Here is a 72,089-nt window from a genome sequence, read left to right as displayed (position 1 = left end):
TTCCAGGTCAGAAGAATTAACTTTATTGACAAGCAACAAAGTGAGAAGCCGGCTGGCCATCCGGACATCTAAAGTTACATTGGCCAGTGTTCATGTCTTATACTTTTTTCTTATCGCTAGGTGCCCAATGGGCACCCTCAAATCTATCTCTTCCCCTCTGTCACGCCTGGTGACCCTGACACAGTTAGAACTGTCTTCTCTATTGATCAAACCTCACATAATGGTGCTTTGTTTCATACAGTATTTTGACACCTTGCATACTGGGTATTTTTCCATTCTCTCATCCTTTTCAGACCTATTTTTTCATGCTTTTCATTTTTCATTGCATCATACTTAGACATGAATCAAGGGAAAATTCTCCAACACACACAGCCAAAAATGTGATGTCCACGTATGTGGACGATGTGGACAGGGGGTCTGAGGAGGTTAATGAAAATGAATGCTCTGATCCTAAAACTATAATCAATGAAGTTTATTCCTTTTACAGTAATCTAGATTCTTCTAGATTCTCAGCTGATGCATCAGAGGCTTTCTTTAATAAAATTTAAGTTTTATTCCCCAGATAAATGAATAAACACTTAAAGAAGCTTTAATTAACCATTCACTTCCAGAGACGTTTAGGCAAGGTGTAATTGTTCTCATTCCAAAACCAAACAAAGATCCCAAAGTCTTGGACAATTGGAGACCGATAACATTATTAAATAATGATTATAAATTGCTAACACACATATTCTCAAATCGTCTTAAAGAGGGTCTTCCTCAAATAATAAGTGACACTCAATCAGGATTTATGAGAGGTAGATCAATACACAATAATGTTCGCCTTGTCCTTTGATCTACTTGAGTATAATGAGCATGTTAAAGATGATGGCTTTGCCATCACTCTTCATAATTGCAGCTGAAATGTTGTCAATCCTCATTAAAAATTCAGATATTGAACAGTTAAATGTCTTTGATAACCAAGTAGTTATAAGTCAGCTGGCTGACGACACCACTCTATTTCTTAAAAATGTTGAGCAGGTTCCAAAGGTTATAGAAACTATAGACTCATTCTCAAAAGCATCTGGGTTAATACTGAATCTAAAAAAGTGTGAGTTGTTATCTATACATGACTGCCACCTTGAGGCAGGTTATGGTATCCCTATTAAAACTGCAGTCAAACACTTGGTATTCATATAACTAAAGATACTAAGTTGAGTGAAACATTAAATGTATGGAACAAACTGGATGAATGTAAATCAAGATTAGACAGATGGTTAAATAGAGATCTTTCTCTGTTTGGTCGAATCTTTATAACCAAAAATGGAAAGCCTTTCAAGGTGTATTTACCCAGCCTTTTCTCTGTCTATCCCCAAAAAAGCCGCTAAGTCCATCAATACATTAAACTTTGATTACATCTGGAAAAGAAAACCACATTATCTGAAAAAAAGCAACTATAGTGAAAGACTATGAAGATGGTGGACTACAAGCCATAGACTTTGATTGTAAGATTAAATGGTTAAGATGCTTTCTAGCAAACAGTAATAGCTTCTGGTATTATGTCTCCAGGGGTATTGATTTACTTTTGCGCTGTGATTTTGTTATTCCAAAACTTCCTGTAAAGCTGTCTGCATTCCATTCACAAGTTCTGTTATTTTGGAAACTATTGTACAAGCACAATTTTACTCCCCATGATGTTCCCATCTGGAATTGCAGATTCATTCTCTTTAGGAATAAGTCCCTGTATTTCAATGAATGGATGGAGAACAACATTTGGTCTGTCACACATTTACTGGACAGTTATGGCAATGTTTTATCTTTTGAAGATTTTGGTACAAAATTAAATTTTCAGTGCAATCGTAAACATTATGATATGGTTATACAAAGCATCCCTTCTGCCTTCCTTTTGATGGCAAAAAATGCACTACCTAATTTGCTCAACCCTCCTCTTCTCCCTTCATTGATGATTGCTGGTCACCAGTTCTGTAGTTGGACTTTGCAAAACAAAGTGTTCCGTGATCTCTTTTACTCTGACTTTATACCCAATGCAATACAGCCGAAATGCGGCTTCTCTTATTTTCACTCATTCTTCTCTGAAGAAACTGCGCACAGATTTTTTAAAGTTACCTTTATCACCAAAAGCTAAAGAGCTTCACTTCAAAGTCATGAATGACATTTATCCTTCAAGAGAACTCCTCTCACGTAGTTTTAACTTTGATCTAACCAACTGTATATTCTGTGATGAGGAAATAGAGACCACGGATCATTTGTTTTTCTTTTGCCCTTATAGTAACACTTTTTGGTGTGACATGTATGATTGGCTGGAGCCTTATCTCCAGGCTCTCTCCAGTTTCACCAGAGATAATATCACATTTGGAATTATATTGAAGGACAAAAACTATGAACTGCTTTTAAACACTTTAATTATCTCAGGTAAATTTTTCATCCACAAATGTAAATGGATAAAAACACAGCCTCTTTTTTCTGTCTTCAAAAGAGAATTTGCATTGCAAGTCCTTGTTGTTCATGAAGAAGAAAACAGCAAAAAAACTTCTTAATCTTATTGATGCCTTAAACTTAATTGAAGCCCCTTAACTGTTGTTTTATTTTATTTTCTTTTGTCATTTTGTTTATTGCTTTTTGTATTTATTTTTTACTTTCGTTTAATTTCCTCTTCCTAAGTTGTATATTATTTTAGCAATGATATTTTTGTGTATTCTGACTAAGCTGAGTGTATTCTGTATTCTGTATTCGCGCCGCCGCCACTTCAGGGGATGAGGCAGAGGAGCTGGACGAGGACGCCGCCGCTGAAAGCTCCCCTCTGTTCGAGCCGCGCAAACGGCGCCACTCACAAGGGATATGTCAGAAAGCGGGCGGCCACGGGATAGCTTCCTTTACGTTACAAGAAAGCTACCCCGCGCCCCGTTCGCACGCGTCACTCTGGTAACATCAATATTGCAGTAAACGAGCCTGTTATAAATACATGCACGCCTGCAAACAAACGCCGTCACGACGAGCAATGTTCAGCACCCTGCATGCCTCACTCACCGGCAAAAGGAGAAAGAAAGAGTGTTCTGAGTCCCGCTGAGACCGGACCAACCTCCAATTCTCGCACATTTCTCAGTCCCCTCTAAGTTCAGGTTACTGGAAATACGAATATTGCAGTGAACGAGCCTGTTTTAATACACGCACGCCTGCAAAACGAACGCCGACACAAAACGTGACGCTCTTTATCCTCACGCTTACCGAAAGTTTATGTGTTCTCCCCCTGTGGCACAGTGGCAGAACCCTAGGCTTTCGCGCCAGAGACCCGTTTTCGAATCCAGGCCTTGGCAGCAGATAAAAATTATGCTGTTCGCTCCAAGCTCGCGGCCAGCTTTCTTACTTCAGAAAGCGAACCCGCCTCTAAAATGCCTCACTCACCGGCAAAAGGAGTAAGAGAGAGTGTTTTGAGGCCGGACCAACCTCCAATTCTCACACATTTCTCAGCCCCCTCTAAGTTCAGGTGGCTGGAAATACTAATATTGCAGTAAACGAGCCTGTTTTAATACACGCACGCCTGCAAACGATCGCCGACACAAAACGTGACGCTCTTTTATATGCTCACGCTTACTGAAAGCTTATGTGTTCTCCCCCTGTGGCACAGTGGCAGAACACTAGGCTTTCGCGCCAGAGACCCGTATTCGAATCCGGGCTCTAACAGCATATAAAAATTATGCTGTTCATTTCGAGCTCGCGGCCAGCTTTCTAACTTCAGAAAGCGAACCCGCCTCTAAAATGCCTCACTCACTGGAGGAAGAGAGAGTGTTTTGAGGCCGGACCAACCTCCAATTCTCACACATTTCTCAACCCCCTCTAAGTTCAGGTGGCTGGAAATACTAATATTGCAGTAAACGGGCCTGTTTTAACCTATGGTTTTAACACACGCACGTGGTAGAACACTAGGCTTTCGCGCCAGAGACCCGTGTTCGAATCCGGGCACTGACAGCAAATACAAATTATGTTTTTGTGAGCATATGAGCCGTCAAAGCGTTTCGCTCCGTCAGTCCCCTGAAAAGGCGACTGCAGATGTGTATTTGTCCCTCGCACAATATGTTCCCCGTCCAAAGCCACCGGGACAATGTGTGTAAAGAGCCGCCGTATTCAAGCACCAAGAGCGCCCGCGCCTCCGAATCAGGTTCCCGAGCCCGTGCATCACGGCTATCGGAACCCGGAGGTCATTCTGCCCTTAGCTGTACTAATATTGTAGTAAACGAGCCTGTTTTAACACATGCACGCCTGCAAAACGAACGCTGACACACAACAGGATGCTCTTTTATATGCTCGCGCTTACTGGATGCTTATGTGTTCTCCCCCTGTGGCACAGTGGCAGAACACTAGGGTTTTGCGCCAGAGACCCGTGTTCGAATCCGGGCTCTGACAGCAAATAAAAATAATGTTTTTATGAGAATATGAGCCGTCAAAGCATTTCGCTCTGTCAGTCCCCTAAAAAGGCGACTGCAGATGTGTATTTTGCACATCGCATGCCCTGAGAGGTCAGGGTATGCGAATTTTGAACTATCTGGACGATTGGCTGATTCTAGCACAGTCAGAGGAAGAACTGATCTCTCACAGAACTGTGCTTCTCAGCCACCTGGAAAGCTTGGGTCTCACGGTCAACTGGACCAAGAGCTCATTACTGCCCAGTCAGTCAACCCCTTTTCTGGGCTTGGAACTGGACTCTGTGGCAATGACGGCCCGGCTGTCGATATAGCGCGCGCGCCGTATCTAGTGCCTGGCCGCGTCTTTCCAGCTGGGCAGCGCCGCGCCCCTGAAAACGTTTCAGAGGATGCTGGGTTATATGGCGTCAGCTGCAGCAGTGCTTCAGCTGGGTCTATTACATATGCGCCCCCTACAACGCTGGTTGAACGCCCGTATGCCTCGCCGAGCCTGGGTGGCCGGCGGCATACGAATCAGAGTGACTCAGAGCTCCGTTTCAGCGCTGAGACCCTGGTTAGCGGCCGATTGGTACCAGCAGGGAGTGATAATGGGAGCCGTTTCACGCCGCAAAGTTATCTCGACGGATGCATCCAACTTAGGTTGGGGCGCTCTGTTCGAGGGCAAACCGGTCTTTGGCCTGTGGTCGGACCAGGAAAAATGCCTCCATATAAACTGTTTGGAGATGATAGCGGTCGAAAACGCGCTCAAGCTTTTTCCTCCCACATATACGGGATCCCCACGTACTAGTCCGTTCGGACAACATGTCTGTGGTGTCCTATGTGAACCGACAGGGCGGTGTCAGAATCCAGAATCTCTGCAATCTGACGAAGCGCCTTCTAGTGTGGGCTCACCACTCGTTGCGCTTGCTGAGAGCCGCGCACGTGCCTGGCCACCTGAATGTCGGTCCAGACAGACTGTCCAGGTACAACATTCCCCTGGGAGAATGGTCCCTGCACCCTCAGACAGTCCAGCTGCTGTGGCACCTGTTCGGCAGGGCGGAAGTCGACCTATTTGCGTCAAAGGACAACGCTCATTGCCCGAGGTTTTTCTCAAAAAGCGAGGATGCGTTGGCCCAAACCTGGCCCAGCCGCCCGCTGTATGCTTTCCCTCCGATCTCTCTGTTACCACAGGTAATAAAGAGGGTCAGGGAAAACACGCCACTCAGTGCTCCTCATAGCCCCGCGATGGGAGAACCAAATATGGTACCCAGAGCTAGTGAGGCTGTCGCACTCACCCCCCTGGCCGTTCCCGGTCAAGAGAGATCTCCTCTCTCAAGCCGGTGGATCGATTTGGCATGCCCAGAGTGCTGGTCTCTGCACACGTGGGTAATCAACGGATACCCGTTGAGCTGCCAGAAGGGGTCATAAACACAGTGTTCACTAAATGGAGCGCCATTAGGAGCCTGGATCCACGCACACGCGGGGTTTCGCGGGTGCTCTCCTTCCTACAAGAGCTGTTGGACAAGGGCAGGTCCCCCTCCACGCTCAAAGTATATGTTGCAGCTATCACAGCGTTCGCTGAGACGACGCGCAGCCATGCAATAGGAAGAAATGAGCTCATCATCCGCTTCCTCAGGGGAGCCAGGAGGATGAACCCCCCGCGGCCCCCCCTCGGTTCCTATCTGGGATCTTTCTTTGGTCTTGGAGGCCCTGAAAGCTTTTCCCTTTGAACCATTAGAATCGTGGATTTGAAATACCTTTCGCTTAAAACCGTTTTTCTGATAGCTCTGGCATCAGTAAAACGCGTGGGGGATTTACACGCGCTGTCTGTCAGCCCCGCGTGTCTCGAGTTCGGACCTTTTGACTCTAAAGTCATCCTCAAACCGAGACACGATTACGTCCCAAAAGCGACGCACTCCCTTTAGGGCGCAGATCATCTGCCTGTCGGCTTTTGGACGTGAGGGGAAAATGACCAAACGGCAGTATGTGACGAATAGGGGTGAGACCGTGTTGATCTGGAACCCTTTCAAAGAAGGGGGTGGAAATAGCAGAAGAAGTCCTACAGTTTGTATATGCCTCTTATTCAGTCAAATAGACTGTACAACAAGATAGACTGTAATAGTAAGAAACGTCCGCTCTGCATCCACCAGCACTGAGACCTTAGCTGGGGTCAGTTAAACCTTTTGGGAAATCCTGGTAAATATTATTACTTTATTATTTTAATGATTTATAATAAATAAATAAAATAAGAACCGTAGAACTAAAAGGACTATTATGAAGTGGGTGTTTGATATTGTAAACATAAAATGTAATAATTTTATGTCATCTATAATGCCAGTTGTGTTTATGGTTTTTACTGACTGATAAATACATGATTTAAGAAAACGAAATATATTATTGTAAATGAATAAAGATTCATTTAATTGTATTATGTGAAAAGGTATTATACTATAGTAACAAACAAATCTGGGGTTAGAAAAGATTATACCTTAGATTTAATTAAGGAGACGTTTAGGGTGAGAACTTCTGATAAGATGATTTAATTATTGGGTTAATTTTTGAGGATTTAAAATGTGTGTGGTGCCACCAAATACTGATGTAACAAAGTGTGAACCTTATTATAATGGGGATGTAAAGATAATTTATAGTAAGAACTTACTGAAAATAATGTTGTTGTTTTTGCTTTTGAAATATTTTTAAATCTTTATGAATTAAAGAATTCATTGGCTTCAGTGGACTTTGAATGTATATAATATATTAAGGAAATTAAAATATATGCTATGCTAATTGAAGAAGAAACTCTTGTGACCGTAGGGCATGTTAAAAGATGAACTTGTACATTTAATTTAAAATATAAAATGTTTAAAGATGGACATTATTAACTTAAGAGATTGTTTGCAAACTTTACAATGGGAACCATATGTTATAACAAGGAACAAATTGATTTATTGACTTATATAATTTATGTTTGAATATATAGTGTTCTCAGATATTAAGGGAAACATTAGAAGAATTACTCTGGATACAAAGGTTTAATTACTGGATTGTTCTGATTATAGTAAATGTATGAAATGTAACCATAATTAACCAGATAAATAATTGTAGGATGTGATATGTTTATGCAACAATTACTAAAAAAGGGTATTGTTATATTTGATGGTACAATAATGATATCTGAGAATCTGTTAATGCTTAAGAAATGATTACTGGATTTAGTGTAAGATATTTGAATGAGAAAATGAGTTGCATGACAATATTTGACCCAGAGGTTTGGAACGGGACGTTTCAAGCAATAATAAAAAAAGAAACCTTGTGCACTGTTTGAACATTGAATACATTTCAAGACTGGTACAAACCAAGGGGGATGTTTAAACTAGTAGTTTGGGCAAGAAAACCCATCATACCCCAGAGATATTAACTTTGTGCCCTAAAGACCCTAGGAGATGTCAGCGGCTCACGTTTCCACGTTTCACCTGGAAGCTGGGCTAGGGGAGGAGCCGCGCCTCTAAGGGGGGACCGGGTGCTTGAAGTACTGGATTTTTGTTGAGATCCAAATTGGCCTAATACATGATAAACAAGCAGAGCACAAAGTTTTATCCCTTAATAAATAAATCATTTTAATACAATTACAAAAGAATTATAATTGATTATTTCTGTTATGGGAACCAGAAAACAAAACTGGGTGAAATACTGCATGAACTGTAACAAACCAATCTATTTAAGAATGATGGACAAATGTCCATGTTATTGGTAAAGTTTGATGAAGTGAACAAAGTCTGTGCTACAATTATAAGAATGAAGGATAAAGAGTCAGGATAATTGCATGAAGGGGGTGTTGTATAATATCAAGAAAATGCAATTACCTGCCTCCTTATTTATTATAGATGCCTTTTTGTTACACATATTTAGCCAATGTATTGGATATAATGCGTTGCATTCAATGTTGTTATTTAATTTGTTTGTAAAAGATGGCTTATATTGTTTTGGCATAGATGTACAGTAAATGGTTATGTGTGAATATGTGACTGTGCTAACCCATGTTAAGAGGAGCAGAAAAGTGCGATTATGTGTGTGCGCTAGAGGACTCCTACAACTTTAAATGAACTCAGCCATTGTAGTTGAGTTTACTGGAGTTCAAGGACATGAAGAGGTGGACCGCTTGCACCTGACTGGAGAAGGATCTGGGAAACTTTGGAGGAGTGTCAACCTAACGCTTGTTGTAAACAAGGAGTATAAAAGACTGATGAACTGACTGCCTCTTGGGATACTGATACGCCAGAGCCCCCGACGCCTAGAAGCCCAGAGCAGAAGAGAAGAAGCCCAGAGCTTACTACACCTTTGTTTCAAAACATGACTATTGTATTTTATACTTAAACGATTAAGTTGTATTCGCCTTTTATATTTTCGTTTATTATAAAAAGAAAAGTAACCAATTAAAAGAAATTTAATTGATTACAAAATCTGCCTACTGAGATTTATGATGCTGGAAGACTTTTAATGAGAACATACCACAGAGGAGTCTTCTGACCAAATTGTAAGTACCTTTTGAATGCTTACGGTTTAGGTCAGATTTGACTTTCTTTACCTTACCTGAGAATAATAAATAAATAGGTAAAAGGTGTTAAGAGTAAAGTACACACCGTAAAACAATAGGTAAAAGGTGTTAAGAGTAAAGTACACACCGTAAAACAATAACAATGTTTGTTACTTCTGAAAATAGTTTTTATAGTTAATGCAATTGTGATAGCTGTGTAAACAATTACAAAAATTGCCTTTCCAGTGATGTGTGAATTATTAGGTTCAGATTGGCCTACTAGTTTGGGGTCAACTGAAATCATGAGCAATTGAGAATATGACAAACTTACAATCTGTTTAGGACAATTAAAGTGTTCAGATCACTTTGTTAATTGTTCTGAGAGCAGTGATCTGAGTTTGTGTCAAATCGATTAAGAAAAACTTTAACACATTTTCCTCAGTGATGAAGTGAGAAGCTCATGTGTAGTTTGTCAGATGTGGGCGTGTCTATTGTATGATGTGGGCGTGTCTATTGTATGGGGTGGGCGTGTCTATTGTACGGGGTGGGCGGGTCTTTCAGTGGCTCCTCCCTCTCAGAGATCTTAAGCTTGTTCGACTTGAACCGGCGCTGCACAGACCGATCGGTTTATGACATCAAAGTACCGCTAGAGCAATTCAAAAACATAAGGAGCCGTCTGCTCTCTATTCGCTCTCGCGGTATTTAGATGTCATTCACCGATCGGTCTGGGCAGCGCCGGTTCAAGTCAAACAAGCCTCTTGACTGTCTTAAAGTTTCTCTCTCTGATCATCTCAGCATTATTCTACAGCACTGCTCATCTTTACACGTCACACGGACCAAATTTCAAGATGATCATGATATTCTGTGCTTTTACTCTTCTGACCTGTACGTTTTCCTCATTTCTGATGTCAGATTGATTCTGTTGTCATTTAGCGCTTAAAAAAATTGCGATTATCTTCGAAACCGTAAGTCCGATCGAGACAAAAACACAGCAGAACATTTGAAAACATAGGTCAATAGCTAAACAATAACGCCCAAATGTCAAAATTATGATAGGAACTGAAAAAAAAAATTAAATAATAATAATTCCAATCATTGTCACCCATGGATAATGTTTATGCTCTCATAAATAGAAGTGTCTAAACTTCAATAAAAAAAATATATATTTACAACAAATTTGACAGACATGTATGGGCACCTTTTGAGGACACCTAATAAAAGTGGTGGAGATCAGGCAAGATGTGGTGCTATAACTGTCAAAAAAAAAAAAAAAAAAAAAACGTATCTAAGTAAATTGCCTGTATTGGCTGTAAATGGTATTTTCCATCAATGATCTTGGTTTATTAGTTTATTTGGATCCCCATTAGCCCCTACCTAGGCAGTGGATACTCTTCCTGGGGTCCCAACAAGTAAAAAAATACAAAAATACATTTAATCAACAACAATAAAAAGTCAAGTCAATGAAACATACTAACCCAACATTCATTCCAAATATCAAAATCAACAATTTACTATATATTGTTCCATTAAATGTTCCTTTAAATATTTTTTTAACAAATTTTTCTTGTAAAAATGTGTGATATCAATGGTAAATGATTTCATATTTTCATTCCTCTATACACGTTGTTTTCCAGTGGTTTTCGAAACAGGAAATAAAAAAAACATCCCTTTTATTCATGCCTGGTGTAAAAATTATGACTAGTACTACTATACAAAAGTTGAGAGTACAGGACATTAGGAACTTTAGACACAGAGATATTTATTATAAAATAAAGCAGAGAGACAATCGGTCAGACCAGAGCATTCTTAGTATATTAGCTCTTCTTTAACAGTTTAAATCGAGTCGTGTCGCTCTGTTCTGTACAAAATCATTTTTTTCAATTAGTTAATTTTTTTTCTTTACTTGATGCACTCGACTACACCACTGGGCAATAGCACGCAATTCATCCAATCACTGATTGTGCTGTAGTGATTGACACCCCTGAGAGCCAACAGTAGCGGCATATTCATAAGGCCCGCCCACAGGTCGCGCCTGCGCCGCCGTCAGCATGAGCAGAGAGAATCAGATGAGAACAGATCAGATGAGACAGCAGAACGGAGCATTTCTCCAGAAACTCCTTGTACTAAATGATAATCATAATCTATCGGGAACTGTGATTGTGTGCACTTGGAAACTTTGGATGCTTCAGCCTGGAGTGTTGTCGTCAGAGAGAGAAAGGTGAAGTGGAAATCGGAGTAAAGATTTAGTGGATCCCAGAGTGATAATCTTTATTGAATAATATTCTTTAATTGAATATGTGATGCAATCTCGTGTGGGTGAGTGACATTTTTTATCATATGTTATCTTATGACAGATATGTCAATTTCAGAAATGATTTGATATGAGATGAGTTGAGTAGGCCGCACTCACAGCGCGAGCTGAACTAACGTTAGTTAGCCGTGGGCTAAAGCTACTACGTGTAACAATGATCATTGTGTCATGAGCATAGACTGTAAAAAAATATGGAGGTAGTGTCCGTGACGTCACCCGTAGGTTTGAGGTTTCTGAAGAGCATTTTTGAAGCCTAAAGTGGGCGGAGTCGGCCGTCGCCATCTTGGCCTCGCGTCACCTTGCGTCACTCTCGGATAACAGAAAATGGGCAAAGAGGCGGGGCGTGGGTGAAGCTGGAGGAGCCTGGCTATGATACTAGGCTTGTTTGAGATGAGCAAAACATTTTTTTATTTTTTGAAACTTAATTTTATTAACATTTTGTCAAAGTACAATTTTAACACGTATATGAAATTGAATCAATATACAGCTTCATATATCTGATCTTAACAAGGTGAACAAAATAAGAGACCGGAAAAGATCCGAAATAAAATAGAAATAAAATAACAAAACACATAGATACATAAATGAAAAAACTTAGGGGTCTGCTTATGCATTAAAGTTAAAATAATGAAATAATTTGATTGTTTTGTTTAATTTGTTGTTCTTTTTTTTTTATGCTGTTCCAATATTTTTTAAGGTCTGTAATTTTGAAATTGTAAAGGGAGGGTTTGCTTCTTTGCCAAATCATTTTGTGCAGATAATATTTAGCTAAAATAATAATTAAGTTAATTACATATTTTTCATTGGCTGATAAATATGGCTCAGTGACTATAAGAAGTATTTCACATTTGCTTAGAGAAATATTCTTTTTTATCTTTTGGGAAATAAATCTTTGTAAATGGGACCAAAAGGAAGCTACAAGGGGACAATCAACAAAAACATGCTCAATGGTTTCTCCGTCACATCCACAGAATGTACAAATGTTACACACAGTTGGAAAAAAAGTACAGATGTTTGCTTTTGAAGGGTAATACCTGTGAACAATTTTGAATAAAACTTCTTTGATTTTATTTACAATAATATACTGATGAGGTAGCAGGAAGATCATGTTCCATAATTTCTTGTCCAGTAAAGTCCATCGGTGTTTACATATAGGGGTACTGGCAGGATCAAGTATGTTTCTAATAAAAGTATTGTTACATCTCTTATTTGTAAGTGGAATGCCAGAAATAGTAGGAGAACCGACTGTTACAGATAAAGAAGTATCTGTCTGTATGCTCTGCGCTAAAGAAACAAGACTAACAGGAATAGACTCAATCACCATTTCGAATTCTTCTTGAGATGTATCAATACCATATTTTTCCATGAAGTGCTCATAAGAATAAAATTAATTTTTTGTATTTAGCAGATTGTTTACTGTATGCAGATTACTTATAAACCAATTATTCAGAAAGAGTGTTTTGTTTTTGTGTAGTATATATGCATTGTTCCAAAGAATACAGTTGTGAGGGGAGAAATTGTGTTTAAAGATAAGATTCCAACATAACAAGGATTGTTTATGAAAATTGCTTAATTTCACGGGGAGTTTTCCAACCGAAAAAGGACATATCAATAGAAAGTTTAGACCACCAATAGTTTCAAATAAGCTGTTTGGAATAATATTCCACATACTATTTGGACACTTGAGGAATCTTTTAATCCAGTTGATTTTTATAATTTGGTTATATGAAGTAAAAGTCAGTACATTCAGACCACCTTCAGCCAGAGGGTTTGAGAGAACAGACCTTTTAACCTTGTCAGGCTTATTCTTCCATATACATTTGAAGAGAATTTTATCAAATTGGGAACAAGTGGATTTTGGAACATCTAGAGATGAGAAAACATAAGCTGCTCTTGACATCCCTTCTGCCTTACTTAACAGAACTCTGCCATATATGGAAAGATCTCTGGCAGACCAACAATTAAATTTGGTTTTGATGGTCTGAGTCACCGGGAGCATATTTAGGTCCAGAGTTTCTCTAGGATTTCTCGATATTTTAATACCAAGATAAGTTATAGTGTTTTTGAGCGGGATATTACATATTTCAGATTGGCTGCTGTCTTTTAGGGGCAGAATTTCACATTTTTTAACGTTTAGTTTTAATCCTGATACTTTTGAGAACTTAGATATTGTAGATAAAGCTAGGGGTACTTGTTCGATATTTTGCAAAAATAAAGTAGTATCGTCTGCAAGTTGTGAGATTTTGATTTCTTTGTCAAGTACTCCAATTCCCTTAAAAGGAGTTTGTAATATCAAGTAATTCAATATTTGGGCAACAAGCAAGAAGATATAAGGAGAGGCTGGGCATCCTTGGCGGACCCCTTTTTCTACATTAAATCTCGAGATGTTCCATACATGAGTTTAACTGAGCTATTGTAAGTGTTTTCATTGCTTTAAGGAAGAAATTGCCAAAATTTAAGAAGGATAGGGTGTCTAATATGAATTTATGACTAATTGTGTCGAATGCCTTCTGAAAATCTAGAAAAAGAATAATTGGGTCTCCAGAGAGCAGGTGACTGTAATTTACCAAGTCCAAAACTAATCTAATATTATTAGAAATGTGACGTCAAGGCATGAAGCCGCTTTGAGATTCGTGTATAATGTCGTTTATTCCATATTTTAATCGTTTGGCTAGTACCGACGCCAAGATTTTGTAATCATTGTTTAACAATGTAATACCACGCCAATTATCAATCAATAGAGTGTCTTTATTAGGTTTTGGGACTAACGTTATTAGGCCTTGCTTCATTGAGTGGGGTAATTCTTCATCACTCAAGGCTTCATTATATACTGCCAAAAGAAATTTGGATGTTTCTTCAAGAAATGCTTGGTAAAATTCACCTGTAAGGCCATCATTTCCTGGGCCCGTATTCATAAAGAATCTTAATGCAAAGAGTAGCTCCTAGTGACAAAATTCTAAGAAAATTCTTAGAAATGTGGGCGTTTACTCTTAAAATTAAAGAAAAAATCCTAGTAAAGAAAAAAGTAATTCAGAAAGCATCTTAACCCTTAAAAGAGGTCTTAAGGTCAAAATTGTTAGGAGCACGGACGAGGACTTTTAAGAGGCTTAAGAGTTTCTTTAGCAGAGGAGAAAATGTCAGAAAGACGAAGAGGGAGAAGAAATGTGTTGCAGACAATGAATAACAGTGAGTTAATAAGACGCTATAGATTAGATCGTGCAGGGATCATGTTTGTGACTGATCTTATTAGAGACACGCTAACATCTCCGAAACAGCACAGAAATGCCATAGCGCCAGAAATGAAAGTAATCACTACATTACGATATTTGGCAACTGGGAAAATTCCATGTTTGATACATTAAAACCAACATTCAAACCACCACTTAAATAGACATGCCAGCAATCAGTGTAATTGGAAAGAGAGGAACAATTATTATCATTCTAAGCCAATCGAATACCTTATTAACAGCATGGTAAAAAAAAAAAAAAAAAAGGATTTATATACACATATATAATGTGTGTGTGTGTGTGTGTGTGTGTGTGTGTGTGTGTGTGTGTGTGTGTGTGAACGGTCAAATAGGAAAAATTACGCATGTAATTTCAAAGTGAAGGCTTAGAATAGACCCTATACTTAAAATCACATTTTTTTTTCCTTCTTGGACAACCAACCAATCACAGTCTTCAAAAGATTGTGTCATGCATAGCAACGGGGTCAACCCCGCCTCCTTACTAAGATGAAAGTTTTTGTCTTTTCTTTACTCAGAGTTGCTCTCAGATCGGTCCCGAATCGCTTTTAAGCTAAGACTCCTACGTAAAAGTCTTTAAGCTAAATTAAGAGTTTTCTTAGAGGATTCTTACAATCTTTATGAATACGGGCCCTGGTGATTTGTTGAGTTTAAGATGTTTTATTCCCCATTTTATTTCCTCGATAGATAACAATTCATCACATTCCTCTCTGAAGGTTGTGCTTGCTTTCTTGATATCTACAAGTGAATTAAAAATAACAGATGACTCAGCACATATGTCCATCTTGTGAAGATTAGCATAATATACGGACACAGACTTGGATATAGTATTATAATCTTCTGTTATGGAACTTCTTACTTTTAGTTTAGTTAACGAACTTCTTTCCATATTTCTTTTTTCAATGCCAAAAAATATTTGCTGTTTTTCTCTCCTTCTTCAAACCATTTTAGTCTTGATCGTATGAATGCCCCTTTAGCTTTTTCCTTATAAATTTCATCCAATTCTGTTTGAAAGCAGTCTAACTGCAAAGATTGTTCATTATCTGTTGAATTTAAAATGATGTCTGAGATACCTTTGATTAAAAATTCTATTCTTGCTCTTTTTCTTTTAGTTAAGTTTTTGCTGAAACTAATGGCATATTTTCTGATTTCATATTTGAGCAATTCCCATTGTTTCCCGTATTCATCTACAGATACTGCTAGTTCCCAATGTTGTTTTATACGTTTTTTTTATAGATTCTGTAAAGTTTTTGTTATTTAACAAAGCATTGTTAAATTTCCAATAATTGAATTTATTTTATTTTGCTGTGACCAATTTAATTTGAGAAAAATTGTTCTATGATCTGTCATTATAGTAGGACAAATTTTATAGTAGGACATGTTTCTCCATGTCATTAGAGATCAGCCAAAAGTCGATTCGAGAGCAGCGTGATAGATCATTGTTGTTCCATGTATATTGCCTCTCTGTTGGATTGCGGTGTCTCCATATGTCTACTAAGTTTAATCTTGCACAAAATTTGGTAAGACTGTTTTCTCTATCTCTAGCTTTAGAAGGGTGTCTATCCAGGTCCTGAGACCATACCATATTAAAGTCCCCTCCCAAAATAACCTTGGCTGATAGTGGTGCAACGGATCATCATTGATCCGTGATCCGTTCGGATCAATATCTTCGGTTCGGCACACACGTGATCCGCGGATTGATTTATGAAAAAAAAAAGTTGTGCGCATGTTCAGTCCACACACAGCGTGGTCATAGCGAGCGGAGGAACGGAGGAGCTTGAACGCCCCGCTTCATTTAAATCCCCTGTATGGGAGCATTTTGGCTTCCCTGTCAAATATAATGATGAAGGAAAAGAGGTTAGTGGATAAAACCGTGACGGTGTGTAGGCACTGTGGAAACTAGGAATCTGTAGCCCCGCCTTAGCTTTGAACACGCCTCTATTTCGCTTCAAATGCTCGCTTTATCATTATACGCGCGCGGCGCGTCTTTATTCGCTTTGGACGCGCGAATGGATTCAAACTGTTCAAGCATAGAACTAGACGCAAATTTGACGCTCTATTCGCGTTTGGTGTGAACGCAGCAAAATGAACAGGCTGCGTTGTCAAGATTGCAATGCTGGATTGTGTGTGTGTGTGTGTGTCAGAGAGAGAGAGGCACGGGCGCGATCGAACAGTGGAAACATAAAAACATACTCCGTCATTTTGTACAGGACATCATTAAAACTGCAAAAAGTGTTTAGCCTAATTATATTTGTGTAAAACACAAAATCGTGCTTTTGTCAAACTTTAAACTTGTCAAACTGTAACCTACAACTGACACCCAACCAAAATCACACACACACTGTTTAAAAGCAAATATTATCTCATCTTTTTGGACATTCATCATATTGCATTGGTTTTCATTTCTTGTCCTAAAACAGAGCACTAATCGAACACTAATAGAAAATCAAATGTGTTTTTAATGGTAGTATTATTTTATACAGAAATAAATTATTTATAATTCAGATGAGAATAAAGTTAAAGTTAATTAAAATTTTAAGGAAACAAATATATTGATCTGAAATATAGCAAATTAATTTTAAATTCATTCAGGTACAATTACCAAACATATCTCAAGGCCTTTTGAATAAAGGGTGGCAGTCTTTCATTATCAACTGTTGTTGTGCTGTATTCAAGAATAAAATAAAAATATCGGATTGATATCGGTATCGGCAACTAGCCAAAGCTGCGGCATCGGTATCATATCGGAAGTGAAAAAGTGGTATCGGGACATCCCTATGGCCACGCATTTGAAGCGACATCACCCCAGTGTTTCACTGACATGAGTGAAAACGAAGGCTGCTCAACGTTTCACAATCAGACCGGGCTAAAGCCATCACAAACCATCACCTGTGCCATCACCTGTGTTTATAGGTGCAGACATGAGGCCATATTCGGTTGTGCAAAACGAGGGCTTTAAACACATGCTGAAAGTGCTTGAGCCACGTTACGACATCCCGTTGCTGTTGATTGTATATATTTTAATTTAATAATTTAAAAGTGTTAATAAACAAAAAGACAAAACTTATAAGTATAAATAACTTATAACATAAAAGGCTTATGTTAATTTGTATTGTCTTTTTTTTTTTTGCTGATCCGAAAAATGATCCGATCCGTGACTCTGATCCGAGAAACGATCCGAACCGTGAGTTTTTTGATCCGTTGCACCCCTATTGGCTGAAGGGTATTTGTAGGTGAGGGAATTAATAATATTTTCAACCTCTTCTAATAATTGATAGTTTATTAAGTCAGTGTTATATCCATAAATGTTCCCTAGTAAAACAAAATTCGTATGTATTTCCAAGACCAAAAATATATAGTGTCCTTTATCATCAATTCTTTTGTCCAAAACCTTTCCATTGAATTTGTCCTTTAGAATAGTGACTCCTGCAGACCTATTAGACCCATGAGAAAACCAACTTTCCTTCCCCCATTGCTTTTTCCAAAATGTTTCATCCTCTGAGCAAGAATGACTCTCTTGAAGAAAGACAAAATCTGCCTTTGCCTCCTTACAAAATAAGAAAAACGCTTTTCTTTTTACAATATTTCGCAGACCCCTAGGGCCCTATTTTAACGATCTGAAACGCAAGTGTCAAAGCGCAAAGCGCAAGTAACTTTGTGGGCGGGTCTCGGCGCTGTTGCTATTTTCCCAGCGGGATAAATGACTCTTGCGCCAGGCGCAAATCTAAAATGGGTTGGTCTGAAGTAGCTTCATTATTCATAGGTGTGGTTTGGGCGTAACGTGAAATAAACCAATCAGAGCGTCATCTCACATTCCCTTTAAGAGCAGATGCGCTTTTTCCATAGCGGATTGCTATTGTAACGGCGGATTTGCCAGGCGCGCGCCAGGAGCGGTTCACAGCCGAGGAGAGCAACGCTCTCGTCACGGCCGTAAAAGAGAGAAGTTACATTGAAATGGAGAAACCCACCCAAATTAACTTCGGTTAAACAGGCGTATGATAATTTGGGTAAATGTGTAAGCTAGATGTATGCTTTTATAATAAATTGTCTATCTATCTATCTATCTATCTATCTATCTATCTATCTATCTATCTATCTATCTATCTATCTATCTATCTATCGTAATAATGTATGATTTGCAAAAATGAAAACTGCTGCTTCTGTGTAGATGAGAGAATCAAAGTGTATGCGCGTTGGTCACACGCTACATTGATTATGGCCAAGCATGCGCCCTTAAAATAGCATATGAATAACATGCGCAACGCGCCACTGACTTTAAACTATTTTTTCCTGGTTAGTGGCGCAATTGTTTTCTAAACCTGCAAAATAGCAAGAAGGAACGTTTGCGCCGGAACACGCCTCCTCTTTGCGCTGAACCGCCCCCGGGAGCGCAAGTGTATTTCCTAACTTACCGACGTGCTTCTGTGGAGGGAAAAGTCCGCTTTGCGCGGGTGCAAAATAGGAATGATACATGCGTCGGTGTACAAAGTCACTTGCGCTGGGTGCAAGATAGGGCCCCTAGTGTTAACAGATACCAAAATTAAATCCAGAAAAAAAACCTTATATATAAAACTATCACAATATTATCTCAAAGACGTCAACCCTATAAAATGACTCCTGTATTGAGTATGTATTTTACATTTGGACATAGCAAAATAATAACAATATAGTATATTGACAGTTTTGGAAAATTGTTCATCACATATTAACCGTATGAACAAAGTGTTAAGTAACATTTAGGACATTCATTACTAGCAAAGTGAACACAGTCTAAAATAACAATTAGAACATTGGTTTAGAACGAATTCTGCCAACTTGCATTTATATAGTTCTTTTATTCCCGAAAATCTCTTGTTAATCAGAGCGAATGAGATATGGGGTAAGAGAGCAAAAACATCATCATAAACGGCAGTTTGGGTTTAACTTTCAGACACATGGCGAATCTCCTTACCATCTATGTATCCTTTAACTCCCACAAAGTACGCCTTGCTCCCGTTCTTGCGTGCTCTTTCAATAATTGGCCACAGCGCAGCTCTCTTCTCCTTGTCTTCTTTAGTCAAGTCTTCCTCAAGACGTAGCTTTTTCTCACGTAGGAAATCGTTGTTTTTGGCGGCTCTCCAGATCTCATCTCTCACTGAGCGAAAAGTGAAGAGGATGATGACACCGCGGGTTTTGCCTTCCGCTCGTCTTCCCAGCCTGTGTGCGATGTCAATTCCCTCAGCTGCTCTGGCCCCCATTTCTGGTGTAATTTTCTGACAGATCTCTGCCACTCTCTGTTTGACGTGCTCATTATCTTACTCAGGTAATCCGTAAAGTCGCAGGCACCATCTTCGCTTGTAGCGTTCGGCATCAGTTACACGCTCTTTCAGTGACAATATCACCATCTGGTGCTTTTCACATTGCTTAAGCACAGCATTTTCTGATTTTATGTCGTTGATTTCTTCGTGTGCAAACTTGACAGAAACTTTGTGCTCTTTGATATCTGCTGCGTTGCTGCTTATCAGACGTGCCAGTTCATCGGCTCTATCGTTTACAGTCTTCAAGATAGTCATCTGTAACTCGTACATTGATGGCTCTGTTTGCCCGCTGTTAAGTTTCTTGGGTGCTGGGCTATTTAGCGGGGTATCAGGAAGAGAGACAAGTTTCACTTCTTCCTCTTCTGCACATCCCTGGTAGTTATGGTCGCCAAGCGATGTGTGGACAACTTTCTTTTCTTTTGGAGAGGACTCTTTTCTCTTTAGTTCAGGCTTTTGTAGTTGGTGACTCATTTTCTCTTTTGCAGGTTTTGTTTGAGGCATTTGCTTGCTTGCAACTCACCGAGCAGTTTTTCTCTGAAGTTCTTTCTTTCGCGGTGAATCAAATTGACACAGTTTTAAAGTATGTCGGGTCTTTAGTTGGTATTTTGCTGAGTTGGTTTAGTGTAGTTCAGGTTCTCTTAAGTGTTTGTTAAGGTTGGAGTCTGATTTTTATTAGGAGACGTCTAGTAAGTTTCCGCCATCACCGCCATCTTCCATTCGGATTCCTGAAATGAGCAAAATCTGCGCAGAACCGATCACCGGTGATCAGCGCGAGATGCATGCCGGTTAGAAATGTATGGCAGGCGGACGGGGACAAAAGTCTTTAAACGAAACGCGTGATTTTCGGCCGCGTCAACACGCACCGTTTGTCCACGTTAACACGACAACACGCACAGCAGCCAATGAAATTGCTGTATTTGAGACTATATTTGCATATGTGACGCGATGGTACGTTGGTATATACGTATACAAACATCAGACATCATGTTTATTCATGAACTATGTCGTAATGGTATACTGGTATGCACGTATGCAAACATCAGACGTTATATTTGTTCATGAGGGATAATACATTGGTACGTTGTGAGTGATGTCAGTCTTATGTCATGATTTGTCATGCCCTTTTAAGTTGTTCGTTTAACGTTCTTTCTCATGGTAGAAACGTCAACAGCTTAAACGATGGCTCTTTTATTTTAGCAAACTGCCAAAAAAAACTTTTCAGACTGTGTGCAGCTGAACTAAGAAAAGCTTAAGATTCCACAGCGCTGATAAGCTTGAATGGCAGAAGAAAAAGACTGCAATTAAAAAACAAAACAAGAGAAAATTATTTTAATGTAGGCAATAAAAAACTGCACACATCAGCTGTGGAATAAAATAATTGAAATGCACGTTTAACTAGATTAAGGCATACCCCTGTCTTAATTTAAACCCTGTCCACCACCCCCAAGTGTTTCACAAAGTTATTTTTGCCACTGTAACTTATGGCTTCCTAAAGACAGGTTTATGGGTAAATAAATGAATAATAATAAAAAAATATATATATATACCAGGGCTCAACATTAAGCCTTTTCATTTGTCCTTCGATCGGTCATTCACTTGTCTGAGTAAAAACATTTGTTTGAACAGGAAAAAAATGAGATTTTTTTTGTGTGTGTTGTAAATATAATTACGTAATATAATATTACGAATCAGTATTCTCATCACTGTTCAGTCAGCTCTAACATATATAAATAGGTACATTTATGATATTTTAATCTTTATAAAGGGCATTTTCCGTAATCGTTTTAAATATAGGCCTATGCTTCATCTTTCATTAGAATAATAAGATGATAAAGGGCTGTACCAATCAAATTAAACTGCATTAAATAATGTAATAAGAATATTTAAAATATTTTTTGAATATACAAATAAGAAATATTATTTGTACATAGAAATGATATTTATAAACCGCCAGTAGGAGGCGGCAGGCGACCGTCTTAATGAGTGAGTCATTTATTCAAACGATTCATTCAAACGGCTGATTCATTCAGGGATGAGGCAGTTGTAAATTAATAGGAATTCATTTAATCTTTGACTCAACTGATTCGTTCAAAACACTGAATCATTCGGTAATGAAACACAGTTAAGTTTTCCTTTGAGATATGCTGTGGAACTATTTTCGCTGCTGAAATAGAACATTTATTGTATCTAACATTCAACTGACTTAATATTAATTACTTGTTTATTGAACTGTAACTGTAGCCTATCATATGTTATAAATATAAAAACACATTTTGAATGTTTCATTTGTTTCCAAATTAGGCTCGCAGAAACTTGTTATCGTCAGAAGCCTATATATTATATTATTATATTATATGATAGTATTCACTACGATGATGTTTAGGCTACTGTAAAACACACAGAGACAGAACAGCACAAACAAACAAACTCATAGTCATAGCAGAACATTTCTCCATTCATATTTTGTTTCCATTTATGTTGATTTATAGAAAAGTGAACAGCACGAGTAAGATAGGATGCGCAATATATCGAGAGACATGGAAAGGTTGATTGAGACATGATTTTGACCACTTCATTAAGTTTTGTTCTGTAGAAAACCTTTCTTTAAAGTGAATTTCGTTTTGTATAAATTGTATATTAATTTTAATCAATTTTTCATCAACCAATTGCCTGGATTTAAAAAATAGGAAGCCAATATAACAGACAATATAATCATGGAGGCGCCCGCGCGGTCACTTGCATTTTACGTTAACTGGAGCGCATCTCATCCTAACTTAACGAAACTCAGTGTATGCCTCACACAGACATGAGAAATACATCAAATACACAAAGCTTGAAATGTCTTTAAACGAAATAATTCAAAACGAACAGAAAAGGGCTACTCTCTGATTATGTAATCCATTATGTGCATTTCTCTCTATAGGCGCGTTCACGAATATGGCGATCAACTTCATCTTTGCAGTCGACACTGTCAGAAAACACTCGTTTATTAATAAAAATCAATACACGCGTCACCGGATTTATGCACATGTTGCTTGTTGCACGCACACATATTATGTTGAAATAACGAGATATTATGTTGAAATAACATTATTATTAATAATACATCTTTTAGAATATTTGCTTGAATGCTGAATGTTGCGCTTGTTCAATTTAATACAATTAAAACTTTAATTGTGATCATTAAAATAATTGAAAATTAAATATTTAGTGGCCAAGTTTCTCATTTATTAATAGTAGGCTATATATATATATGTGATTGCGCAGCTCCCCCCAATGATCTCAGCACATGCGTTAAAAATTCTCTGGCTCAATTTGTGTTTAAAACAGTTACAGTTTATAGACTTTAAAAACGTTTATCACCACTTGTGATTCACAAAGTGGAAATTAATTTTAAGAAGTTTGTATATCCAGTTGGTTATTGGCTTTTACCGATAAAACAGACACTTTAGGCTACTCTTGTTCTGAGGACATAGTTTAACCTGCTGTCTTATTTTATTTTTATTTTTATTTGTTTACACAACAGCTCTGACAAAAATATGATAATAAAAGGTTTTGGGTTGAACACCAAATTACAAAAACATTATTATGTTAAAGTGAATAAAGTTCTCTCTCTCTCTCTCTCTCTCTCTCTCTGTGTGTGTGTTCAGTTATAAATATAGCCTATGCTGTGTAAGTTATATACTTTTGAAAATGATAAGCCAATAACTTAAACATTTAATAACCCATATAAATAAATTATATTGTATAATATGGAATATATAGCATTTACTTAATTTACAATGTAACATGAATTAATTTACTCTAGCAGTTAAGATATCAGTTAAAAAAAAAAGGCCACAATTAACTAAAGGATTAAAATGTGGGTAAATCTAAAAGTAAGTCTGCTTTAAAACATATTACAAGTTCGAACATGGTGCGCATCTATAATGTGCGCATTGAGAAACATGTCCAAATTGGTCATCTTAACATGGTAAAACTGTGCGTCTTTACACGTACTAAAGTAACGCGACCATAACTGACGCCTTAACACGACCAGAATGGGCGTGTCTACACGTACAAAAGAAACGCGTAAAAAATCGCGGACAAACAGTGCGTGTTGACGCGGTCAAAAATCACGCGTTTCGTTTAAAGACTTTTGGCCCCGTTCGCCTTCCATAGAAATGTGTCCGAGTGCGGTCCGCCTTGCTCTGATGTCATGCTGACGTATGTCAAAAATCTCTCGAGAGCGCAAGGCGCGCGTGTCGGATTCTGCAGTCGAGCGCAGTTGCCGACTGCGCTGATCAAAAGCACGATGGGAAACGACTTGCTGACGACACAGCTTAATGCTCATTGGTTTAAACAACTGTGATGTATTGTTCTCTTTTAAAATGTTTGATTTTAAAACTCTAATATCATGTTTTATGTGTATATGTTATGTGTGAATATTCCCAAACTATATGACAGTGCGATCTCTTTGGGTTATGCAATTTAATTTTTATAAAAAAAATAATAACATATGTCTGTATTAAAGAAAAAAAATATTGATAAACATGTATTTGGAATGGAATTAAATAACAAGTACTTTGGGTGTCTTGTTCATTTTATTTATTTGTATATAAAAGCAACAGAACTTGAATTACATCCAGTTTATTAGCAACACTGTGCACAAGCGTGAATCCCGCGGTATCCATTAGAGCCTGACCGATAAAGGATTTTTAAGGCCGATACCGATACAAATATTTGGTGATTTAAAAATCCGATATTCCGATATATCGGCCTATATATATATAAATATATATATATATATTTATATATATATATATATATATATATATATATATATATATATATATTTTATCCAGAAACGCGTAACAAAACATGAACAGATTTCCCTAACATTAGTTATTTGTCGTTATTTAAGAGTCCTCAGCCTTACTAAAATATGATAATGTAGTTTAAAAATAAACTTGTTTGTTTTATTGTCACAACAGAACAGAATATATTAAAGTTCTGATAAATATAATGTATAAAAATACAAACTTAAGATATGAAACTTAAAGTCCTTTGAACAAAAAAAAGTAAACTATTATTATTAATATAATAATGCTAATAGCACCGGGCCTGCGTTTCCACTGTCGGGCCAGAAGCTCCACAGCGCTTCACTAAAACACGCCCGTAACACGCCTCTCTGGAACAACGTCACACTAACCCATCATTTCACCAACAAATGGAAGTTTTATCAGAAAACTAATCAGAAATCACTGGAAACAGCCTTGAAAACAAACATGATAAAAGCGGCCGTTTGCTGGAATTTTTGTTGTTTACTTGAATATTTAAAACCCAAGCATCGATGTTTTACCACAGGTTTACAATAAAAAGTGATACTTTGATCATAATGAATTAATTTATGTCAAAATTGCACATTAGTCACTCAGAAATAAATTACCGTTAGGTCTAACTTTATTTCACAAAAGAAAGGACACACTTACTACTTCAGTCGCGTCTGTTACTGTTTATCTGGTAGTTACAGGACATATTTACATCACATTTAGAAAGAATGATAATTTCTACAAATATATGCCACCAAAAATACGACCTGAGGAGCTTTAGCAGCACTCTCTCGACTCCCATACAGATATTTTCCGTCAGAGAAACAGAGGAAGCTCCCGAAAAAAAAGATGCTTTATTTTATGATAGTCCGGTATAAAGAGACGAGACGTAGGCTACTGACAGATAAAATAAAAACATAACTGTTATAGCCTTTATGATTGGTCTGATTTCTTCAAGCGTTCACTATGTTTTTACACTATGCGTATCTTCAAGCGTTTACTATGTTTACTATGGTAATGGTTAGCGCGCATAGTCTTTTGCATCACAAACACAAGGCATTCAAACATGAACGCGAGTTAAATTATTTTAAAAGTCTTTAATGCTGACAGAATCATCCCGACTCAGGTGAACTCTGGACTCTGTTCGTAACCACTCCTGTAGCCCGAGCGATCTTCCTTGTATAGTGCCCTCTGGTGGACAAACTATGCAGCGCCAACACTCATAACATGGTTGAAGGGTGTTTCGTCCGCTTTTATTTTATTTTTTAAATATTCATTTATCGGCCATTATAAATGCCGATACCGATAGTTTGAAAAATGCCTAATATCGGCCCGCCGATATATCGGTCGGGCTCTAGTATCCATCTTTGATCTCGCAGGTGTCAGATCCACTACGAGAAGAGAGATCTGTCCGGCTTGCCTGCGCTTTTTTCACTCCTCCTCTCACTGCAGCCGCCTACTCTCGCATACATTTCAGGCGAGGCAAGGCGCATCTCAAACAAGCCTACTGACACGATAGTAAAAGGTCGGAAGACCAGTTTCACGTGGAGCATTTGGAATTTTTTTCTCTTGAATTACCGCGGGGTGTGAATTGTACTAAAGAAACGTTGCCTTATCTTCTCTAAAAAGCGTGCCGCCCATTCAGCTGACATAAACCACAATTTCAGTAAACGAAAAAACCTATTCAGTGATGAAACAAATCTTGTGCGATGTCCTGTCCTAAACTGCCGAGATAATCACACAATGCCTGCCATAGGCTACACGTCTGCTAATGACATGTCCGATACGCATAATGACTCATTTGAACCATTCACTTTAATGAAGGGTTAAAACAACTGATCTGTCCAACACTGAATTGGTGTATAATAAATAAATAAAAATCGGTAACACTTTACAATAATCTTCCATTTATTAAACTCTAGTTATACATTAGTTAACATACTATTAATAAAGAGGAGAGGAAGATCAAGGGAAAAGTAGAGATCTGAGAACTCTAATCATGTGTTTCTATAATGGAAAATTCTTAACTAGCGAGTTAGAGTAAGTGTTTCGTCAGCAGATCTTCACTGTGACTGAGTGTGAAGCTGCTGAAGTCTCACTGGCTTCAATCAAAGCAGCATCTGTCTAACATTTACAATTTAGGAGTTACAAACTTAGTCTATATGGAGATATCACTTATCTCTCCTTATATCTTTTATATCGATTACTCTCAATCATGTAATACTTTGCGCAGTAACTTACTAGCCTGGTAATACCAGACTCTGCTACTTCACTTTGCTTCGTAGACAGAGTCTGGAATGGCATAATAGAGAAGTGTTTTCTCTCTCGCGGGGGGGCGCTTGTCTGAAGTTTAAAATCATTGGTTACCCGTAAGCCAATCACATAATGTTTGGTTATGGCGTGTGTTATGCGCATGCTCAGCCGCATCTAACTTCCACTGTAAACGCATGTATGATGCAAAAACTAAACCATCGAGCGAAATACCGGAGTGAACATGGCTGTGAATGACTTTTGCAGATTATGTGAAGTAAATCTACGCATCCACGGTACAATCAGCGTCTACGTCACGGCTCTCAGCCCGCCCTCTGTTCGTTGATTGGCCCGGCTGTTTTCAGGCCGGTGGAAAACTGAAAGATAGGCTGCTATCTCAGACTGACTACAGGAGCGAAATGAAATTAGCGGAAGTAGGAAGTCTGACGTAGTCAGGCTAGTAACTTACATCATTAGAACTAAAAAATCTGTCACATTCGTGTTCATGAATTAGCCTATATATATATAAACATCAACAGATTCTAGTCTCTTGAGTTTGTATCACAACACTGTTAATTTTTTTTTTATAGCCTAGGATTTTTCCAGGTTAATAATTGCATTTCTTTCACAGTATTTTCACAGTAAGACTTCTCATGTATCTGCTGCACTCTGCTGTAACATTTCACAATTACACTACATATATATATATTAGAGGTGGGCATAGATTAATTTTTTTAATCTAGATTAATCTAGATTAATTTTGAAATTAATCTAGATTAATCTAGATTAAAATGGCTCATTTGAATTCTGCCGAAGGCATTCAGAATATGTGTGCTACCCAAATAATGACTATAAAAGTAAGTCTTTGAGAACGGGTTTCTCAAGCCAGGTGGCGCATTAGACCAGGGGCTCATCTCCTGTTTCCAAAATGCATCACAAACTGCTTGAGAAAGCTGTTCTACTCATAGACTGTAAAAGGTTACTACTGTACTGTTACCGTCCATAGGCAACATTAGGTAAGCCTATGTTATTATCAACTACTATAGGCTATCAATTAGGGATGGGCGATATGGCCTAAAATCTATATTGTGATATACATTGCAGCCTCTTGCAATAACGATATAGTATATTATAATAAAACTATTTCAGAACAGATTACACAGACCCATGCTAAACAACTGCTAAATGTTTTTTTTTTTTTTTTAAAGGGTGTATGTAGTTTTGAGAACATATATTGTGCAAAACTGTAAGTATACAACATAATTTTGCAGATAAATAAAATTTAAGTACACTAGCTGCAGAGACTTAAGTAGGTCTAATGTTTATTATGGCTTGGAGCTTATGAAACCCCAAATTTAAAATTAGAATATTGTCTAACTGATGTCTTTTCAGTTAAAAAGAAACACAACAACGATTCTTAAAATCGAGATTATGTGCTACACACCACTATGATATATTGGAATGGGAATAATACGCGCGCGCTGGTATTCAGTGATATCATGTTTCGTTTTGAATTTGAGGTGGTCGAACGGATTAGTCGTGTGTTAACTTACCGAACTGTTACCCCACACACTCTGTATATAGTTTGCTGCTGCTCGTCTGACGGCTTAAACCCGAACCAAGTCCAAATAATGGATGTTGCACCGATCTTTTTCACCAGCTTTCACTTTCAGCCGTGTTTACTTAAGATGACGACGAATATGCGTTGCAGCCGGGTTTACCTCGCGGCCGCGGGTAGATTGCGTCATCATAGCTTGTGTAGTATAGAGACAGCTCCCAACCCAACTTGGAGAATAGATTAACGGCGATATTTTTTTTATCGCGCGATAAGAGTCTCGCGTTAACGCAGCACGTTAACGCCGATAACGGCCCACCACTAATATATATACACTACATTTAAAAAAATACAGTAAAATCTGTAATAAAGTGAAATATTATTACAATTTGAAATAAGTGTTTTCTTTTTGAATATATTGTAAAATGTAATTTGTTCCTTTGAACAAATGTAAATGATGTGTTTTCAGCATAATTACTCTCTGAAATTCAATAAATTTCTTACGAAAACACGTAAATTTGATCATGTCACACCCATCCTGCGAGCTTTACATTGGCTACCTGTCCAATATAGGATTGATTATAAAATTCTCCTACTCGTGTTCAAATGCCTGCACCATCTTGCTCCAAGTTATCTATCAGAACTTATACACTTATACAGCCCGTCCCGTGTCTTAAGATCTAGTAATCTTAATATACTTGCTGTTCCCTGCACAAGGTTGAAGCGTAGAGGAGATAGAGCCTTTTCAGTAGTGGGACCCAGATTATGGAACAACCTGCCAATACAAATTAGAACAGCTCACTCGCTATCAGTTTTTAAATCCCTACTGAAAACTCATCTATTCTCCTTAGCTTTTAATACCATCTAAGTGTCCTCTCTTCTGTAGCTTATATATTTTAATTTGATGTTGAATATATGTCTATAGTTTAAATTGTTTAATACTATACTGTAACCTCTCAGCTGTTGTGTATTTTAACCGTATGCTATGTTCTATTTAATGATTGTACAGCACTTTGGTCAGTCCTGTGACTGTTGAAATGTGCTTTATAAATAAACAAACTAAACAAACTAAACTACTCTCTTCAGTGAGTCACATGATCATTGACTCCACATGACAGTCTTCAGTGTCACATGATCCTTCAGAAATCATTCTAATATGAACATTTGATGCTCAAGAAACATTTATTATTATTATCAATGTTGGGGGGCACAACGAGGGACACAGTCGAATGCCTTCTCCAAATCCATAAAGCACATGTGGATTGGTTTGGCAAACTCCCATGAACACTCCAGGTACCCTGGAGAGCGTATAGAGCTGGTCCAGTGTTCCACGACCGGGACGAAAACCACACAGTTCCTCCTGAATCCAGGGTTCGACTATCGGCCGAATTCTCCTCTCCAGTACCCTGGAATAGACTTTCACGAGGAGGCTGAGAAGTGTGATCCCCCTGTAGTTGGAACACACCCTTCGGTTCCCTTTCTTGAAAAGAGGGACAACCACCCCGGTCTGCCAGTCCAGAGGTTCTGTCCCCGACCGCCATGTGATGCTGCATGCCCACAACATCCAGAGACTTGAGGTACCCAGGGCGGATCTCATCCACCCCCGGTGCCTTGCCAACAAGGAGCTTCTTACAGTTTTTTACAATCGCGCTATGACAATTTTTTTCAATACTTTTAACAAATTTCCTAAACTCTTAACGCACCAACACACCTACAACACACAATTGGCAAAACAGTTCATTTCATGCTCAAAAGCACACATTGTAAACTAAACTCCAACACTAATTTTCAAAATACAATAATACACTAGCAACAATACACTATGTCTGCCAAAACACTGCAAACATGTCTCAAAATCAAATAATTTTTCAAAACACTAACATACGTTCTCGTCCAACAGGAAGATTTAGTCAATCATAGCACAATGTCATAAAAACACTAACATCAGATGGAATTACAGAAACTGCATTATTTTATATGTGTCAGGTATGCCCTTATATATTGTATTGATCATAGATTGTGTTTTGCACTGCAGTTTCTTTTTAAGTCTCTCTACATTTTAGTTTTGTTGGGTTTAGGTCTTTTGCTGCAGAAATTCAATAAAAAAGACCCATCTCAGAGTGCTTTACAGAATGTACGGTTACTGTAATGAAAAAACGAAGACAGAGACAGAATTGCTGCAATAAAGACTTTATTTGCAAAAGGACATTACTGCAAGATAACAAAAATATGCAATATAGATGCCATTTATTATGTGAAAATAAAAAATATACGAACAGAAAAAGCACCAGAAGAAAAAAGAAAAAAAAGAGTCACCTTCTAATCTGCCTGGTCTTCTGCATTTGGCCACATGTATTGCCACATAATTTTGCATAATTCAATCAGCTGTTTCTCAGTAGCAATGGAATAAAATACAGGGGATATATTTGTGTTTCAATTCACAATATAAGCAGCTGTTTACCTTGACTTTAGCCTGTAAGGTTAGGTTTAGAACACGGTGTTATCTGTTCTGACATACAGTGTTAAAGCATTGGTAAATTTGGCAGTAAAAATCCATTGTTTTGGTCTTGTTTGAGCCTGTGTGTAAAAGAAGTTCAAGCATTTTAAATTTGTGTTAATTGTATGCATTTTGTGTTAAAGCAACAAGAAATGTGTTAATAGTATAGCTTACACAGACGGATGTAGTGCTAACTGTGTTAAGAGTTTTGGAAAATTGTTAAAAGAATTGAAAAATCTGTCATAGCAATCGTAAAAAACTGTGACTTCAGCTTGGGTGATGGACGAGTCCCCCTCGGAGGGGTGTGTGTGGGATGTATCGGTCAGATTGAAGAGATCTTCAGAGTATTCCTTCCACCGTCCGACGATATCCCTAGATGAGGTCAACAGCTTCCCCCTCCTGAGGCGCCGGACGGTTTGCCAGAATCTCTCCGAGGCCAACCGATAGTCCTTTTCCATGGCCTCACTGAACTCCTCACAGGCCTGATTTTTTGCCTCCACGACCACCTGGGCTGCAGTCCGCTTGGCCTGCCGGTACCCGTCAGCTGCCTCAGGAGTCCCACAAGCCATCCAGGCCTGATAGGACTCCTTCTTCAGCTTGACGGCATCCCTTACTTCCGGTGTCCACCACCGGGTTCGGGGATTGCAGCCTCGGGCGACGCCTCGGTCCTTGATAGATTGTGTCTCATGGGCTTCTGAACCGCTCTTAGTCTGACCCGTCACCTGGCCCTGTTTGCCTTGGGAGACCCTACCAGGGGCATATAGGCCCCCGGACAACTTAGCTCCTAGGATCATCCGGGTACTCAAACCCCTCCACCAAGATAAGGGGGCAGTTCAAGGAGGAGTGTAAGAAAATGTTTTAAAGTTAAATTCCAACCTGGTCTCATGGGAAAGAGTGACATTTACAAAAAAAAAATTATTCCTTTTACAAAGAAGAAACAGCACTGCATTGAGTGCATTAACAAATAAAAAAATAAAAAATAAAACAATAATAATAAAACAATTAATTAAACATTTAAACAATCAATGAAAAGTTGAAATCACAGCTAAAGAGTGACATTGTTTATTCTTATAGCAGTTTGTGACGTCACGAAATATAAACTATTGATTCGTGTTCTTGAACACAAATTTCCCATTTTTTTCCTGTCACTCAGCACGACTTTCGATCTACTGTAGCTATTTCAATAAGCTATATTTTGTGTCTGCACCACGTTTTTCTTTTTGCCACTCGGGAACATTGTTTGTTAGTTTTTTCCCTCATTTGTCATTATTATTATTTTTTACTTTAAGCGCTACATTACTCAACATTTAATCAGAGATTTTTTTGTCATTGTTTTTATTGATTTATTCTGTAGGCTTCTCATCGTCAGTGATTCATTCCAGTAAAAATATAGTTAATATATTCTACCCGTTAATTAACGAGACTGCAGAGTTGTGCTACGGCTATTGCTTCTAAAAGTTGCTGTTTATTTTTTGAGAAATACCGTTTTTCTATCGGTTTGGTGTGTCAAACCTAACAGTAATCTGCAGAACCCATGAGCCTTATCGACCGTTATGACCATCAGTTTTAATTGTTTCTCCTTCGATTGTGAGAACGGGGATTTGTTTTGGATAGTAATTTAATTAAAATAAATGTAATGCATTTAATTTAATTTAATTAATTAGTGGATGCCAGCATTACCCGTGATCCTAAGCATCCGTTGCTATGGAGACGTACCCAGTCCGCTTTGGGATTGGGTGATTTCTTTAGTGATTTCATTTCTCATTGCGCTCTGCCAGGTAAGTTACGAGGTTCATAATAAGTAATGATCACGTTTTGCTTAAATATTATAATTGATGCATTTCTTTGTCATTAGACTCATGATGTGTCAATAATAACAATATAACTTGGCCTAACGTTACTGCATAAATCTGGAATGAGAAACCCCAGACAAATGTCACGCGCCTTTTAACAGTCATACAGGAAATAGGAAAAACATGACTTTACATGTGCTTGCCACTCTGCTGCTGTTGCTGTTTTATCAGTCAGTGGTTAGATCAGCGTAGCAGACAATAAACGGGACAAGGGACGTCACGTATGGGACAAATCAATTAGGCCCAATATACAGACGTCCCGGCTAATAGGTGACACGTGACAGTTGGCATTGGCAAGTGGCTAGGTTAGCCAGTAGTACTAACCCCCTTTATAGTAACAACCTAGTTTAAGGAATTCTAACGTTACAATTGTGCCTCTTGTTACTGGATCTCATGTTCCAAAAACAAGTTGTATTAAGGCTTTAATGTAATTTTTTACTTCATTTTAGAGATGCCAGGAAGTTCAAAGAAAATGTGCCCAGGGTGCAACACCCTAATAAGTGTTGCATACAAGGCTTGCCCGCTTTGCAAACAACTGCAGCCATACAAAGCAAAAGTTGCAGCGAAGAGATGCAACTTTCAAAATAAAAAAAATGAATGGAAGGAGTCAGTCAAGAAAAACAACAACAGGACAGTTGTTCTCAATAGCAGCCATGTGTTGGTAAGGTTAGGTCAAAGTTCAGGATTCTAATAGGAATTTATGAAGTTAAGTCAATTAACACAGTAAAGTTTAACAGTCAATAGCCATGTTTCCATGTAATTGTCAAGCGAACTTTTGAAATGTTTCGAAAAAGTATAAAATATCAATCAGGTATATTTCTATCAACTGGGTTGGAGGGAATTAATTAAGATCCCGCTAGGGGATCCTCCCACACTGAAGCTGTCCCTAACCCGCCCCATTTCCCACCAGCTTTGGGCTGCAAACAACCCAACCCTTAGGAGATGGGACCTCTGCACTATGGGGGCCGTTACCGGAGAAAGACTCAGGGTCCCGAGCAACACCGCCCAAGTGGTTTCCCATACACCACATTTTTGAAAAAGACAAAAACCACCTCAAGCGACCGTAAAATGTTTTTGCTAAATTGAGGATGTTTTTTCCCCAAATTTTGATGGAAACATGGCTGGTGAAACATGTAGTAGTAATGAATTCCTTGATATGAGTTGTACATTTAATATGACCAATAAACAGTTGTCATGAAATTAATATTTAAATTAAATTATTGTATTCGGTGCATGTTTTTTTTTATTTAATAATGTTTTTATTTCAGCTTGACAAACTTGCTGCCCTTGATTTATTTATTTTTTCCCCATACTACTTTTGGGGAAGAAGTGCAAAGGAAGCTTGGTGGCCGATGTCATCCTAGGAGGGGATTATATTTTGGATCCTGATTTGCTTCAGAGGGTTAAACATATTTATGAAGCTGTGCTAAAGAGTAAGTCTTTTTTTTACAAATATGAAGCTCTGGATTAATCTGAAAACACTGGTAACCCTAAGGAACCCAAAGCAATGTGAACCCACAAGTATCATTATCTTTATTTTTCTATTGATGCAAAGTATGAGCATTACTTTCAGCCATAATAGGATAAAGCAGCATGTGATCACCCAATTGTTTTCTTTAGCAGTTAAGCCAAGTCAACAAGCTAGATAAAAAGTAGGCAGAAAATCTAGAATGCTCTGATCAGACATTAAGAGACAGCATTACCTTGACTAGGAACTCGATGACTATATTTGTTGATATAGACTGTAGATAATTAATTTTACTTTTTAATCATAGCATAACACACCTGTAATGTACAAATCAATCTTATTATATATACTAGCCTGTTATCATCACTCGCCCGCAGGTCCTCTTCCTTGTGGTTCAATAATTAGTCATAGGCTATATGGAATAAAGGGGCACTGAGATTAAGGCAAACCGTAAAATTTTTCTTGTGTGTGATGTTTGTCTTGTCTGCAAGTTCATTTTCAAAGACAGAAGAAGGCCACAAGTAGCACAGAAACTACAGCACCTCCAGAAGCCACTGAGACCAACGGCACTCCAGAAGCTACTGCCACTGAGACCACAGGCTCATCAAAAGCCACAAGACCCTGGGGCCAGAAAGCAAAAAAAAGACAAAGTGAAGTATATTTCCTTATTAGTCAGTAATGTTTTATTAGAACTGTGTTAATAAGTATGTTATCACAGAACTATGTTTTTTTAATATAGTACCAGTCAAAAGTTTGAACCCACCTACCCATCCAAGAGAATGGGAAAGCGTGTCCAAACTTTTGACCGATACTGTATATTCTAAATTAGTAATTTAGACTAGTAAATTAGTAAACTTACTGTATTTAAATATTAAGCATAGCGTCAGTTCTGGCAGGTCACATTAGTCAAGCTCGAATCAGCTGATCCACGTCTACCTATAGGAATACGACGCCTATATACAGTAACGCCTATTACTGTATACATGTATAAGCTCCTTCAGTATTATCAGCAGCTATCGCGTTTCTCAGGAGCCAATTACCCTCCTCCATCCCCAGCTCCACCTCTCGTCAGTCATTATAGCATTCTGATTACCCCTGAATCAGACTTAAATTCTCTTAATTATATTGTACATTCAAATGAATTAATGATATCTGCAATACTTTTATGTCTGCTCTTATGATTCTATGCTAGGCTGCATGGATGCGCTGGGAGTTCTTGCCCAGAACAGAACCATACCACCAATCCAAACTATATGCTAACTGTCAATCATATTTGACGATACAGGTCTTGACAGAAATAGTGTTTAATAAAATGTGGTATCTTGTATGTTTTTTATACAGATCCAGTCCAACAGAGGGTAGCCAGCAAGATGAAGCAAAAAAAAAAGTGTTAAGTACATTTTCTCTATTTAAAATGATATGATGTATCAACTACACATTGATTCTGCCGTCACAGTTAGGTATTGTCTATACTGGTATATTGGTATACTTATTTCAATGTTATATTGACTGTCTTTCAGATGAGTGTCCAGAATGCTGTAGGAGAGTGAGGCAAAACAACTTTGACTACTCCAAGGTTTTGAAAAGAAGAGTGAGAGAGGTTTGTCTTTCTAAAGCCTTTTCAACTGTCTTGCTTTATATCAATGTACTTGCATTCACTCATTATTAATATTTAAATCCTTTTTGATTCTACAATGAATAAGGCCCTGTGTCCACGAAAGCGTTTTTTCACGCGACTGGCATATTTTTCCAATAGTTTTCAGTGGGAGCGCCGCTGAGTGTCTTTTTCACGCTGATGCACTGAGCATTCGTCGTTTTTTACCGGTCGCCAAGAGTTGAAGAATGTTCAACTTTGGGTAAAATGCAGCGCTCATCACTGTCACTTTTTACCCAGCTGTCCAATCACAGTGGAGGAGGGGCGGGACTATCTTGAAAATACATTCGCCAAAGAGGGACATACCTGGAAATTCAAGCTTCGCCTTTTGCGTTTTACACTCAGTGACACTTTACCGGTCGCCAAGAGTTGAAGAATGTTCAACTTTGGGTAAAATGCAGTGCTCATCACTGTCACTTTTTACTCAGCCGTCCAATCACAGTGGAGGAGGGGCGGGACTAATAACACACAACCGCCACACTCTGCTCGTACAAAGTAAACAGATGACAACAACAAGCATAATAATTAAACAAAATAGTTTTAAACTAGAGCCAGAGCAAATACTTTATAATCTATCGACATTTTTATATAGAAACAACACAGAAACAAACAATCTGTGAAATGAGATACTAGTAACACTTTCGCGAATATTCCGTATAATAACAACAAGCAAAGCATCTCTACTGAAAACGGCTAAAAACGGTTTGGTGGACTCTGGCTAAAAACGGTTTGGTGGACACACAGCCTTAGCCTGACTACGTCAGACTTCGTACTTCCGCTCAATTTCAGTTCGCTTCTGTACTCAGTCTGAGATAGCGACCGTTTTCCCTGTTTTCCTCCGGCCTCAAAACAGCCGGCCAATCAACGAACAGAGGGCGGGCTGAGAGCCGTGACGTAGACGCTGATTGTACCGTGGATGCGTAGATTTACTTCACATAATCTGCAAAAGTCGTTCACAGCCATGTTCACTCCGGTATTTCGCTCGATGGTTTTGTTTTCGCATCATACATGTGTTTGCAACACGGTCTCACCCCTATTCGTCACATACTGCCGTTTGGTCATTTTCCCCTCACGTACCAAAGGCCGACGTTGAGGGTACCCCCTATTCGTCGCTTGACAACGGAGAGGGTCATCCGATAGATTTGAGTGCAAATCCCTCATCTTTGAATTTTGAAGAAATGGGGTTACCCATCCAGCGGTTTGCCTGCGCTGGAAAGTATGGTTTTAGGCGACTGATTTTATGCTGCAAATGTGTATTTTGCAGTAGCGTGCGGCGCATATTGTTACAATCATTCATTGGTGCGGTGAGCATACATTTTCGTGGGGCAGAAACCCTTGTCTGAATCGGTATAACGACTTTTCCTTTCTCTTTTTTATATAATTTTGGGTTACATTAAAATTACATAATTACAGGACTTTATATTTGCTGTATGCTTAACACATGCCTTAATTTAGGTGGGATATTTTATAATTGTAGATCACATAGTTTGATCATTTCCCCCTCACGTCCATAAGCCGACGTTGAGGGTAGCTACCCCCATTCGTCGCTTGACAACGGAGAGGGTCGTCCGATATTTGAATGCAAATCCCTCATCTTTGGATTTTGACGAAATGGGGGTTATCCATCCAGCTGGAAAGTATGGTTTCAGGCGATTAATTATGCTGCAAATGTGCATTTTACAGTAGCGTGCGGCGCATATACTGTTACAATCATTGGCGCGGTGACCATACATTTTCGTAGGGCAGAAACCCTTGACTAAATCGGTATCACGACTTTTTTCTCTCTCTCTCTTTTTTTTTTTTTTATATATAATTTTGGCCTACATTAAAACGACATAATTGCAGGACTGCATATTTGCTGTAGGCTTAAAACATGCCTTAATTTAGGTGGGATATTTTGCCGATGGTATTTCAATTTGCAATTGCTTATACTATAGTGAGCCTACAACTTTGCTTTTTTTTTTGCGACAAAAAAAATAAATAAACAATATTCGCCTACTTTTATAGAACTTTCATCTCAATACTGATTATGATGTTGTAATAAATTAAATAGCCTACTGCAGAAATGTTTATATTGCTTAATATGGACATATCCTTTGGCAAAGTGATGGATGCATTCTGGGAAGTGGTGTGTTTAAATGTAATGGCTACATATACCCGTGTTTCCTTCACTTAGACATTTATGCTGACCCTTTAAAATTATATTAAAAAATATTATAAAAAAATATTAAGACTGTACTTTTTAATTATGATTGATATTTTGGCGCAATTTTGTGCAACACGTCACTGTGTGCGACCATCGCAGAAACCATTGCCCAGCGCGATTCCACCACGGTAAGTCGCTTACAACAGTCTCATAAGAAAGAGAAATGAATAAGCATTTATACGTCCAAAAGTAATACAATTACGAGTTTATAAAAAAAAAAAACATGTTGTAGGCCTATATATATATCAGGGTACCGTCGTCGGTGTATGAATGAGTGAATGAATGGGTGAATGTGAGGCAATCTGTAAAGCGCTTTGGTGGCAATGAGTCTGTTGCAAGCGCCTATATAGTCCATTTTGTGTGGAAATAAACTCATAATTTTATTTTGGACGTGTAAATGCTTATTGAGGGATTATTGGGGATATATATATATATATATATATATATATATATAGTTTAAGTCTGGCAAGGCAAAGTTTATACAAGTATCCTGATCATGTTATTCCTGTTTGTTTATCCAAACACAAGGATGTGTTCAAAATATCATGAACCCTAGCTCACACAAAAACTTATTTTTAAAGCCATTTATTTTTTATGATATTGTGATTGCATGAATGAACAAGAGCACCATTTACTTAACTTCTTAGCCTAGTAGTTATTCATATTGTAATATGTAGTTTGGTGATCTATTCTTTTTTGATTTGTTCTTCTCTTTCTCTGCAGGTTCCTTAATCCCTGTCCTTTTTAAAAAAAAACATCACCTCATTACATCGAAAAAAAGGCACTTTTAAGAGCCACATTTGTCTTGTATTTTGTTACTCTCTCTACTGTTGTATTGTGTTCTCTCTCTCAGATCATCCCGGAAACAAGCAGGTAAGATTTTTTCTACATTAATGTTTATTAAAATGTAGACTCCAGATCTAGTTTTGTATCTTGGAAAGGTATACAACATAATCACAAGTCATGGGTCTGAATTAGAATATATCTGAGGTTATTATTACGTACCTGTGCCTAGCATCAGGTAAAGTTTGTGTCATTGAGTGTAAAAAGCAACAGCTTTTTTGCTACAGCAGGTCCCAGTCACAGCCAGAGTCGAAAGACTGGTGTCTCTCATGTCAGGGCTCCGGAAACCAGTGCGGAAATGACCATTGACTTTCCTTCCGTTACTGCAGGTGTGTTATTTATTTTGACTTCACTGGTTCAAAACAGTATGTTCATTTATTATAAAATCACCATTGTTCAATGCTACTGTTTTTAAATATTGTGCATTGTTTTAACAGAGTCCTTCCTTCAAGAGCTTAAACGCTCACTGGGTGAGGACATACATGAAGATGAAATGGCACTTCAAGCCTCAGCAGACTGGTCGACTCGAAAGAGCCTCATATCAGGGTGGTGGGAGAAAGAGAGACCCCGACTGGTCAACACCATGGTGGCTCGACAACATGCGGCAACTCGGATCTGCCAACATTGTGGAAATGGTCCAGCCGTTATCCGTTGTTGTGACTGCCGACCACACCCATTCCTCTGTGGCCAGTGTGATGTCAGGGTCCACCAAGGTCAAGTGTTCCACAACAGGGATTCGATGACACTTGCATTTTTTCATCCATTGCCTCCCACAACTTGTGTTGTGGAGAGGGTTCTAACCCAGTGTGGTAAGTTGTAGTTTTTAAGTCACATTCTTAGACTTGACTGAAAAACGAAATGCTGTTTTCTGATAGGTCGATGAAGCCGTCAAGTGCATCTTGTTTAAAATAGTTTCCAGTAAATAAATGTTATTGTTTAATTCTCATCCATGTGTTTTTTTGTTTGTTTTAAGAGCGTCTTGTTCCTTTGGAGATGCCAGAGACAATATGCGGTTGTCTACAAGTATCATCCAGTGTCATCGCAGGACAGTCCATAGTTGTGGTTACAATGAATGGTAAGAAGAACTTTATGGGTTTGGGTGGGGGTCACTTCTGTAGAATTTTCTTTTTGATTTTCTCTGATTTTCTTTATCATGGATGGAAATCCAGAGGTGTCAATAGGTTGTGTGTTGATTAGATTGGCTGGGCCCACCTATGTGGAGGAAAACAATTAACCTTTGTTTGAATGGGGATAGTTAATTTGCCTGACAAAATGTTTGTAGAAGTGTCCTCCTGATCCATCCTTAGTCAAATGTTCCCATATCAGTTGTCAGAATGACACAGTTTGGTCTGTCAGAATTAACTTTGTGTATATATTTCCTTCTTTTTCCAGGGCGATATGATCTCAGATTGCCTCAGATTATATGCAAAGCATGTGAAGCCACTTGGAGTCCTGGAGTGGATGACCTGATCCGTAATGACAACTGGCCTGCCACTTCTCACTATTCAACTGTGTACGCAACAGATGTCCTTTTTTCTTTTGAAGAGCTGAAGATGGCTGCACCAGGGATGTCTAGCCAAGCATTTCTTAGAATGCTGGATCAACGCACTGTTCGCTTTGGCCGTGTAAGTATTTGTGGTAATAATTGCGTAACTCCATATATAATACTATGAGGGCATGATGATGATGATGATAGTACACATGAACAGAGCCATTAGACCCTTTATAGACAACCATAAACTCATGTTCTCAAGGCCGGACTTACCATTGGGCTTGACTGGGCTCAAGCCCATGGGCCCCGCCCAATAGGGGGCCCCGCCCGTTTACGTTTGATTTTTTCAATAATATGTCAGTCATTTAATTTTTCATTTAAAGTTTGTTGATTGGTCTAGCATTGTTACCTGGCCCTGCCCTGCCATGAAAAATGTAATTTAATTAGCTAAATTAAATGTCAGTCATCTTGAGGTTTGCTGATTGGTTATTGGCAGTTACGTAGTGCCTCGTTTACTGCCGAACCGTTGAAAAAACCTGTCCGCATTAGACAGTAGCCGCGTTTCCATTACCCTTCAAATTGCGCAAATTGAAATTGCGAATTGAAAATAAGCACAATGGAAACACGTCAATTTCGCAAAAACTCCCGTTTATCGCAAAAAAGTTTTTACACTCTCATGAGGAGGTTTTTCAGGCAATTCGAAAAAGGAATATTTCGCAAAACTGCTATGGAAACCGTTTTTGCGCATTTACAGTCACCTGACTTAGAAGACGCGGTGTGTTTGAGGTCCATGTACAGCTACGCAAATAATAATAATTTTATATTATTTTATTATAACATTTAATAGGCTATATTTAGAAGAGGCTTTTATGCAAAAAAGGAACAAAGCTGAGTGTGGAGCGCGCACTGCATGACACGGAGGCGCGAGCGCGAACACTTGCATTTTCCTATCAACAGTGGAAACAACTTAAAATAGCCTAGGCTACTCTATCATTTCTTGTCATACAGAAAATAATAATACATTATTCCCATCTACTTTTATTTGTGTAAACTCACAATAACAAGAAAATGTTGTGCTTTTGTAAAATAAAATAAAACAATCAGACGCTTTCATGATCTCCGTAAACTGGAGCGCGAGAACTGAAACAAAATATAGCTTATGTAGGCTAAAGCTTGAAATGTCCACTTTAAATCGAACAAATTCGAATCGAAAGCTAATACCTTCTGATTAATCCGTATGAAAGGTGCATTTCTCTCCAAAAGCGCATCTGCTTAACAGCGGAGATGGAGATGTGATTTTAGCCAAAACAATAGTTTATTAATAATATTAATGGCTCTTCTCATTCAGCACTGCGGGAAAAACATCAATTCCATGTTCTAATTTGGCCTTAGAAAACCAGTCAAATCGACATGTTTTCCATATTAATTTGTGAATATTTTAAATGTTTAATAAAGGGGCAAAAAGTCATAAACAAAAATCTGAAAATTCGTCGATATTTACTTTTTTGCGCAGCAGTTTGTGTAGCCAGTTCAAATTAAAATTTTGGTGTTCAACTTTGCGTTTTAAAAAGACAACAACCGTTCATTTTTCGTTTTTCAATTACGGGTTAAAAAAGGAAAAACGAATGGACACAAAAGTAGCCTACATGGATCGTTTGGACAGAATACGAGACAGAGTTCTTTATTAAATTCATAAAAGAAACAATAATTAGCCTATAGGAATACTGGATTCTAAATCTCAAAGAAATGCCACAATCAAAACATATGTTTTCCAGGTAAATAAGTGTTTTATTCTCATTCTGACCAAGACATTTGTGCATTGCAATAAACTTATGATCACTTTGAACTTTTTTAATCATTATTTATTTATTGGAAAAAACTTTTTCAAGCTTCAATCAGTGGTCATATAAATAAATTATTACGTTTTTTTAACATGTAACACTGTCTACGGTACCAGTCACCTTTTGAAAGTAGCTTTGCACTTCAAATAACGATTGGATCGATTATATTGTTACGCCACCAGATGGCGACAAATGACTTTTAAAAAAACATTTGTCATTGAATCGTTCATTCAGGAGATTCGTTAAAAAATGCTGATTCATCTATGAAGCAAGTGTATTTGATTGAGGAATTGAATCATTCATTCAAACCAAAGTTGTTTTTGTTTTTTTTTATAATTCAGATTAATTAAACATTTTTAATAGACTTCAGCAATTAACATAAATTATGTTATTTTGTTTAGTTGTTTGTTCAGAATCGTGATCTCTATTTTTATTCTCAGTTTATCCAGAATTGTGTAGCTCTAATACATAGCTTGTGTATGTATCATTTGTGTTCTATTTAAAGTAATGTATAGCCTAGAAGGTAGGGCCCGAAAGTGACTCAAGCCCAGGGGCCTCCACCAACCTAAGTCCTGCCCTGCATGTTCTCTCATCAGCAGTTTGCACTGAGACATTTATGGAAAAACAGGTCATTCTGAAGATCTCAAATTCAACTCCAATGGCTACCGACTTTGACATCTTTTCCCCAATATCATTTCCTGATCCCAGAAGTGTTCCCTTGGATTAATGGGCTAAACATTGCACAGGCTTAATTCTAAACAGTATGGAAGCCGTTGTAGCCCTCTTTGCGTATAGATTTAGACTGAATGTCAAACAATATCCTGTATGTTTAATGGCCAGGTCCCCCAAATACACCAGTGTATAGTGTATGAGTGAAGTTTACACATTGTTTATTTCCTTTGATATGTATTCTAAGGAGTGGTAACAAAGTTTGTACAAACATCCCAAAATGTATCCATTTAGAACATTTTACTTCAGTGTAGTATATTGTTTAATTTGATCCGTTTTACTGTTCTCTTTTGTTCTCTTTTACTGAACTCTTCTCACAGAGCGGAAACATCACAGCAGACAGCTTCCGGAAAAGCTTCTTGGAGTGGGAAGCTGTCCGATTCGAAGTGGACAAATTATGCCAGGAGGACCACTTTGACTGCCCAGCGTGCAACCCAGACATGCTTGCAGTATCCGTTGATGGAAACCGTAAGCACTACAGATTCAAGAGTGCAGCAAGGTACTGTGTGTGCATTGACGGTCCATTACTTTGAAAGTAACTGCTGTGAATTCAAAATCATATGAATATTTAAAGTTAAAGGTGCTGTAAGCGATGCCGGGAGTCGTAACTTCTTGTTGACATTCGAATTGTTGTCAAACAAAACGGAGGCTAGCTAGACCCTCCCTTCTCCTCATCCCGTCTCCTCCCTCCTCCCCTCCCTTCCGGCATAAAGGAAAGTCAAAGTAGTCATTACAAACAAAGTTAAGTTTTACTGATACTTCATTCAATGTGTAATAGGGGTGGGCAAAAAAATCGATTCACATATGAATCGCGATTCAAACGTTACCGATTTAAAATCGATTCATAGAATTCCAAAAATTGATTCTTGTTTTTTTTTTTTTTTTTTTTTTTTTTTTAAATATACATTTTTTGGTATTGTCCTGAAATGAGTTTAGCTTGCCATTCCCATAGATGGCGCTGCATCGAATTCACACTTACGCCTGCACACTCTTGTCATAGCCAAAAGAAGAAGTGCAGCAGAAGCGAAGCGGAGCAGAAGGAAGGCTGGCTGGCTGGCTTTGTGGCGTGTCTGTTTTTATTTCGGCTCCCATGTTAACAGGTTAGAGCTTGCACACAGCCTGCGTGACACGCGCGTCTCCGGTGTGGCCCGAGTCGTGCGGAAAACGTGTACATGCTAGAAATAGAACCAACGCCTATTTTTCTCGCGACACGCAAGCGTGTTGGAAGCGTTTCCAGGCAAAATAGAATGTTTATATGTCATTTTGACATGAATATTCATATTAATAAATGACATTTTGATGTTTGAAAGTCTAGGTTTTGACATAAATGCAGATATAATGTAGGCTTATTGTATTTATTTATTTTTTATTTTTTTTAATTGCACCTGTCAATACAGAACGAAATATTCTGTAGCCTATTTTGCCGTCAATAGCCTACTCCTTAAACTACATTTAGCAGTGTTGTTTGTTTAATCTGACTACAGCACTTTAAAGCTAAATGTAAAAAAAATAATAAAAAATAAAAAAAAATTTAAGTTTTAATTTAAACTTGAATTAAATGTATTCGAAAGCTGGCCAAAGCTTGGCACTTTGCACTGTTTAGTTGCAAAAGTTTTTATGAAGACAAAGTAATATCAAACTTCATTTAATTTGTTATTTATTTTCTTTTAAATTGTATGTCTACTGCAATCACACAGGAAAAAGTCAACTACATTTACATACTGTGAATCGTTTTTTGAATCGAGAATCGTTTTTGAATCGAAAATCGATTTTGAATCGAATCTTGAGACTAAAAATCGGTATCGAATCGTGAAATTTTCTGAATCGTGCACCCCTAATGTGTAATGTCGCCAAGTTAGATAAAGGGTTTTATATATTGCAGAACAGAATGCAGAAAAAGAGAAACATTATTTTAAAATCGTTTTGCCACCTGAAGCTATAACTATAGCTCCCATACAAGGACGCAATAATAGCAAGATAACGTAGCTTCGCGTTTCCCAGTGAGCATAAACAACGGCGGCGGCGTAAACAAATTTAGTCAAAGTTGTCAACAGCCTATAAATGAACATTCAAATTCATAACAAACAGTGGATGAAAACAATCATTCACACAAATTGTCGCCCTACTGTGAATTTGCTTGATCATTTACAATAGAGATTGAGCTCTGCTAGAAACATATATGTTGTATTCACCAAAGTTAACGCTGACTGCATAGTTCTAGCTAATTACATCCTTGTGTTGGTTTGGCGAACATTAACGTCAATTTAGAAAGAAATATGGATTTACCTGTTCTGCAAAAACAGAGCAACTGAATGTGGATCGGAAGCCCTTCTGCCCGGCGGAGTTCTCCCACCTTTAAAAGGTTTTTCCGATGTAAATTCGGGACTTCACGTGTTCCTTATCCTTGTCCCTCTTCTTTGCAATTTGTTCATCGGAATGTCGTGTTTCGGCCATAATTCAAACTTCCCTCTTCATGCTTCTCTCTCCTCCACACACCCACTTCATGTGCACGCGCACTAACCCCCTAAACCCCACCCTCAAATACTTCTTGTCGGTGATTGGCTGGAACACTGTTTGTTGTGTTTCGTGGTGCGGGTGAGCCCAGTTTCTTTTTGTTGCCGTTTGTGGAGCCTGTGGTGTCTACAGAGACCGTGTTTTTTTACAGTGTGTTCAGGGGACAGGCAGCTAGCGGATAGTGAGGAGATGTTTGCTGTATGTGACAAAAAAATGTTTGGCCTAAAAAACGCGTGGCATCGCTTACAGCACCTTTAATATGTATCTCTTTTATTTAGATCGGAGGAAAAAGCCATCTTTGATGGCGTGTTCATCGCGAATGATGATGACGTTGCAAAATTCGTGGACTATGTCCATACCTCGACCAGTCATGTAAACTTGCACAACTTCACTATATTTACCTATAAAACACCACGTCCTACAGAGTACTTTGTTTGAACAAGTTTGGACTGTTCATCTTCCATGTTTTAGGTCTCTGGAAGAGGTGTCTGTGGAGGGCAATGGTCATCGGCGCATGAAACGTCTCAGAAGTCCTCAGGAAAAACAGACGAGGAGGGCCTGGAACTCGCTGTATGTCGTCATGGGGTTCTCCTTCGTGCCCTCAATATGTTCAGGGGGGAGATTTTTGCCTACCCCCTGTACCTACAAAAGCAAATGGCCTGTAAGCCAGTTACATTTTTTGCAATGGATGTGGCATGCAAATACTGGCCTTACCTCCAGAGAGTGACAGAGAAATGCCCTGAGCTTCAGGATCTCCTCACCATGAGGCCATTTCTTTCTGTTTTTCATGCCAAAGCTCATGATTTCAAATGTGAGGTAAGAAAAAATGATTGTCCATGACATTTTCTTTCCCTGAAATCCTGCATAAGATTGTTGCCACTTAGGTTTTCTTTTTTTGTTTTCTTTTCTAAAGGTAAAATGGAGTGGAGCATATCAGGAGGGGGCTGGTTCGACTCTTGGGGAAGAGGTGGAGCAGTGCAACGCCTTCCTCTCGAGGATTGCTGTTACGACAAAGCACATGTCAAAAGCAGGTAAGGTAACCAGTCAATTTTGATCCTGATGACAATGGTGAGCCACTTTGAGCTCATGCATATATGCTGACTCTGAAAATATAAAGCTCAGATTATTCAACATAAATGGATGGATCGATTACAATACCATCATCCTATTTTATTTGATGTGAGGATAATAAGGAAGGGCAGTGCAATATTAAAAAATACACATCGATTCTTTAGAATCGCGTGGAAAGACAGTATGTCACATTATAAAAAGGCCCTAAAAGCGGCCAGGGCTGAGCACCTCCGCAAACTAATAGAAAACAAGCAAAACAATCCAAGGTTTTTATTTAACACCGTGGCTAGACTAACAAATAAACAGACGTCACCCGAACAAAATATCCCGTTACAGTTCAGTAGTAATGATTTCATGAACTTCTTCACTGAGAAAATAGAAAGCATCAGAACCACAATTGTAAACGTTCAATCTTCAATCGCGCCTTATAATTCAGCTTCAATTATCACCCCGCAAGAACAATTACAGTGCTTTACTACTATAGAACAAAAAGAGTTAAATAAACTTATCACTTCATCTAAAACAACAACATGTTTATTAGATCCTATACCAACTAAACTACTGAAAGAAGTGTTACCTGTAGTGGAAGAGCCTCTCCTCAATATTATTAACTCGTCTTTATCTTTAGGTCATGTTCCAAGAACATTTAAACTGGCAGTTATAAAACCTCTCATTAAGAAACCACAATTAGATCATAATAATCTAGCAAATTATAGACCCATTTCAAATCTTCCATTTATGTCTAAAATATTAGAAACTGGGCTCTTTCTTGCAACAAAATGATATCTATGAAAAGTTTCAGTCTGGATTCAGACCGCATCATAGCACTGAAACTGCGCTCGTTAAAATCACAAATGATTTACTTTTAGCTTCTGACCAAGGCTGTATCTCAATACTAGTTTTACATGATCTTAGTGCTGCGTTCGATACTATAGATCACACAATACTCTTAGATCGACTACAAAATTATACTGGTGTTCAAGGACAAGCACTAAGCTGGTTCAAATCATACCTATCTGACCGCTACCATTTTGTCTATTTAAATGGAGAAAAATCGATCATAACTCCAGTAAACTATGGAGTGCCGCAGGGATCTGTATTAGGCCCTCTGTTATTTTCAATATATATGATGCCACTTGGAAATATTATAAGGAAACATGGAATTAGTTTCCATTGTTATGCTGATGACACTCAAATATATATTTCATCACGGCCGGATGAAAACGCAAAATTTTCCAAATTGACAGAGTGTGTTAAAGATATAAAAGATTGGATGACGCGTAATTTTCTTTTATTAAATCCAGACAAGACAGAGGTAATACTTATCGGTTCAAAAAACCGCCCACAAAACCTCGCACAATACAACTTTAACATCATAGGATGTCCTGTTACTTTATCCTCTACAGTAAAAGACCTGGGTGTTATACTCGATTGCAACCTGTCTTTTGAAAATCATATTTCATATGTTACAAAAACAGCCTTTTTCCACCTTAGAAACATTGCTAAGCTACGTAATATGCTATCAGTTTCTGATGCAGAAAAGTTAGTTCATGCATTCATGACCTCGAGACTGGATTACTGTAATGCTTTATTAGCTGGTTGTCCTGCATCCTCAATAAACAAGCTACAGTTAGTCCAAAATGCCGCCGCTAGAGTTCTTACGAGATCAAGAAAATATGATCATATAACACCGTTTTTTATCATCACTGCATTGGTTACTTATAAAGTTCCGTATTAATTATAAGATATTGCTACTGACTTATAAAGCCCTAAACGGCTTAGCTCCAGTCTATTTAACGGATCTTCTATCACCCTATAATCCATCGCGCTCTTTAAGATCACTAAATTCAAGGCTTTTGGTCATACCTAGGATATCCAGAACCACCAAAGGAGGGAGAGCATTTTCACATTTGGCTCCAAAACTCTGGAATAGTCTTCCTGATACTGTTCGTTGCTCAGACTCGCTCTCCCAGTTTAAAACTAGATTAAAGTCGCATCTCTTCAGCCAGGCATTCATATAATCCCACAGTTCAAACTACAATCCGGCCTCTAGCTCATAAATGCCAGAGGAGAACTGGCCCCCGACTGAGCCTGGGTTCTCCCAAGGTTTTTTTTTTTCTCCATTAGGTCACCTGATGGAGTTTTAGGACACCATTTGGTCACTTGATGGAGTTTTTCGGTTCCTTGCCACTGTTGCCTTTGGCTTGCTCAGTTGGGGATATTTTGGGGATATTTAATTTAATTTTATCAATCAATAAATTCCTCTTGAAACAAACTTTGTTGTATTATTTTAATTTAATACTGTGAAGCTGCTTTGATACAATCTGTATTGTGAAAAGCGCTATACAAATAAACTTGACTTGACTTGACTATTTCTTCACTATCCTGTGCTATTTACCTAACCCTTTCATGGGACAGTAATCAAATGGCACAAGACAGCAGATTAATAGTTCCATAGTACTGTAAGTTATTATCTCTGAAAAGTTTGTGATTCAAGTCTGCACAGTTTCTTCTCCTACTGCTACTGGAAAGAAAGGTGATAATCTCATATTTTTTATTTTTGCAGGACGCATAGACATGCGCTGGAACCAACAAAAGTTTGACAACTTGGCTTCTACCCTTGCCCGCCGATATCGGAAGGTAAAGACACCAGTTTTCCCTTATGCAAAAATGCATAGCGATATTGTAAAATAAAATATTAAATGTTCATACCATATATATTGATAGTCCACGTATATACGAATATACTGTATATTTAATTAGTGTTGTATGTGGTTTTCTAATAGTGAAGGTACTTCACAATCCTTATCAACAATTGTCAAAGTTGTAGGCGTTTCCCTCATTGTCATTTATGTTTGAAGGCCAAAATAGCCCTGCAATGCCAGTTGCATAACCTGGAGGCCATGAAAACGGTAATGGACATCTCAGACAGTCAACTGGAGAGGTGGATCTTTGATGTCAATGAGTGGGCAGAAGGTAGGATATACTGTTTTATACTGTTTGATATGGTGCTTGATGTATCACTTCTGACTAAGCTTGGCTGCAATTCCAAAGAGGCTCATTGTAATCGTAGTCAAAGAGCACATACTCTGATTGCTGATGACGTGTGGACAAGATTATCCCCATGGGGACAATAAAGAACCTAACTATACTCAAATTTAGCTACAAGTGTAGCCTCTCAGTTACAGAGAAATATGAAAAGATTGTTGAGGCTTTATTTTGCTCATACACCAAAAATATTTTTTCATGGAATCAAGAAGCATATTTCTTATCTCTTCATTTCTTCCTCTCAGCAACAACATCCCCAAATGATGCTGATGTTGCCGCTGTTGCCAGCCCAATAGAGGAGCTGGTGGCAAGTGTTAAGAGGAGGTCCCAGCGTCTTTATAAGGACAGTGACGGATGCAAAGGACGTGCCCGAATCCGCCGAAAGATCAGGGAGGAAAAAAAAATCTTAAATTCTGTAGTGGAGAAGTATAACACCTTGGTTCCTAATGCAGAAAAACTGACATTGGACACCATTCTATCTGACGAGATTGTTTGGCCATGGCAGCTTACACACGGTGGTATGTACACAATTCCGTTGACTTTGTGAAATAGTCACATAGTAGGACAAAATCTGTCATGCCTCGATTGTAACCCCAGAAAATATTGAAATACTAATCTTAATTACAACCGACTTATGTTTCATCTATGTATTTCAGACTCTGTAGATCTAAGGACAAAGAGGAAGGCGTTCGACATTGTGATGGCAGTAAGGAGACTTGAGCAGGAGAAGAGGATTCTTATTGCAGAGATGAACAAGCATTGGAAGTCTCTTTGCACCCGTGCAGACACCCTGAAGCAGATGTCATCCCAGCTTTCTAATGTGACATCAGGTATGTATTTGTTATACTTGGCATACATTACAATGTTTCTGAATGTTTCTGATTAATAGAGGCTCAATGTGTTTTAACATGTAAGGTGAGACGTGGGGCCTGCTTCAAGATGGTATCCGAGGTCTACAGAGCTTGACGATGAAGAACAAGGAAGCAAGCAACAGCCTGGCAAAGCATGCAAAGAAATGTTATGTTCAAGTTCTGACTGAAACCGAAATTAACTTCGATAGTGATTCTGAGGAGTACCATACCAGCAGTGACTCTGAGCAAGACTAAACATGGCCAGAGTCCTTTTTTATGCGGTTGTGTGCTGGGGAGGCAGCATTAAGAAGAGGGCCGCTGGGACAGGTTGGTAAGGAAAGCTGGCTCTGTGTTTGGCATGGAGCTGAGGTTAATCATTTAACAAACTGAGGATAATTTGCAGTAGCAGTCTTCTGTCATGCTCAAAAACGAGGAGGTCATTTGTCCCCAGGGCAAACCAGCAACTCAATGTCACAGAAAAGGTTAGGGGAGAAATGGACTTTTCAGCATGAGTCTCACCCTGCGCCAACCATCACATCACTTTGTCTATTGTCTAGTATCCACTATCCATTTCACTGTCTTACAGGCTACATTAGCCCCTCTACACATTCTGGGCTGTGGTCCCAACATTTACCCCTGTTGGCTTGTATAATCTTTTTTTTATTTTTTATAAATATATTTAAGTTTCTGTTGTTCTATTTATTTGATCTTCTTTGTATTGTTTTTGTTAAGCAATACTATTACACTCTTTTTTTCCATAGTCATATTAAACATGCACAGCTTTGCACTGATTAAATCCCTGCAATGTTTACTTTTGCACTACCACCACTGCAAATCACTCCATAGCGGCCCATCATGTATCACAGGGTCAGTCCCTACCAGGCCTTTGTAATCACTCGACATGCTCTTCACTTTTTGCATTTGTGATTTTTGTTATGTGTCTGAGCTATGTGTGTTGTTTTTGTATAAGCTAATAAATGCCTAAAATGTGGTGTGTCGTCTTAAGTACAGTGTTTATACTAGGGGGAAGAAGACATTTCATCATGACAGTTTCCTCCATCTCCTAGATACATCTTACATGGATACACAGATAACATTTATTCATGAGATCATATGGTTTATATGTATTTCTTTAATGTTATTATTTCTGTCTTATTGCCAGGGAAGCTGGATTGCTTTGTTTATTGATATTTTTAGAACTATAATGCTACATCTATCAACATTTATTTAGATGTTATCATGGTATTCATTACATTATTTTAATTATGTCATTTCAGTATTATTATTGGTGAAACATTACAGTATGCAGTCAGACAGAACACTACAATGTGGGCTGAGCGGGTCACATATGAATCCCATATCCCTCAATGCAGGTCAGGGGGTCTTTAACGCCAGTATAGCTTCAATGTACATATTTAATCAGTGGTTTTGTCACCAGCAACAACACTTTGCTCAGTTTTGAACTTTTCGAGTGTAGTTGAAGCCCATTCACAGCAGACAGCAGAAAAACAGAGTCGTCGAACAAGTCCACCCACCCAGCCCGGAAGAACTACAAGTAACACTAGCTTTGTAACTGTGTTCTGTGGGTGTCTCTAGTTGAAGTTGTAGTTTCAAAATATATTGGTATATTTCTCATAAGTAGAAGTTGGCAGTGTAGAATTTTGGATATACCCTGTTTTTGGGGGGGATGGGGAACACACTGGTCTCATCAGATTTTAAAAATTGAATCGTTAAATAAGTCAAAATAGCTTATTACCACATTTGACAGTGCTTACAGTGGTTAAACATTGGAGACCATATCTGCATGACAGCTAAGGTCCAGAGCTTTCTATAAGAGCTGGTCCTATGTGTGTAGCACATTCTGTTGCTAAATGACAAGCCTGTACAAACATGTACTGGGTTCAAGGTTCAGAGCAGAGGTCAATAATTCAAACCAGGAGTAATGTATCCTCTTCAGACTGACATATGTTACTGTTGAGGTTTGAGACCTTTCCAATGATGTGCTTGCTATAGTCCTACGACAACGTTTACATTTTTACATATAATCATGAAGCCCATTTTGCAGGCGATAGCCTCCTTTATTGTCCCCAGAGGGATATTTGCCTTGAGTTCAAATACTTCACACATAAAACTTAACATATTATTTTATCATACATCCGACATATACTTACAATAAAAAACAACATAAACAAATGTTAACATAAACATAACATTTCTTTGCATGCTTTGCAAGGCTGTTGCTTGCTTCCTTGTTCTTCATCGTCAAGCTCTGTAGACCTCGGATACCATCTTGAAGCAGGCCCCACGTCTCACCTTACATGTTAAAACACATTGAGCCTTTATTAATCAGAAACATTCAGAAACATTGTAATGTATGCCAAGTATAACAAATACATACCTGATGTCACATTAGAAAGCTGGGATGACATCTGCTTCAGGGTGTCTGCACGGGTGCAAAGAGACTTCCAATGCTTGTTCATCTCTGCAATAAGAATCCTCTTCTCCTCCTCAAGTCTCCTTACTGCCATCACAATGTAGAACGCCTTCCTCTTTGTCCTTAGATCTACAGAGTCTGAAATACATAGATGAAACATAAGTCGGTTGTAATTAAGATTAGTATTTCAATATTTTCTGGGGTTACAATCGAGGCATGACAGATTTTGTCCTACTATGTGACTATTTCACAAAGTCAACGGAATTGTGTACATACCACCGTGTGTAAGCTGCCATGGCCAAACAATCTCGTCAGATAGAATGGTGTCCAATGTCAGTTTTTCTGAAACGAAAAATGAACGGTTGTTGTCTTTTTAAAACGCAAAGTTGAACACCAAAATTTTAATTTGAACTGGCTACACCAACTGCTGCGCAAAAAAGTAAATATCGACGAATTTTCAGATTTTTGCCCCTTTATTAAACATTTAAAATATTCACAAATTAATATGGAAAACATGTCGATTTGACTGGTTTTCTAAGGCCAAATTAGAACATGGAATTGATGTTTTTCCCGCAGTGCTGAATGAGAAGAGCCATTAATATTATTAATAAACTATTGTTTTGGCTAAAATCACATCTCCATCTCCGCTGTTAAGCAGATGCGCTTTTGGAGAGAAATGCACCTTTCATACGGATTAATCAGAAGGTATTAGCTTTCGATTCGAATTTGTTCGATTTAAAGTGGACATTTCAAGCTTTAGCCTACATAAGCTATATTTTGTTTCAGTTCTCGCGCTCCAGTTTACGGAGATCATGAAAGCGTCTGATTGTTTTATTTTATTTTACAAAAGCACAACATTTTCTTGTTATTGTGAGTTTACACAAATAAAAGTAGATGGGAATAATGTATTATTATTTTCTGTATGACAAGAAATGATAGAGTAGCCTAGGCTATTTTAAGTTGTTTCCACTGTTGATAGGAAAATGCAAGTGTTCGCGCTCGCGCCTCCGTGTCATGCAGTGCGCGCTCCACACTCAGCTTTGTTCCTTTTTTGCATAAAAGCCTCTTCTAAATATAGCCTATTAAATGTTATAATAAAATAATATAAAATTATTATTATTTGCGTAGCTATACATGGACCTCAAACACACCGCGTCTTCTAAGTCAGGTGACTGTAAATGCGCAAAAACGGTTTCCATAGCAGTTTTGCGAAATATTCCTTTTTCGAATTGCCTGAAAAACCTCCTCATGAGAGCGTAAAAACTTTTTTGCGATAAACGGGAGTTTTTGCGAAATTGACGTGTTTCCATTGTGCTTATTTTCAATTCGCAATTTCAATTTGCGCAATTTGAAGGGTAATGGAAACGCGGCTACTGTCTAATGCGGACAGGTTTTTTCAACGGTTCGGCAGTAAACGAGGCACTACGTAACTGCCAATAACCAATCAGCAAACCTCAAGATGACTGACATTTAATTTAGCTAATTAAATTACATTTTTCATGGCAGGGCAGGGCCAGGTAACAATGCTAGACCAATCAACAAACTTTAAATGAAAAATTAAATGACTGACATATTATTGAAAAAATCAAACGTAAACGGGCGGGGCCCCCTATTGGGCGGGGCCCATGGGCTTGAGCCCAGTCAAGCCCAATGGTAAGTCCGGCCTTGAGAACATGAGTTTATGGTTGTCTATAAAGGGTCTAATGGCTCTGTTCATGTGTACTATCATCATCATCATCATGCCCTCATAGTATTATATATGGAGTTACGCAATTATTACCACAAATACTTACACGGCCAAAGCGAACAGTGCGTTGATCCAGCATTCTAAGAAATGCTTGGCTAGACATCCCTGGTGCAGCCATCTTCAGCTCTTCAAAAGAAAAAAGGACATCTGTTGCGTACACAGTTGAATAGTGAGAAGTGGCAGGCCAGTTGTCATTACGGATCAGGTCATCCACTCCAGGACTCCAAGTGGCTTCACATGCTTTGCATATAATCTGAGGCAATCTGAGATCATATCGCCCTGGAAAAAGAAGGAAATATATACACAAAGTTAATTCTGACAGACCAAACTGTGTCATTCTGACAACTGATATGGGAACATTTGACTAAGGATGGATCAGGAGGACACTTCTACAAACATTTTGTCAGGCAAATTAACTATCCCCATTCAAACAAAGGTTAATTGTTTTCCTCCACATAGGTGGGCCCAGCCAATCTAATCAACACACAACCTATTGACACCTCTGGATTTCCATCCATGATAAAGAAAATCAGAGAAAATCAAAAAGAAAATTCTACAGAAGTGACCCCCACCCAAACCCATAAAGTTCTTCTTACCATTCATTGTAACCACAACTATGGACTGTCCTGCGATGACACTGGACGATACTTGTAGACAACCGCATATTGTCTCTGGCATCTCCAAAGGAACAAGACGCTCTTAAAACAAACAAAAAAACACATGGATGAGAATTAAACAATAACATTTATTTACTGGAAACTATTTTAAACAAGATGCACTTGACGGCTTCATCGACCTATCAGAAAACAGCATTTCGTTTTTCAGTCAAGTCTAAGAATGTGACTTAAAAACTACAACTTACCACACTGGGTTAGAACCCTCTCCACAACACAAGTTGTGGGAGGCAATGGATGAAAAAATGCAAGTGTCATCGAATCCCTGTTGTGGAACACTTGACCTTGGTGGACCCTGACATCACACTGGCCACAGAGGAATGGGTGTGGTCGGCAGTCACAACAACGGATAACGGCTGGACCATTTCCACAATGTTGGCAGATCCGAGTTGCCGCATGTTGTCGAGCCACCATGGTGTTGACCAGTCGGGGTCTCTCTTTCTCCCACCACCCTGATATGAGGCTCTTTCGAGTCGACCAGTCTGCTGAGGCTTGAAGTGCCATTTCATCTTCATGTATGTCCTCACCCAGTGAGCGTTTAAGCTCTTGAAGGAAGGACTCTGTTAAAACAATGCACAATATTTAAAAACAGTAGCATTGAACAATGGTGATTTTATAATAAATGAACATACTGTTTTGAACCAGTGAAGTCAAAATAAATAACACACCTGCAGTAACGGAAGGAAAGTCAATGGTCATTTCCGCACTGGTTTCCGGAGCCCTGACATGAGAGACACCAGTCTTTCGACTCTGGCTGTGACTGGGACCTGCTGTAGCAAAAAAGCTGTTGCTTTTTACACTCAATGACACAAACTTTACCTGATGCTAGGCACAGGTACGTAATAATAACCTCAGATATATTCTAATTCAGACCCATGACTTGTGATTATGTTGTATACCTTTCCAAGATACAAAACTAGATCTGGAGTCTACATTTTAATAAACATTAATGTAGAAAAAATCTTACCTGCTTGTTTCCGGGATGATCTGAGAGAGAGAACACAATACAACAGTAGAGAGAGTAACAAAATACAAGACAAATGTGGCTCTTAAAAGTGCCTTTTTTTCGATGTAATGAGGTGATGTTTTTTTTTAAAAAGGACAGGGATTAAGGAACCTGCAGAGAAAGAGAAGAACAAATCAAAAAAGAATAGATCACCAAACTACATATTACAATATGAATAACTACTAGGCTAAGAAGTTAAGTAAATGGTGCTCTTGTTCATTCATGCAATCACAATATCATAAAAAATAAATGGCTTTAAAAATAAGTTTTTGTGTGAGCTTTAGGGTTCATGATATTTTGAACACATCCTTGTGTTTGGATAAACAAACAGGAATAACATGATCAGGATACTTGTATAAACTTTGCCTTGCCAGACTTAAACTATATATATATATATATATATATATCCCCAATAATCCCTCAATAAGCATTTACACGTCCAAAATAAAATTATGAGTTTATTTCCACACAAAATGGACTATATAGGCGCTTGCAACAGACTCATTGCCACCAAAGCGCTTTACAGATTGCCTCACATTCACCCATTCATTCACTCATTCATACACCGACGACGGTACCCTGATATATATATAGGCCTACAACATGTTTTTTTTTTTTATAAACTCGTAATTGTATTACTTTTGGACGTATAAATGCTTATTCATTTCTCTTTCTTATGAGACTGTTGTAAGCGACTTACCGTGGTGGAATCGCGCTGGGCAATGGTTTCTGCGATGGTCGCACACAGTGACGTGTTGCACAAAATTGCGCCAAAATATCAATCATAATTAAAAAGTACAGTCTTAATATTTTTTTATAATATTTTTTAATATAATTTTAAAGGGTCAGCATAAATGTCTAAGTGAAGGAAACACGGGTATATGTAGCCATTACATTTAAACACACCACTTCCCAGAATGCATCCATCACTTTGCCAAAGGATATGTCCATATTAAGCAATATAAACATTTCTGCAGTAGGCTATTTAATTTATTACAACATCATAATCAGTATTGAGATGAAAGTTCTATAAAAGTAGGCGAATATTGTTTATTTTATTTTTTTGTCGCAAAAAAAAAAGCAAAGTTGTAGGCTCACTATAGTATAAGCAATTGCAAATTGAAATACCATCGGCAAAATATCCCACCTAAATTAAGGCATGTTTTAAGCCTACAGCAAATATGCAGTCCTGCAATTATGTCGTTTTAATGTAGGCCAAAATTATATATAAAAAAAAAAAAAAGAGAGAGAGAGAAAAAAGTCGTGATACCGATTTAGTCAAGGGTTTCTGCCCTACGAAAATGTATGGTCACCGCGCCAATGATTGTAACAGTATATGCGCCGCACGCTACTGTAAAATGCACATTTGCAGCATAATTAATCGCCTGAAACCATACTTTCCAGCTGGATGGATAACCCCCATTTCGTCAAAATCCAAAGATGAGGGATTTGCATTCAAATATCGGACGACCCTCTCCGTTGTCAAGCGACGAATGGGGGTAGCTACCCTCAACGTCGGCTTATGGACGTGAGGGGGAAATGATCAAACTATGTGATCTACAATTATAAAATATCCCACCTAAATTAAGGCATGTGTTAAGCATACAGCAAATATAAAGTCCTGTAATTATGTAATTTTAATGTAACCCAAAATTATATAAAAAAGAGAAAGGAAAAGTCGTTATACCGATTCAGACAAGGGTTTCTGCCCCACGAAAATGTATGCTCACCGCACCAATGAATGATTGTAACAATATGCGCCGCACGCTACTGCAAAATACACATTTGCAGCATAAAATCAGTCGCCTAAAACCATACTTTCCAGCGCAGGCAAACCGCTGGATGGGTAACCCCATTTCTTCAAAATTCAAAGATGAGGGATTTGCACTCAAATCTATCGGATGACCCTCTCCGTTGTCAAGCGACGAATAGGGGGTACCCTCAACGTCGGCCTTTGGTACGTGAGGGGAAAATGACCAAACGGCAGTATGTGACGAATAGGGGTGAGACCGTGTTGCAAACACATGTATGATGCGAAAACAAAACCATCGAGCGAAATACCGGAGTGAACATGGCTGTGAACGACTTTTGCAGATTATGTGAAGTAAATCTACGCATCCACGGTACAATCAGCGTCTACGTCACGGCTCTCAGCCCGCCCTCTGTTCGTTGATTGGCCGGCTGTTTTGAGGCCGGAGGAAAACAGGGAAAACGGTCGCTATCTCAGACTGAGTACAGAAGCGAACTGAAATTGAGCGGAAGTACGAAGTCTGACGTAGTCAGGCTAAGGCTGTGTGTCCACCAAACCGTTTTTAGCCAGCTGATAACGCCTAGCTGTGAGTGCTTGAGAGCGTTTGGCTTTTTTTTTTTCAGTAGAGATGCTTTGCTTGTTGTTATTATACGGAATATTCGCGAAAGTGTTACTAGTATCTCATTTCACAGATTGTTTGTTTCTGTGTTGTTTCTATATAAAAATGTCGATAGATTATAAAGTATTTGCTCTGGCTCTAGTTTAAAACTATTTTGTTTAATTATTATGCTTGTTGTTGTCATCTGTTTACTTTGTACGAGCAGAGTGTGGCGGTTGTGTGTTATTAGTCCCGCCCCTCCTCCACTGTGATTGGACGGCTGAGTAAAAAGTGACAGTGATGAGCACTGCATTTTACCCAAAGTTGAACATTCTTCAACTCTTGGCGACCGGTAAAGTGTCACTGAGTGTAAAACGCAAAAGGCGAAGCTTGAATTTCCAGGTATGTCCCTCTTTGGCGAATGTATTTTCAAGATAGTCCCGCCCCTCCTCCACTGTGATTGGACAGCTGGGTAAAAAGTGACAGTGATGAGCGCTGCATTTTACCCAAAGTTGAACATTCTTCAACTCTTGGCGACCGGTAAAAAACGACGAATGCTCAGTGCATCAGCGTGAAAAAGACACTCAGCGGCGCTCCCACTGAAAACTATTGGAAAAATATGCCAGTCGCGTGAAAAAACGCTTTCGTGGACACAGGGCCTTATTCATTGTAGAATCAAAAAGGATTTAAATATTAATAATGAGTGAATGCAAGTACATTGATATAAAGCAAGACAGTTGAAAAGGCTTTAGAAAGACAAACCTCTCTCACTCTTCTTTTCAAAACCTTGGAGTAGTCAAAGTTGTTTTGCCTCACTCTCCTACAGCATTCTGGACACTCATCTGAAAGACAGTCAATATAACATTGAAATAAGTATACCAATATACCAGTATAGACAATACCTAACTGTGACGGCAGAATCAATGTGTAGTTGATACATCATATCATTTTAAATAGAGAAAATGTAAATAGAGTACTTAACACTTTTTTTTTTGCTTCATCTTGCTGGCTACCCTCTGTTGGACTGGATCTGTATAAAAAACATACAAGATACCACATTTTATTAAACACTATTTCTGTCAAGACCACTATCGTCAAATATGATTGACAGTTAGCATATAGTTTGGATTGGTGGTATGGTTCTGTTCTGGGCAAGAACTCCCAGCGCATCCATGCAGCCTAGCATAGAATCATAAGAGCAGACATAAATGTATTGCAGATATCATTAATTCATTTGAATGTACAATATAATTAAGAGAATTTAAGTCTGATTCAGGGTTAATCAGAATGCTATAACGACTGACGAGAGGTGGAGCTGGGGATGGAGGAGGGTAATTGGCTCCTGAGAAACGCGATAGCTGCTGATAATACTGAAGGAGCTTATACATGTATACAGTAATAGGCGTTACTGTATATAGGCGTCGTATTCCTATAGGTAGACGTGGATCAGCTGATGCGAGCTTGACTAATGTGACCTGCCAGAACTGACGCTATGCTTAATATTTAAATACAGTAAGTTTACTAATTTACTAGTCTAAATTACTAATTTAGAATATACAGTATCGGTCAAAAGTTTGGACACGCTTTCCCATTCTCTTGGATGGGTAGGTGGGTTCAAACTTTTGACTGGTACTATATTAAAAAAACATAGTTCCGTGATAACATACTTATTAACACAGTTCTAATAAAACATTACTGACTAATAAGGAAATATACTTCACTTTGTCTTTTTTTTGCTTTCTGGCCCCAGGGTCTTGTGGCTTTTGATGAGCCTGTGGTCTCAGTGGCAGTAGCTTCTGGAGTGCCGTTGGTCTCAGTGGCTTCTGGAGGTGCTGTAGTTTCTGTGCTACTTGTGGCCTTCTTCTGTCTTTGAAAATGAACTTGCAGACAAGACAAACATCACACACAAGAAAAATTTTACGGTTTGCCTTAATCTCAGTGCCCCTTTATTCCATATAGCCTATGACTAATTATTGAACCACAAGGAAGAGGACCTGCGGGCGAGTGATGATAACAGGCTAGTATATATAATAAGATTGATTTGTACATTACAGGTGTGTTATGCTATGATTAAAAAGTAAAATTAATTATCTACAGTCTATATCAACAAATATAGTCATCGAGTTCCTAGTCAAGGTAATGCTGTCTCTTAATGTCTGATCAGAGCATTCTAGATTTTCTGCCTACTTTTTATCTAGCTTGTTGACTTGGCTTAACTGCTAAAGAAAACAATTGGGTGATCACATTGTGGCGGTACGGAAAAAACGTAAGTTGCGTGACTGGATGGAGGAGGGAAATCAATTATCCGGAAGTGAGGAAATGAGTATATAAGGTGGAGTTGTAAGAGAGGGAGGGGAGAGAGAAAAAAAGGAGCGGGTTACCTGAGACGAATCGACAGTCAGTGAGACGCGAGACGCTGTGTTTGGGCTGTACGTGGATCTAGAGTGAGCGTGAGTTGCCTAGCGATTGACACTGAGGGTGCGCTGCACCTCTGGACACCGGCTGCACAGCGAAGCTTGTCTTTTGAGGCTGACGAGTGAGCAAGTTCTCCAGGTTATTCCCTGTTTTACCCTCACTTCGGAAACTTTCCTTCCTGCCATTATCGGCCAACGATCTTTCTCACACACACACACACACACACACACACACACACACACACACACACACACACACGCCCGCACGCACACGCATGCACCGTCTTCAAGCCAACCAAACATTCACGCAACCACTTTCACCACGTATTTCGTATCTGTATAATACAGTGAAGTGTTTCGTTATGTTTAAACGGTTGATTTCATTGTTAGTTTGATTTAATGTTTTTTTTTAACCAATTTAAAAACAGTGGTGTAAAGACTGTAGGATTTTGAACTTGAACCAAAGTTATTTGGTGTGTGTTTAGTTTGTTTTGATTCTTTGCTTATGGTGAAACTGAGATTTTGTCTGATTTCTTTGAAAATTATGAAAATATAACTGTGAAACTGAACTTTCTTTGTGTGATTTCTGATTCATGTTTATTCGTAACCGGTGACTTAAAGAGCTTTTCTGAGGGAAAATATTTGACAAGATTAAGCTTGTCTGGCGCCCGAACTAATTGTTTTTTTTTATACATCTTTCATTTGTTGATTTACATTTCGTTTGGGGCCTGCCACCGTTACAGAAGTGGCGCCCGAACAGGGACTTGAACTGAACTCTTTAAGAAAAAGAAAAGACACTTGAACTGAACTCTTTAAGGAAAAAGAAAAGACACTTGATTGGTACTCTGTTAAAAAAAAAAAAAAAAAAAAAAAAAAAAAAAAAAACTTATCAAACTGTCAATTCTGTTATTTTTTGGGAAAAGTGTTTGTGTGTCTCTTGCCAATTTTTTTTATTTACTTGTTGCAGTAATTGAGGGTTAGCTTCAAAGTAACGATAAATTAAGATGATTGAACTGTGGTTTTGCATTTGAATACTTGTTAGGACAGGAATTGTAACTGTGGGTTAAACTTCTTTATTGAACACCAATACAACATTGTATTTTGTTATTTTATTTATTTCCTGTTTGCTTTTCGCAGCTACTAACAATTATTACATTTTACATGACATTTTACACACTTCATTGAACTACTCCATTTCATTGAACTACTGCAGCTACTCCATTGAAACATGACCACAACACCATCTCCTCTGTCCACATGTGTGGATATTGAAGCTCCAGATGTTGCAACCCCGATTTGGCTAATTGCATCACAGCCTCGGGTTACCCCTGGACCTCCTTCACCTCATGTCTTCCATGTCCCATACACCCAAACGCCTTCCAATACCATCTATCCAGGAGCCCCAGTGCGGTTTGCTTCAGCACTGGCTGGCAGTACTCCAGTGCAAACCCTTACCTGGGACCAGGGACCAGGCCCTATGCAGCTATGCACATCACCTGAACTCTCAACTCTCTCTTCTGTGGCACAGCAGGATTTGCCAGGTGTACTTCCCACTCCTGGTAGAGAAATGCAACATCTTACCTCACGAGTTCAAGGTAATTGGGATACACTGCTGGATTTCATAAAGAAACAGGAGAAAGCGGTCTCTGAACTTACTCAGGGGCTGAAAGCAACTTCTTCCCAGCACTGTGACCAGATTACCAACCTTGCTACTAAAATGAAGGACAACCAGCAGCAAGTTCTCACACTAGTTGCTTCGAACAAAAAACAGGATGAGGATGAGACTGATCAACTAACAAAAGCCATTAAACTCATGATTACAGGTGAACTTAAAAAAGTTGAATCAACCTTTGTCTCTGAGGTGCGCTTCATGGTGGATCAGCTTCAGCTGGAACTTCAACAGGACCTCAAAACCATGCAACAGAACTTTCAAAAAAGCCACGACCGGCTTACGGCAGAAATGCATCAGTGCTCCGTCCAAACTGCTAGCCTTTGTACAGACTTTAAAAAGTTCCAAACTGAAATGGTGGAACGAAGCAAAATGCAAGAAAAGAAATTAGTGGATCTTAAGGAGAGTATACCAACACCACCTGGCACTACCTCCATCTCTTCACTACCATCCACAGTGACTGCTCCTGCAACTCCTCCCACTACTACAGTAGTAAGAAGTGATCATCTTAAGATAACATTTCCCACCTTTGGAAGGCCATCAGATGACCCAGACCCTTTACTATATTTGACACGCTGCCAAGATTTTCTAGCATTACATCCCTTGGTTGATGCAGACCTGCTGGCCACTTTCCGAACTGTACTCTATGGAACTGCCCGTGACTGGTGGGAGGTTGCCAGATCCTCTGTAACAACATGGGATGAGTTTGAATCAGCCTTTCTTTCTGCCTTCCTATCTGAGGATTACGAAGATGAGCTGGCTGATCGGATCAGAACGAGGACCCAGGGAGAGAAGGAATCCATCAGGGATTTTGCATTCTCATATCGAGCTCTCTGCAAAAGGTGGAAGCCTTCCTTAACAGAAAGTGACATGGTAAAAATGATCCTTAAAAATATCAAGCCCTATCTCGCCAGCCAGTTACGCAGCAGGGTAAGCACTGTCGAGGAGCTGGTAAAGCTGGGTCATCAGCTGGAGAAGGATTATGTGCAACAAGTACAATATGAGGGACGCAAGGATTTTAAAACCCCACCTACAATGCCACAAAGACCAGTCTCTAGCCAACCTGTGGAGAAGCCTCAAGTACAGTGCTGGCGGTGTAAAGGTTCCCATTCACCTGGAAATTGCCCTCACTTTATGTCCGCTTCCAACCAGCCATCTGTTCAGCAGCGTCCCACGAATAACAAGCGTTTCTTCCAACCTATGAAGTCTGGGGGCCCGCCTCGCCAACCAGCTACTCCTTCCAGCAACGCGGTATCTGCAACCTTGGAAGAAAGCACCTCCACTGGTTCCAATACTTCAAATCAGCTAATGGCTGTACCACAACAATTAGTGGTGCCCATCAGTATTGGCACCTGGAGAGGAAAGGCCATTGTGGATACAGGCGCAAGTTACACCCTGATCCATGAGAGCCTTTGGACAGAACTTAACCCACATGATAACCTTCAGCCCTGGACCCTTGGTCCTCTTTATTTAGCTAATGGTGAGGCAGAAGTTCCATTAGGATGGATAAACCTACCGATTATGCTTCATAATAAGACTTTCCCAGTACAGGTTGCTGTCCTCTCCTACACAGCCCTCGCTTATGCAGTGATCCTGGGATTAGATTTCATCTTCTTCAGTGGACTGCAGATTGATGTGACTGACAGAAATTATTCTTTCAAGTCTGCCCCTGATGAACACTATCCTTTCCAACCAGGCCAGGCCAGTGTACCTGTGGTGAAACGACCACACCTAAAAAAGAGACAACACCTGAAAGAGTGTTAATCAAAGCCTCTCCCTACTCAGTTCCATTCCTCCACTCCAACACCCATTGCTATCACGACCACTTGATAGCCTGGATGAACAAGCATTAATGAACCTTGCTGTGAATGGTGCTCACTTACCACCTGACGGGAAACAACAACTACGGCAAATCTTGGAGTCCAACTCTCAGGTGTGTACCCTCCAACCTGGACGAACTGATGTTCTCCAACACCACCTCTATATCACACATCCAGTGCCCCTCAAACAGCGACCCTATCGCATGAGTCCTTCTAAACAAGCTGTTGTGAGAGAGCAACTGGAGGAAATGTTAAAGGCAGGTATCGTGGAACCATCTCACTCGGCATGGGCATCCCCTGTTGTCCTAGTTCCAAAAAAAGATGGTAAAATGAGATTTTGTGTGGATTACCGGAAGATCAACGCCATAACAGAGAGTGATGCATACCCCCTCCCTAACATTACAGAGATTCTTGAATCCCTCTCTGGTGCATCGATCTTTTCTACAATCGACCTCAACAGTGGCTACTGGCAGGTGACAATGGGTCCAGATAGCAAACCCATGACTGCCTTTATCACTCCATCGGGGTTGTATCAGTTTACAGTCATGCCTTTTGGGTTAAAAAATGCCCCAGCGACATTTCAAAGACTGATGGAGATGGTTTTGGGGGAATTACGAGGTAACATATGCTTCGTTTACATTGATGATATTATAATCTACTCACCATCCATGGACCAGCACTTCCTCGATCTCCAAACTGTTCTCCATCGATTGCAGACAGCGGGTTTGACTATTAACCTAAAGAAGAGCAAGTTTTGTCTTCAGGAGTTAACATTCCTTGGACATGTGGTGAACATTCATGGTATTTCCACAGACCTGAGTAAGGTAGAAGCCATACGTGCATACCCTGTACCTCGTAACATCAAAGAGGTTCAGCGCTTCCTTGGACTCGCCGGGTGGTACCACCGGTTCGTCCCAAATTTCTCGAGGATCGCTGAGCCCATCAATTCCTTGAAAAAAAAGGGTCGTGCATTTCATTGGTCACCCCAATGTCAACGAGCTTTTGAACAGCTAAAAGCTTACCTTACCTCACCTCCCATTCTTGGTCATCCCAACCTTGAACTTCCATTTATTGTATACACGGATGCCAGTGACATCGGACTAGGTGCGGTGTTGACGCAGCGGAAGGACCAGGGATCAGAGCAGGTGATTGCGTACGCCAGTAGATCCCTGAGCAAAGCCGAAACCAACTACTCTGCGACAGAGAAAGAATGCCTTGCCGTCATATGGGCTCTGGAAAGATGGCAACATTACCTAGAGCCTAAACTATTCACGGTTGTGACTGATCACTCAGCCCTGCAATGGGTAATGAGCTCTACAAAAACCACCAGTCGTCTCATTAGATGGGTTCTTCGATTGCAGAAGTTTGATTTTGTAATTGAGTATCGTAAAGGAAGGTTGAATGTAGCACCAGATGCTCTTTCTCGGATCCACACCCAACCTGGTTGTAGCTTATATGTCAGGCAAACGGAGGAGTCAGACCTTCCAATCACTGCCGCTGCCATCTGGGAGGAGCAGCACAAGGACCCTGTAATTATAAAACCATTCCAAACACTGGCAGGAGATGATCAGCTGAAAAATCAGTACGAGGTAGTAGAGGATAAATTGTACCACACAACTCAGCTGAAGAGTGGCCAACGCCATTATCGGGTGTACCTTCCCAACAGTCTGATTTCAGCCGTTCTCCACCACTACCATTCAAATCCTTTAAGTGGCCACATGGGTATTTACAAGACTTACCAGAGGCTGCATGATATTGCATTTTGGCCTGGGATGTGGACGGATGTGAAGAATCATGTCAAAAGGTGTGTTAAATGCCAAACACTCAAAGGGGAAAATCGTAAACCTGCGGGAAAAATACAACAAGTCAGTACATCTCATCCCAACGAAATGCTAGGGGTAGACATCATGGGACCAATGCCCCGCAGTACCCATCAGAATGAGTACCTTCTTGTCTTTGTGGACTATTTTACCCGCTGGGTGGAGCTGTTTCCTATGCGGAATGCCCGTGCAGAGACTGTTGCAGCACTTTTCAGGAGAGAGATTCTGACTCGATGGGGGGTTCCTGACTTTATCCTGTCTGATAGAGGTTCTCAGTTCCTTTCTGCTGTATTCAAGGAGATATGTGGTAAATGGGGTGTCACACAGAAACTCACTACTGCTTACCACCCACAAACGAATATGACCGAGAGAGTAAATCGCAACCTAAAGTACATGATGGCGGCTTATGTAGAAGATAACCACAAGAAATGGGATCAGTACTTGCCTGAACTACGATTTGCAGTCAATTCAGCTGTCCGGGAGTCCATCGGCATGACCCCAGCAGAGCTTCACCTGGGGAGGAAATTGCAAGGTCCCATGGACAAACTGTTGCGTGGCAAGAACATCTCTCCCGATTTACCTTCCTATGATGTGGTCAGTCATCTAGTTCAACTTCAAGCTAAAGCGAAAGAGTGCTGCCAAAAGGCACAGAAAAGACAACTACGGAGCTACAATAAGAACCGACGTGATGCTTCCTTTAAAGAAAAGGACCGTGTGTGGCTAAGGAATTTCCCCCAATCTAGTGCCCATCACCATTTCAGTGCAAAACTTGCGCAACGATGGAAGGGTCCTTATCGGATAATAAAGCAGCAGGGACCAATAAATTATCAAGTGGCATTGGAGTCCTCTGGGGAAGATGTGCGTAATGTGCATGTGACTAATTTAAAAGCATGCTTTCCCACAGCCGAGGAGTTGGAAATCCAGGAGAGGAAAAGACTCCTTGAAATATTCCAAGAATCGTCAGAGGAAGGTGAAGAGTTCTTGGGATTTTAATCCACACTTTCTATCCTACAACCTTGGGTTGCTTTCTCCAGGGGGGGAGAGTGTGGCGGTACGGAAAAAACGTAAGTTGCGTGACTGGATGGAGGAGGGAAATCAATTATCCGGAAGTGAGGAAATGAGTATATAAGGTGGAGTTGTAAGAGAGGGAGGGGAGAGAGAAAAAAAGGAGCGGGTTACCTGAGACGAATCGACAGTCAGTGAGACGCGAGACGCTGTGTTTGGGCTGTACGTGGATCTAGAGTGAGCGTGAGTTGCCTAGCGATTGACACTGAGGGTGCGCTGCACCTCTGGACACCGGCTGCACAGCGAAGCTTGTCTTTTGAGGCTGACGAGTGAGCAAGTTCTCCAGGTTATTCCCTGTTTTACCCTCACTTCGGAAACTTTCCTTCCTGCCATTATCGGCCAACGATCTTTCACACACACACACACACACACACGCCCGCACGCACACGCATGCACCGTCTTCAAGCCAACCAAACATTCACGCAACCACTTTCACCACGTATTTCGTATCTGTATAATACAGTGAAGTGTTTCGTTATGTTTAAACGGTTGATTTCATTGTTAGTTTGATTTAATGTTTTTTTTTTAACCAATTTAAAAACAGTGGTGTAAAGACTGTAGGATTTTGAACTTGAACCAAAGTTATTTGGTGTGTGTTTAGTTTGTTTTGATTCTTTGCTTATGGTGAAACTGAGATTTTGTCTGATTTCTTTGAAAATTATGAAAATATAACTGTGAAACTGAACTTTCTTTGTGTGATTTCTGATTCATGTTTATTCGTAACCGGTGACTTAAAGAGCTTTTCTGAGGGAAAATATTTGACAAGATTAAGCTTGTCTGGCGCCCGAACTAATTGTTTTTTTTTATACATACATCTTTCATTTGTTGATTTACATTTCGTTTGGGGCCTGCCACCGTTACAACATGCTGCTTTATCCTATTATGGCTGAAAGTAATGCTCATACTTTGCATCAATAGAAAAATAAAGATAATGATACTTGTGGGTTCACATTGCTTTGGGTTCCTTAGGGTTACCAGTGTTTTCAGATTAATCCAGAGCTTCATATTTGTAAAAAAAGACTTACTCTTTAGCACAGCTTCATACATATGTTTAACCCTCTGAAGCAAATCAGGATCCAAAATATAATCCCCTCCTAGGATGACATCGGCCACCAAGCTTCCTTTGCACTTCTTCCCCAAAAGTAGTATGGGGAAAAAATAAATAAATCAAGGGCAGCAAGTTTGTCAAGCTGAAATAAAAACATTATTAAATAAAAAAAAACATGCACCGAATACAATAATTTAATTAAAATATTAATTTCATGACAACTGTTTAATGGTCATATTAAATGTACAACTCATATCAAGGAATTCATTACTACTACATGTTTCACCAGCCATGTTTCCATCAAAATTTGGGGAAAAAACGTCCTCAATTTACCAAAAACATTTTACGGTCGCTTGAGGTGGTTTTTGTCTTTTTCAAAAAAGAGTTAATGTGCTGAATGGAACATGGTAACAGCTTTGCCCAAGTTCTGACATAAAGAACATTTAAGTCACATCAATGATTAGCTGTTTACGCAGTCAGGCACATTACTAAGCGGGGGAAAAGAAACTAACCAGGAAACCCTCAGTAGCAGCGAGCGAAGAGCCCAGCACTAAATCCCCATCTGACATGCGGCGTGGGAAATGTGGTGTATGGGAAACCGCTTGGGCGGTGTTGCTCGGGACCCTGAGTCTTTCTCCGGTAACGGCCCCCATAGTGCCGAGGTCCCATCTCCTAAGGGTTGGGTTGTTTGCAGCCCAAAGCTGGTGGGAAACGGGGCGGGTTAGGGACAGCTTCAGTGTGGGAGGATCCCCTCGCGGGATCTTAATTAATTCCCTCCAACCCAGTTGATAGAAATAGACCTGATTGATATTTTATACTTTTTCGAAACATTTCAAAAGTTCGCTTGACAATTACATGGAAACATGGCTATTGACTGTTAAACTTTAGTGTGTTAATTGACTTAACTTCATAAATTCCTATTAGAATCCTGAACTTTGACCTAACCTTACCAACACATGGCTGCTATTGAGAACAACTGTCCTGTTGTTGTTTTTCTTGACTGACTCCTTCCATTCATTTTTTTTTATTTTGAAAGTTGCATCTCTTCGCTGCAACTTTTGCTTTATATGGCTGCAGTTGTTTGCAAAGCGGGCAAGCCTTGTATGCAACACTTATTAGGGTGTTGCACCCTGGGCACATTTTCTTTGAACTTCCTGGCATCTCTAAAATGAAGTAAAAAATGACATTAAAGCCTTAATACAACTTGTTTTTGGAACATGAGATCCAGTAACAAGAGGCACAATTGTAACGTTAGAATTCCTTAAACTAGGTTGTTACTATAAAGGGGGTTAGTACTACTGGCTAACCTAGCCACTTGCCAATGCCAACTGTCACGTGTCACCTATTAGCCGGGACGTCTGTATATTGGGCCTAATTGATTTGTCCCATACGCGATGTCCCTTGTCCCGTTTATTGTCTGCTACGCTGATCTAACCACTGACTGATAAAACAGCAACAGCAGCAGAGTTGCAAGCACATGTAAAGTCATGTTTTTCCTATTTCCTGTATGACTGTTAAAAGGCGCGTGACATTTGTCTGGGGTTTCTCATTCCAGATTTATGCAGTAACGTTAGGCCAAGTTATATTGTTATTATTGACACATCATGAGTCTAATGACAAAAAAATGCATCAATTATAATATTTAAGCAAAACGTGATCATTACTTATTATGAACCTCGTAACTTACCTGGCAGAGCGCAATGAGAAATGAAATCACTAAAGAAATCACCCAATCCCAAAGCGGACTGGGTACGTCTCCATAGCAACGGATGCTTAGGATCACGGGTAATGCTGGCATCCACTAATTAATTAAATTAAATGTATTACATTTATTTTAATTAAATTACTATCCAAAACAAATCCCCGTTCTCACAATCGAAGGAGAAACAATTAAAACTGATGGTCATAACGGTCGATAAGGCTCATGGGTTCTGCAGATTACTGTTAGGTTTGACACACCAAACCGATAGAAAAATGGTATTTCTCAAAAAATAAACAGCAACTTTTAGAAGCAATAGCCGTAGCACAACTCTGCAGTCTCGTTAATTAACGGGTAGAATATATTAACTATATTTTGACTGGAATGAATCACTGACGATGAGAAGCCTACAGAATAAATCAATAAAAACAATGACAAAAAAATCTCTAATTAAATGTTGAGTAATGTAGCGCTTAAAGTAAAAAATAATAATGACAAATGAGGGAAAAAAAACCCAAACAATGTTCCCCAGTGGCAAAAAGAAAAACGTGGTGCAGACACAAAATATAGCTTATTGAAATAGCTACAGTAGATCGAAAGTCGTGCTGAGTGACAGGAAAAAAATGGGAAATTTGTGTTCAAGAACACGAATCAATAGTTTATATTTCGTGACGTCACAAACTGCTATAAGAATAAACAATGTCACTCTTTAGCTGTGATTTCAACTTTTCATTGATTGTTTAAATGTTTAATTAATTGTTTTATTATTATTGTTTTATTTTTTATTTATTTATTTGTTAATGTACTCAATGCAGTGCTGTTTCTTCTTTGTAAAAGGAATACACATTTTTTTGTAAATGTCACTCTTTTGCGACCCCAGTGGACGTTTGTGTTTCAAAACTGTAGCAATACGTACCGGGTGGTACATATTTGTGGCGCTGCAAAAAAGTGTGCAGAGGTACGTATTTCCCATGAGACCAGGTTGGAATTTAACTTTAAAATGTACAAAATTTTCTTACACTCCTCCTTGAACTGCCCCCTTATCTTGGTGGAGGGGTTTGAGTACCCGGATGATCCTAGGAGCTAAGTTGTCCGGGGGCCTATATGCCCCTGGTAGGGTCTCCCAAGGCAAACAGGGCCAGGTGACGGGTCAGACTAAGAGCGGTTCAGAAGCCCATGAGACACAATCTATCAAGGACCGAGGCGTCGCCCGATGCTGCAATCCCCGAACCCGGTGGTGGACACCGGAAGTAAGGGATGCCGTCAAGCTGAAGGAGTCCTATCAGGCCTGGATGGCTTGTGGGACTCCTGAGGCAGCTGACGGGTACCGGCAGGCCAAGCGGACTGCAGCCCGGGTGGTCGTGGAGGCAAAAAATCAGGCCTGTGAGGAGTTTGGTGAGGCCATGGAAAAGGACTATCGGTTGGCCTCGGAGAGATTCTGGCAAACCGTCCGGCGCCTCAGGAGGGGGAAGCTGTTGACCTTATCTAGGGATATCGTCGGATGGTGGAAGGAATACTCTGAGGATCTCTTCAATCTGACCGATACATCCGACACACACCCCTCCGAGGGGGACTCGTCCATCACCCAAGCTGAAGTCACAGTTTTTTACGATTGCTATGACAGATTTTTCAATTCTTTTAACAATTTTCCAAAACTCTTAACACAGTTAGCACTACATCCGTCTGTGTAAGCTATACTATTAACACATTTCTTGTTGCTTTAACACAAAATGCATACAATTAACACAAATTTAAAATGCTTGAACTTCTTTTACACACAAGCTCAAACAAGACCAAAACAATGGATTTTTACTGCCAAATTTACCAATGCTTTAACACTGTATGTCAGAACAGATAACACCGTGTTCTAAACCTAAC

General features: G+C 39.1%; 3 protein-coding genes and 3 long non-coding RNA genes across 6 annotated transcripts; 3 read left to right on the top strand and 3 right to left on the bottom strand.

The window, feature by feature from the left end:
• Positions 1-34,093: 34,093 nt before the first annotated feature.
• LOC309491506 lies at positions 34,094-36,346 on the top strand. Its single transcript, XR_014203153.1, has 3 exons — positions 34,094-34,868; positions 35,560-35,607; positions 35,739-36,346. It is a non-coding gene; the product is annotated as an uncharacterized lncRNA (long non-coding RNA).
• A 2,673-nt stretch (positions 36,347-39,019) lies between these two features.
• LOC309491507 (uncharacterized protein) lies at positions 39,020-45,935 on the top strand (the record flags this gene model as incomplete). The annotated part of the gene is made up of 6 exons (XM_082190559.1): positions 39,020-39,250; positions 39,359-39,730; positions 39,895-39,996; positions 40,314-40,546; positions 43,304-43,482; positions 45,776-45,935. Exons 1-6 carry the CDS (start codon positions 39,220-39,222, stop codon positions 45,933-45,935), a joined length of 1,077 nt encoding a protein of 358 aa, XP_082046685.1. The 5' UTR covers positions 39,020-39,219.
• A 3,210-nt stretch (positions 45,936-49,145) lies between these two features.
• LOC309491505 (uncharacterized protein) lies at positions 49,146-51,458 on the top strand (the record flags this gene model as incomplete). Its single annotated transcript, XM_082190558.1, has 5 exons — positions 49,146-49,208; positions 49,430-49,544; positions 49,862-50,134; positions 50,273-50,446; positions 50,532-51,458. The coding sequence occupies 5 exons, from the start codon at positions 49,146-49,148 to the stop codon at positions 50,720-50,722; spliced, it is 816 nt and encodes a 271-aa protein (XP_082046684.1). The 3' UTR covers positions 50,723-51,458.
• Positions 51,459-52,535: 1,077 nt separating this feature from the next.
• On the bottom strand, positions 52,536-53,246 carry LOC309491511. The gene is made up of 3 exons (XR_014203155.1): positions 53,178-53,246; positions 52,866-53,039; positions 52,536-52,780 (listed from the first exon to the last, which is right to left on the bottom strand). It is a non-coding gene; the product is annotated as an uncharacterized lncRNA (long non-coding RNA).
• A 104-nt stretch (positions 53,247-53,350) lies between these two features.
• LOC309491510 (uncharacterized protein) lies at positions 53,351-56,114 on the bottom strand. Its single transcript, XM_082190561.1, has 4 exons — positions 55,991-56,114; positions 55,511-55,882; positions 55,245-55,346; positions 53,351-54,927 (listed from the first exon to the last, which is right to left on the bottom strand). Exons 1-4 carry the CDS (start codon positions 56,019-56,021, stop codon positions 54,647-54,649), a joined length of 786 nt encoding a protein of 261 aa, XP_082046687.1. The 5' UTR covers positions 56,022-56,114; the 3' UTR covers positions 53,351-54,646.
• A 2,643-nt stretch (positions 56,115-58,757) lies between these two features.
• Positions 58,758-60,890, bottom strand: LOC309491509. The gene is made up of 3 exons (XR_014203154.1): positions 60,398-60,890; positions 59,659-59,706; positions 58,758-59,518 (listed from the first exon to the last, which is right to left on the bottom strand). It is a non-coding gene; the product is annotated as an uncharacterized lncRNA (long non-coding RNA).
• Positions 60,891-72,089: the final 11,199 nt, after the last annotated feature.

This window comes from Leuciscus leuciscus (genome assembly GCF_965113295.1).
Source record: "Leuciscus leuciscus genome assembly, contig: HAP1_SCAFFOLD_296, whole genome shotgun sequence".
Lineage (NCBI taxonomy): Eukaryota > Metazoa > Chordata > Actinopteri > Cypriniformes > Leuciscidae > Leuciscus > Leuciscus leuciscus.
The sequence above is the reverse complement of the archived record's forward strand: the minus strand, read 5'-3'. Positions and strand labels throughout refer to the sequence as shown.

Coding starts and splice junctions, on each gene's coding strand:
- LOC309491510 (XM_082190561.1), bottom strand. CDS start 56,021: ATGACCATTGACTTTCCTTCCGTTACTGCAG. Junction 55,347..55,510: donor GAGGGTTCTAACCCAGTGTG/GTAAGTTGTAGT, acceptor GTTTGTTTTAAG/AGCGTCTTGTTCCTTTGGAG. Junction 54,928..55,244: donor AGTTGTGGTTACAATGAATG/GTAAGAAGAACT, acceptor TTCTTTTTCCAG/GGCGATATGATCTCAGATTG.